This window comes from Lygodium microphyllum, chromosome 23 (assembly GCF_053477565.2).
Source record: "Lygodium microphyllum isolate KBCC chromosome 23, Lygodium_microphyllum_v1.1.10, whole genome shotgun sequence".
Classification (NCBI taxonomy): domain Eukaryota; kingdom Viridiplantae; phylum Streptophyta; class Polypodiopsida; order Schizaeales; family Lygodiaceae; genus Lygodium; species Lygodium microphyllum.
The window spans coordinates 14,747,777-14,819,865 of record NC_141157.1 but is presented as its reverse complement, the minus strand read 5'-3'; positions in this window follow the sequence as shown (position 1 = coordinate 14,819,865).

Below are 72,089 nucleotides of genomic sequence, written 5' to 3'. Positions count from 1 at the left end.
AGAATGGCATTGTTGAACGTCAAGATTGCACCATTGTGGAAATGGCAGGTGCATGCATAAGGGTAAGGGATTGCCTATAACTAGTTTTGGGCAGAAGTTGTTAATACTATAGTCTACATTCTCAATCGGAATCACACAAAGGCTCTTAAGGGCAAAACTCCTCATGGGGCTTATTCTGGTAAGAAACGATATGTCTCACATTTTTAGAACATTTGGATGTAAATGTATGCACATGTTCCAAAGGATAACAAGGTAAATCCAAAAAGCACAAAATATATCTTCTTGGGTTATAATGATGAGTAAAAGCCTTACAATTTGTATGACCAATAGGCAAAGAAGATAATAGCAAACAAGAGTGGAGTTTGTGACGTACATGCTATTTGTGTTAGCGGCGCATCGAGGGGCCAATCCTCAAGGTGTAGGAGAGCCGTAGTGGGCCTGCAGTATTCAGTCGAGGGGTGCCTCCTCTGTCTATGCTTACATGGTGTTTTACATCGATATGTGTAGGGACTCTCTGTAAGGAGTGTGGGGGAGGCTTAACCATTGGATTACAATCCAAAACAAACACAAAATTTACGATAGAAGTTAGGGCAGTGTGTCCCTTAGACACTCTTGGTGGCCGCGAGGCCAAAAGGTGTGTTCTTTAAGTGTGGAGATGCCTGGCTAGTGCCTAGATAGTCAGTGTCAGGCCAATTTTGGGTCCCGGTAGAACCAATAAGGAAGAGAACAAAACCCATTACTGTTACAGAGTCCACAAAACATATACTCAGGTTGGAAGGAAAGAAGAATCTTGATCTCTGGTTAGATAATAGGCTATATTCCAAATATCCTAGCAAAAATAGTACTCTGCCTCTCTATAGTAGCTCTTCATTGATGAGGTTCATTGGTGATGGTTATAATAGATTTCTAGGTTATACACTTAAATTGGTTGCAAAAAAGGATGTCCTCACATTCGAGAACCATCGTTTATCAAAACACAATAATGAGTTATTGCAAAAGCTAGAGAGCTATCAACATAGGATTCATTCATTGGAGAAATGTATCAAATCTTGTCAACGAAAGCAAACTATTTTAGGCCTTCGAAATCAACAAAGGGCTCTTAAAAATATTGTGAGTCTTAAATGAGAAGGAGGTGGTTGTAGTAAAAGAATCCTGACTTTGTTTATAATTAATTATATTCATTTGTGATGTTAATTTTGTTTAGGTCTCGTCTTCAATCGAATGCAAGTAAAAGAGATTCTTTAATAACATCTTAGTTTTATTATCATCTTTTTCCTTCAGTAGTTTCAAAAGATACTTTGGAGATGAAGTTTAAAAAGGCAAAGAAACAATGCTTGGAGTCATTTATAAAGGATCAATCTTTGGATACTGAGTTAGTGCATAAGATACTAGATAGTATTGGTATCAGTTGAGACGCTTATATGTAACTTTTCCAGCCTTTACAATCGAATATGAAGCAAGGACATGTATGTAATTGCATACTTCTAAGGCCATCTATGGTTAGAACGATTAGACACAGAGCGAATAACAAAGTGATGTAGATTTTGGGTGAGCCTTTTCATATCAAGCTAGCTTCAAGGATAGGAAAAAGGAAGTTGTAATCAATAAATTTAAGAATATTTTCCCTGACTTGCCCACCCTACAATGTTTAATGATTGAACTCTATGGCTTGTCATTGGAAGAGGCACAAGGAGTGGCCATTTTTGTGGTTAAACTTTATGAAAGTGAGACTCTGAAATCCACAAAATTAGAGAGGCTTTCTACTACCTTGATGAATAGAGTACTATCATCAAGTCATTGCAATGAATCAATGCCACTTAGTGTTCAATCTGAACATGACTTTTGGTGGCTAGGAGCATTCAAAGTAGATATAGAGGATTTTGATATATTGTATTGGGCTTTTCATCAAACACCAATACTTGATGTTATTAAGAGACAACATGCAGGAGAAGAGCTATTTGTTGAAGGATTTGGAAACTATAAGATTGAGTGGCACATAGCTGACTTAAAGACACTCAAATGTATGTATAATGTGTCAAAGGGAGCCAACTCCAGATCTCCTTGCCTATATTGCATGTCCCTAGTCATAGAGTTGAACTCAAGCAATTGGAATAGAGCTTCCTCTAGGCACAACAAAGATCCACAGTTTAAGCTAGACTTAGATATTCCTTTAGTAAATTCTCATTTCTGTACACCTCATGCACTTTGTAAGATAATTGAAAAGCTTGTTCATCTTTATATAGGATTTGTATGGATGTTCAAGCCATTATCAGCTAGAACAAATGCTATAACAAAGATTGAAAAAGTCTTATCTACAATTGGTTTGCATAGTGGTAATGTTGTTATTGAACTAGATCTTCAAAAGTCTAAGGATAGCAATTGTGTCCCCAAAAAGCCATCTATTGGTGGAGTGAAGGCTATAAGGTCCCTAGGCTTTCATGGGAGACTTGATAAGATAAACTCTAGGAATGGTGGCTCAACTATTAGATATAATCAATGGAAGTCCCTACATAATGCAGTTAACAATCTCAAAGACTTCAAAAACCAATTGAACCTTTTTAAAAAGGCAACGACAGAAGCTTGGGTGATCAATCCTTCACTCACTATATGGTAAGAAGTTTTCATGTGTATGTCTCTTCATTCTCTAACTCATATAAGGTTTTTTTTAATTAACTTTCTTTATTTGTTAACTATGTAACATATTTTATACAACCATGCTCCATATTTTATCAAGAAATATGGATCTCTATCTATTTAGTCAATCCAAGATATGGAAAAATCACATTATTAAGTAAGAACAAAATACTTTAGACACACAAGACATGGAAGTGGAAGATACAAAGCAAACAATTTATTAGAGGTCTTCCAATGATTCTATAAAAATTTTTGGCACAAATTCAAGCTCAAAGATACAACCACATCATGTAATACATTATCTTTCACAGGGACTATACAAATTGTCACCCAAAGAAGAAAAAATGGATATTTAAACTCTTGTGCAAAGCCAAGATTTTCATAATGGTTACCAAACTAGACAAAGAGATGGAAAAAAATGGGTTTCAAAAAACCCTTGATATGTTTTAGTTTGACTCTATTGCAAAAGAGTCTCTAGTTTCAAGCAACTCACTAGGGCCTCAAGAGGAATCTTTGTTTCATCCGACTCAATAAGACCTCTACATTTCAAGAAATCTTGTTTTCTATAGCCTAGAAGGAGCTTCAAATTCTTGGCATATCCTACATGGGAGAGCAAATAAGAGCCAAGAACTCCAAAGTATCTTGCCCTAGATCCACTATATCCAAGCATGAACCCAAAAACTTTTACGACTTCTTCCTTGTCTACCAAAATTATCTTATTCGATCCTCTATTGAAAACTTGGGATCAAGTCACCTTGGAGATAGCTTTCAAAGCCATCATTGGCAAGCTTGGAGAGCTTGATAAACCGCTATGATAAATTGTAATTTTTTAATTATTTAATCTTCCAATATAATGGCCAAGGCCTTGACGTTCGCCAAGCTCCAATGGCCTTGAGCCCTTGGCTCTTCCAAGAAAGTTGTCTAGGTCTTCAATTTCTACTTGCGTAATAAACCACAATAGTGTAAGATGTCAATATATAAGTATCTCATAATATTTGTCTATAATGCATAACAAACTCTAATATAAACCTCAATGGACATCTCAAAATTATCTTCCATACCTTAGGGTTTTCATATTCTTCAAGAAGACTATCATCATAAAGATTTATTGAACTTTTTGGTTCCTCCTCTGATGGTTGGAGACTTCACTTTCTCTTCATACCCCATGTCATCAATACCAAGTCTTTGCTGAATCTGTGAGAACACTTCCTTTTTAGTAGGGGGTAGTCCCTCCTTTTCATATTCCATGATTTGATTAATACATGAATGCAAGGCTACAAAGCTGTCTTGAAAATTCTCTCCCTCAACATCAAGACTTGCTAGCAATTCCTATTCATAGCCTATAAAATTCTTATATTTTTGGCCCCATCCTGCAAGAATTTCTAAGCAGTAATCTTCTCTAAGATTAAAAAAATATTGAATATCATTTAGCAATACATATCTCTTTTTATTGATGAGTAACTGGAAAATATTGGGACACAATCAAGAGGACCTTCTTCAATCTCTGCACTCAACTCTATCTCCTTTTCTTCCACTTTTGTAATATTCTTAGTTTTGAACAAAGCAACATCAAATCCTTGCACTAGTTGATTCTCAACATTCTCCTGAAACATTTTTCCCTTCTCTTTGTGAGGTGTCCGCTAGTCCCAATCCACGGCACACCTTTTAGTAGTCCATCAGTAGGTTTTTCCATAAATGATGCCGCCCGGTGCTCCCTTGGAACATCACGGGGTTGTCACTTAGGCCCTACCGAGTCTACTTCGCAACGGGAGAGTTCTGGCCGAACCCACTAGGATCGACATGAAAACTTGGGTTCCTAAAATCGGATGGGTCTCCTAGCAGCCAGCTAGCGTCAGTAATTTCGAGTTCCACTTTTTAGAGGATTACTCGATCTGAAGCGGACTTGCCATTGCACTTGGTTCAAAGAGAATGGGAGACGGAGGGGAGTGCGGTACGTCAACCCTCCTGCCCATAAGGCAAAATCCCATTCCGGCCCCCTAAAACAATGCAAGTCGGTTCTACCTAATGACTACTTGGTCAATTTATCATCTTCATATTTCTATATCCAATGTAGAAAAGCTCCCAGCTAACCGGGACCACCCTACCATTGGACGGACCCGTCGGGGGTTACGCCCACCCGCTTTCCTCTGATGATGGATCATCTTTAGTTTTTTTAATTACCTACAACACATTTATTGGAACATATACAACCAGCTTCCTTAATTAGTCCATTTAGTCACACGTTCCTTCACATAATTTATCTCACTAACACGCATACAATTCGAACAGTAAAGCAAACTTCTTTATTATATTGGAAGTCTATTACAATTTCCATCATTCCGTCCCAGCGGAAGATACACAGAATTCCATAAGGACATTCTGTCCACCAAGATTCCACCCTCATAACTAGTATTTAGGGTTCCAGGATCCCATCCTGGGTCACGAAGGGGCTCGTCAGATTCTTGGAACAATGCAGGATTTACAGCCAGAGCCCCCTCTGGCACCTACAATTCCTACTACCCGAGACTATCCCTACTGACAGACCTTTCGCCTACGGAGCCGGTCCAAGCCTCTCGTAGCAATAATCATGACCCCCTTGGAGTAGGGTCTCGCTGCTAGCTTGGGGGTAGCCTAGCGCGATCCTTCCTTTTATTCTGTTGGCAATAATTTCAATCAAAATCTAGATTCTAGCAAACACAAACAATCCTTTCAAATATGTATCAAATAGTGCAATGACAATCATCCTAACATGTAAATCACAGTTTCACATAGCCAAGGTAGACCTTATCCTAAGGCAACCTTTCATTCTAATGAGGATTCTTCTCCCCATAAAGAAGTGTTGAGTACACCTCTTAAAACATGTTAAGCAGGGCATGAGTTTTCCATTTGGATTCACATATCTAACATAAGCAAAATCCCTTAAGGAAATATATTGTGTCAATAAACTCAACGAGATGATCTTTAGGATTCCTAAATAGATAACCAGTTTCTATAACCTTCACTAATCAATTCTTAACCTTGTCGCATTTGATCATAACTATATTGAATGCGCATAAAGACATATGTACAATAACCTTTGGCAATTAATTCTATCATGATTCTATGCCTTAGTATCCCAACTATTCTAGCTAGAAATCATAGTGATTAATCATTTTATGCTTGAACTAATATGTCTTTCTAGATGAGTTATCAATTTAATATGTAAGCGAAGAATATGAAAGCTAATGTCCTATGTAATTTATCTTATATTGTAAAATTGATAATCTAGTAATGAATAACCTGGTTTGGCGGCATGACGACATTAGGAACTTCATCTTTACTCGCGCTCGCATTAGCCACACCCGATGTTCCAATTGTGGTGGCAATTCCCGCAACCTCGGGCACTCCCGTATCATTGGCAATACCCGTTGCTTGACCGGTTGCATTGATTTCCATGGTTTTTCCACTTCGTCGCTTTGGAGCCATCGTCTACGAGGAGTTTGAGAGATAGGGAAGGTGGGATAGATTTTAGATGAGAGAGGGTAGAGAATATGGCTTAGTTAAAGATCGAGACAAGGAATTTGAGCTAACTCTCTTCCTCTTTCTCTTTCTCTCTCTCTCTCTCTCTCTCTCTCTCTAGCTTCTCGCAGCCTCTTGAAGGAGTATTCTTCCTTCTCTCTTCTTCTCTCTTGCAGCCTCTTGGGGTCTCCTTCTGTCACTTATGCCTCTCCCATGCCTCATATTTATAGTGAATTGGGGAAGAGGGCTTGTGGTTGAGAAGTGGAGCTCTTTGTGGAGGGGGATCTTGGAAAGATCAGTGATCTGATGCTCAGATCATAAATCTGATGGTTCCATTGGCTCCGAAAGGGGGGTAAAACTCCAAGACACTTGGTTAGAAAGCTCTCAGTTCACTCCTTCTTCTTTTCTCTGTTCGAAGTGCTGTCTACTGCCTGTAAACTGCGATCGCGGCGCGCGCGATTTTGCCAGTCACTTTTCTTTATTTTTCTTTTTATAAAATCTTCAAACTAACTAACACATCACTTGTTTTTTTCTTTTAAATGACATCTAGTTCTAGAAATCTCCATATCTCTTTTTTTAAAAAATTAAGATAATCTCTAAAATATCTAAAATATTCTAGTCTTGTCCAAAAGTCTAATATTTTTAGACCATCCAAACTATACACATTATCCTAGTGATTAATATAACTCATAAGTTTCGTTCACGTTGTAATTTTACGTGAAGGATGGCCACGGTCCTTGCCAATTCGAAAAAAATATCGAATTTACGACTCTTGATTTTTCTAAATAAAATATTTTTAATTAAATAAAAATTATTAATAATTAATGTTAGTTGGTTTTTACCTTAGTTAGTCTTTAGTTAGTAATCTTACTAACTTATTAATTAACTAACTAACTTTTGAACTAACCAACTAACTTTTATTGTGTGGAAATATTACATCCTTCTCCCCTTAGAGAAATCGAGATGTCCTCATCTCGAGAGAAACTGTGGGTATTGTTGATGAAGAGCATCCTCGTCTATCCATGAAGCATCTTCTTCAGGGTAATCCTTCCATTGGACAAGGTATTCTCTAAGGGTTCTACTCCTCAATTTTCTCTCCCTTACATCAATTACTCTGTCAGGTTGTAGCTCAAGGACTCCTTGGCTAGGTATTACAACTTGTTCATCATCAAGGATATGGTTAGGGTTAGCTACGTATGCTTTCAATAAGCTAACATGAAATACATTGTGGATTTTTATATTCTCAGGGAGTTGTATCTTGTAACCGCTTGGTCCTAGGCACTTGAGAATCTTATAGGGTCCACAATATCTTGGACTTAGCTTCTTAAACTCACCTAAAGACAAAGAACTCTTCTTTGGATGGACACGGATGAAGACCATGTCTCCGTCTTTGAAGATTCATTCTTGCCTTTTTAGATCAGCATATGCCTTTTGTCGATCCTTGGCAGCTTGAATATCCTGTCCGATGATCTTGATTTGATCATCCATTTCTTCTAACTTTTTTCTCGAGGCTTCTACCCTTAGAGTAGGATCGGAAAAATTAAGTGGCATACGACAATCTTGACCATATAGTGCCTGAAATGGAGTCATCTGAATACTTCGATGATAGGAGGCATTATAGGCAAATTCCACTAAGGATAGATACTGAATCCACCTTTTAGGTTCCTTGCTGCAATATGCACGCAGAATATCCTCAATTACTTGATTAACTCGTTCTGTCTGCCCATCAGTTTGTGGATGATAAGCAGTACTGAAACAAAGTTGGGTTCCAATGGCTTCAAATAAACTCTTCCAGAAGTGTGATGTGAAAAGAGAATCACGATCCTCACTGATGATCCTTTTAGGTAACCCATGTAACCTAAAAAATTCTTTTACAAAAATTCTAGCAATATCTGAAGCTTTGTAATTGGTTTTTGTTGGGAGAAGATGAGCGACCTTTGTTAGCATGTCTACAATTACCATTATTGAGTTATATCCTCCTTGTACAGAAGGTAACCCAACTACAAAGTCCATGCTAATAAATTCCCATTTCATCTGGGGAATGTCAAGTGGCTGGAGTTTTCCTGGTAACTTGACACGTTCAGATTTTACCCTTTGGCAATTTAGACATTCAGTGACATACTTAAGTACATCACCCTTGAGTTTTTGCCAGTAATAACTTTTCCTGACAGCATTAAGAGTTTTTGCATATCCTAGGTGTCCTGAAAAAGGAGAATCATGTGCTTCCCAAAGTATCCTTTTCTTGAGAATCTGACTTGAAGGAATGCATAGTCTCATTCTGAAATAAACAAGTCCTTCATCTTCATCTATAGAGAATTCCTGATACTTAGTCTTGAGTTTGGGATCTTGTTCCTTATTCTGAACTTCCGAAAACAATTGTTGATAGTTTGGGTCCTTATTTGCTTCATCCTTGGTCAACTTGATGATAGGATTAGTCGGCATCGATACCATTGTAGCCAGAGTTTCTGACCTAGATGGTTCTTCAGTGATGATAAGAGCATTAAGGAAGGCTTTACGGCTAAGGGCATCTGCTACTACATTTTTTTTACTGGGTCTAAACTTAATTTCAAAGTCATATTCCTGTAGAACCTCGATCCAACGTCGTTGCCTCATATTAAGATCAGTTTGAGTAAAAATCCACTTAAGACTTTTATGATCTGTGACTAAGGAAAACTTATTTCCAAGCAAGTAATGTCTCCATAATTTGAGAGCATGAATCACAGCTAATAACTCCAGGTCATGAGTAGCATATTTCTGCTCATGGATTTTCAATTTTCTTGAAGAGTAAGCTATAGGATGTCCTTCCTGCATTAGTACACATCCCAATGCAAGAGAGCTGGCATCTGTGACAACTTCAAATTCCTTGCTTAAGTCAGGTAGTCTTAAGATAGGAGCAGTTTCCAGACTATGCTTTAGTTGCTCAAAGCTAGACTGTTCGATTGGCGTCCAATTAATGGCAACTTGCTTCTTAAGTAAATTTGTAAGAGGTGCTGCAATTTGAGCATAGTTTCTGATGAATACCCTATACCATCCTGTTAGGCCAAGGAAACTTCTCACTTCCTTGATAGTGGTTGGGGGTGGCCAATCTTGAACATCCTTGACCTTGGCAGGATCTACTGATATACCCTCAATAGACACTATGAATCCCAAGTATTCAATCTTTCTTTTGAAGAATGCACACTTCTTCTTCTTGGCATACAACTTGTGTGTTCTCATTGTCTCTAGGACAATGCGAAGATGTGGTTCATGATCCTCTTCCTCCTTAGAATAAGTTAGGACGTCATCGAAGAATACAAGGACAAAGTCATCAAGGTGGGGTCTAAAAATGTCCTGCATTAACCTGTTGAAGGTAGCTGGAGCATTTGTCAATCCAAATGACATCACAATGAATTCGAAATGGCCGTATCTTGTGTTGAAGGCGGTCTTTGGAATATCTTCATTTTTGACTCTAATCTGGTAATATCCTGACCGAAGATCAATCTTAGAAAATATCTTTGCTCCTTGTAGACGATCAAGAAGCTCATCAATCCTTGGGATTGGGTACTTATTCTTTACTGTCACCTGGTTTAGCCCTCGGTAGTCGATACAAAGACGGAGAGTTCCATCTTTCTTCTTTTGGAATAATATTGGGGCTCCCCATGGTGAATTACTTGGCCGGATATACCCTTGTTCTAGTAGTTGCTTGAGTTGCTCTTTTAGTTCGATGGCTTCAGGAATAGACATTTTGTAAGGTCTTTTTGCCACTGGAGCGGCTCCTGGAACAAGTTTGATCTCATGATCAACTTCTCTTTCCAGAGGTAACTCAGTTAGCTCTTCAGGAAATATGTCAGCATACTCTTTTAACCAGGATGGTTCTTCTTCTGCATGATCATCTTGATTTATCTTGTTAAGCTTGATTAAGTAAACAGGTAATCCTTTCTTCAAGCCTTTCACAATTCGAGAAGCTTTTGCCAATTGAGCTTTAGGTTTCCCTGTTTCACCTTGTGTAGTTGCTATTTCACCATTCAAATCCTGAAATGTGACTTGACCTTTTCCACAATGGATATGAGCATCATTGGGAATCAGCCAATCCATTCCTAGTAAACATTCATAGGCTCCTAGGTTCATTACCCTGAACCTCATACTTGAAAGGTTTTCCCCTAGGTTAAACTCTACCTTGGCAGTTTGCTGTGTAGAAAGTACTTCCTTTCCATTTGCTAATTCCACAAGCAGCTTTGATGCATTTATAGTATCTATACCTATCTTCTTAGCACACTTGGGTGAAATAAATGAGTGTGTACTTCCACAGTCAATCAAAACTTTAAATGATTTACCTTGGTGACTAGCCGGTGTCTGTATTACCGAATATTGACGATTTGGTCCTTTCCTGTGGAATGCAGCATGAACAATTGCTCTTTCAATATCTTCTTCCATAGTAGGGTCTTTCTCCTTATTATTCTCTTTTAGGGTAATATTTGACGTTCTTCCTCTTGCCATAGCTACATGACCACGACCTTGGGCAGCTCTGCCTTGACCTCGAAATTGGCCTTGGTAATGGTTTCTACCAAGCTTTGGACAATCTCTCATGAAATGTCCTGTCTCATTACAGTGGAAGCACCTAAGACCATCCCTGTTTCCTTGGGTAGGAATAAAATTTCCAACTGCATTGGATTTTGCCTTCTTCTTTTGTCCTTGGAAAAATTGTCCTTGGGTTCTTTTTGCTTGACCTTTGAATCCTCCTTTGTTCTGGTTATTGTAGCTCCAGAACTTATTGTTATTAGGCTTTGATTGTACTTCCCGCACAATAGGAGCAGCTCGAATCAAAGCATCCTGGAGGTCTATGGGGCGCATTGATTCTAAACGAGTGTTCAGAGGATAATTTAGCCCATTGCAAAACTTGGACACTTGTTGAACAGTATCCATGGGGGGTGCATATTTAAGAAGAGAAACAAACTTGGAGTAGTATGCTTCCAAGGTCAGTCCCATTTGCTTCAAATTGAAGAACTCGTTCATCTTTTGGGTGCGATAAGCTGGAGGTAAATACCTTCCTCTTACAACTTCTTTCAGCAAGTCCCAAGTAATGGTATTTTCAGGGACACCTTGATCTCGGCACCACTGCTTCCACCAAAGTCGAGCTTCGCCAATTAATTTTAGCTTAGCTATCATGGCTTGGTTGGCTGGGATAGTTCCAGCAGTAATAAAATAATCTTCCATCGATTCGATCCAAATTTCTGCATGAGCTTCCACATTTTCGCCTTTCCCATTAAACTCTGGAGGTTTGACTTGCTTCAAAAGATTCATTTTCTCTTGAGCTTCGTTGGGAATTGTTGTGGGTGCGAGATTCTGGGAAATTTTTTAGCAATTCGTAAGTTAAATTTTACAACTCTATGTAGCGTCAATAATAGAGTTCAGTACTCAAAATATCTCTTGCTTAGTTTACTGAAACAACTCTCAAATCAACTTTCTTCCCATAAAATTAAATTGCAATTTCAGAGGTTTCAAGACAAAAATAATAAAATAGGATTGCACTATTTCTTTGATTGATAAAGTATCAATCAATCTTTTATTACAATGGATGTACAAGGTAATCAGATGGAAGGAAATACATTATTCAGATGGCTCGCAGGCTCATCTTATTTTCTCTCAGGAAAGGATTCCCTACCACCATCTAAGTATGACACTCTGATACATCCTTTATGAAGTAACTTGGATTCGGAGAGTAAATATCTAGGAATCTATATTTTTGAGGGAGTTCAGGAAATCCATCTTTTTTGTAGTTGCGGCGGCTAGAGCGACCTATGACTTTTATTCTGTCAGCCGGAAGGATCTTCATAACTTTCCCATAAATATATTGGTTTAGTTTGATCTTCTTGCCTCTAGTATGCAGGGTTGAGTTTACAGTGGCCTCATGAAATAGATAGATCTTAACAACTTTAAGATCTTCCATCCATTTTACCCTTTTCAGATTATTTTGAAGATAAGCTAGACGGCTTGCATCAATATAGCAATATCCTCCACTAATCATCCACCGTCTTTATAGAGGCGACGGGTTGTACAAATGATCTAGTACTCGCATCATCTGAATTCTCCAGGAAAAACTGAATGAATGCATAGCTGACATAAACATTACTTGAAAGATCAAGAATCGCTTCCAAGATTCATTACTCTGCCATAATTCAAAAAACATACGTTAATAAAGAGAAGAAATAATGTCCTAGGCTATGCTTAGAAAAAAAATAATATTTTTCTTAAGCTTACGTCCTAATCTATACTAACGTGGGCTCTGATACCAAATGTGAGGTGTCCGCTAGTCCCAATCCACGGCACACCTTTTAGTAGTCCATTAGTAGGTTTTTCCATAAATGATGCCGCCCGGTGCTCCCTTGGAACATCACGGGGTTGTCACTTAGGCCCTACCGAGTCTACTTCGCAACGGGAGAGTTCTGGCCGAACCCACTAGGATCGACCTGAAGACTTGGGTTCCTAAAATCAGATGGGTCTCCTAGCAGCCAGCTAGCGTCAGTAATTTCGAGTTCCACTTTTTAGAGGATTACTCGATTTGAAGCGGACTTGCCATTGCACTTGGTTCAAAGAGAATGGGAGACGGAGGGGAGTGCGGTACGTCAACCCTCCTGCCCATAAGGCAAAATCCCATTCCAGCCCCCTAAAACAATGCAAGTCGGTTCTACCTAATGACTACTTGGTCAATTTATAATCTTCCTATTTCTATATCCGATGTAGAAAAGCTCCCAGCTAACCGGGACCACCCTACCATTGGACGGACCCATCGGGGGTTACGCCCACCCGCTTTCCTCTGATGATGGGTCATCTTTAGTTTTTTTAATTACCTACAACACATTTATTGGAACATATACAATCAGCTTCCTTAATTAGTCCATTTAGTCACACGTTCCTTCACATAATTTATCTCACTAACACGCATACAATTCGAACAGTAAAGCAAACTTCTTTATTATATTGGAAGTCTATTACAATTTCCATCATTCCGTCCCAGCGGAAGATACACAGAATTCCATAAGGACATTCTGTCCACCAAGATTCCACCCTCATAACTAGTATTTAGGGTTCCAGGATCCCATCCTGGGTCACGAAGGGGCTCGTCAGATTCTTGGAACAATGCAGGATTTACAGCCAGAGCCCCCTCTGGCACCTACAATTCCTACTACCCGAGACTATCCCTACTGACAGACCTTTCGCCTACGGAGCCGGTCCAAGCCTCTCGTAGCAATAATCATGACCCCCTTGGAGTAGGGTCTCGCTGCTAGCTTGGGAGTAGCCTAGCGCGATCCTTCCTTTTATTCTGTTGGCAATAATTTCAATCAAAATCTAGATTCTAGCAAACACAAACAATCCTTTCAAATATGTATCAAATAGTGCAATGACAATCATCCTAACATGTAAATCACAGTTTCACATAGCCAAGGTAGACCTTATCCTAAGGCAACCTTTCATTCTAATGAGGATTCTTCTCCCCATAAAGAAGTGTTGAGTACACCTCTTAAAACATGTTAAGCAGGGCATGAGTTTTCCATTTGGATTCACATATCTAACATAAGCAAAATCCCTTAAGGAAATATATTGTGTCAATAAACTCAACGAGATGATCTTTAGGATTCCTAAATAGATAACCAGTTTCTATAACCTTCACTAATCAATTCTTAACCTTGTCGCATTTGATCATAACTATATTGAATGCGCATAAAGACATATGTACAATAACCTTTGGCAATTAATTCTATCATGATTCTATGCCTTAGTATCCCAACTATTCTAGCTAGAAATCATAGTGATTAATCATTTTATGCTTGAACTAATATGTCTTTCTAGATGAGTTATCAATTTAATATGTAAGCGAAGAATATGAAAGCTAATGTCCTATGTAATTTATCTTATATTGTAAAATTGATAATCTAGTAATGAATAACCTGGTTTGGCGGCATGACGACATTAGGAACTTCATCTTTACTCGCGCTCGCATTAGCCACACCCGATGTTCCAATTGTGGTGGCAATTCCCGCAACCTCGGGCACTCCCGTATCATTGGCAATACCCGTTGCTTGACCGGTTGCATTGATTTCCATGGTTTTTCCACTTCGTCGCTTTGGAGCCATCGTCTACGAGGAGTTTGAGAGATAGGGAAGGTGGGATAGATTTTAGATGAGAGAGGGTAGAGAATATGGCTTAGTTAAAGATCGAGACAAGGAATTTGAGCTAACTCTCTTCCTCTTTCTCTTTCTCTCTCTCTCTCTCTCTCTCTCTCTCTCTAGCTTCTCGCAGCCTCTTGAAGGAGTATTCTTCCTTCTCTCTTCTTCTCTCTTGCAGCCTCTTGGGGTCTCCTTCTGTCACTTATGCCTCTCCCATGCCTCATATTTATAGTGAATTGGGGAAGAGGGCTTGTGGTTGAGAAGTGGAGCTCTTTGTGGAGGGGGATCTTGGAAAGATCAGTGATCTGATGCTCAGATCATAAATCTGATGGTTCCATTGGCTCCGAAAGGGGGGTAAAACTCCAAGACACTTGGTTAGAAAGCTCTCAGTTCACTCCTTCTTCTTTTCTCTGTTCGAAGTGCTGTCTACTGCCTGTAAACTGCGATCGCGGCGCGCGCGATTTTGCCAGTCACTTTTCTTTATTTTTCTTTTTATAAAATCTTCAAACTAACTAACACATCACTTGTTTTTTTCTTTTAAATGACATCTAGTTCTAGAAATCTCCATATCTCTTTTTTTAAAAAATTAAGATAATCTCTAAAATATCTAAAATATTCTAGTCTTGTCCAAAAGTCTAATATTTTTAGACCATCCAAACTATACACATTATCCTAGTGATTAATATAACTCATAAGTTTCGTTCACGTTGTAATTTTACGTGAAGGATGGCCACGGTCCTTGCCAATTCGAAAAAAATATCGAATTTACGACTCTTGATTTTTCTAAATAAAATATTTTTAATTAAATAAAAATTATTAATAATTAATGTTAGTTAGTTTTTACCTTAGTTAGTCTTTAGTTAGTAATCTTACTAACTTATTAATTAACTAACTAACTTTTGAACTAACCAACTAACTTTTATTGTGTGGAAATATTACACTCTTCAACCTCTTTATCTTTACTTACAATATCCTCTAACTTCTTCTATTGTATTGTATCTAAAGAAGAATTGTCCATATACTAAAGATATACAAGGAATCCAACATCATTGTAGACAAGAAGACATTGATATTGATTCTGATGAACTAGGCAATCTACTTTCCACTTCTTGAATTCCTCATCAATGAGGCTAAACCTTGTTTGCAAACTTGTTCTAGCTACATTGGTAGCTTCCACTATATCACTATAATGGACAAATCCCTCATTCTCTAGGCTACCCTCCACATGTCTATGATAACACTCCCTATAATCCTTCAGTTTGTCTTCAAAATCCTTCAAGAGCTCTTGCAAATCAAAGGAAACATTGAGCATATCTTTGATGTAGTTGAACCTAGATGAAATTCCAATTGCATGGAGAAAATCAAAGGGCTTCTCATCACATGTATCTTCCAAATCCTCTTCCTCCATTCCCTCTCTAGAGAAATCTTCTTTTTAGCCATCTTGATTACTCATAGAACCAAATTCTGAATCAATAAGAAAAGTTTAGGAATACAAAGAACCAATTCACATTTTCTTCCATCCAAATAAGCAATTTAGATTTGTATAAGTCCTGATTATCTTCAAATTAATGACTCGACAAAAAGTGGCAATATATTTTTCAATCTCTATGTCACTTGTAATATGCTCTTAATATGGAGATTTATGAGTTTAGGACTTATGAAACATGATTTTAGTAATCAAGCAGCAAACCACGGTATCATCTTTTTTGTTTCATTTGGCATCTACAATTTATGAGTTGATGACTTATGAAACCTGATCATAAAGGTCAAAGGAGCTTTTTGGGTCTTATCACGTTTCATCGGACAAAATATGGATACATAAGGTCCTTGGCTATGTCAACCTTTTGCTTGTTTGACTTAGGGCTGTCTTATTTTTGAGTTTTTTTTTTGTTTTTTCTGGAGATTTCAGATAGGAAAACTAAATCTACTACAAAAAGAAGAAAGTTGATCCTAGAGGCCTTGCTTCAAAGATCCATTAGTCCTTCAAGCCTCTTCTAAACTTCCAAGGAAATCAAAGCCAAGGAGAAAGTTCTCACAACATGTTAGATGCCTAAAGGAGATTAGAAGTGCAATGAAGGCTCTCGATAATGCAATTTCAAAACTGCCCTTTCAAAGGATTGTCGTAGAAATTTATGATAAGCATAGGCTTGATAGTTTTAAATGGACAAGAACAGCCCTCAACTGCATCTAGCAGGCCATAGAAGTTTTTTTTTTTTTGAGTTTTTTCAAGATTCTTATATCTGTGTAACTCATGCACATAGGCTTACACTTATGGACAAAGACATGATAATTCTTAGGAGATTGAGATACAGATTTTTCAAAGGTCCTTAAGCCAATACCCCTTAATGATGACAAGACTTTCAATATTTTAAGTGTGCCTCCATACAAAAAAAAGAAAGGTGATCCAGGTTCTAAGGTTGAAAATATCACCCATGAAAAAGACACAAGACAACATGAGAAAGAGGAAAAGGCCATAGAAGAGCAAGTAGATAAATGTAGGGGGTATAGAAGAAATAAGGTAGAAGAATAAAATGAGAGAATAAAATGGCTCTATTGTTCTTATTGGAATGAGGTATAATATACCCAAATTTACTTTTACTTACTATATTTTACTTGCTATAATATATAGCAAAAAATTGAGGTTCTTAATCCATTTATATCGTATTATATGAGGAGTGAGCTTGATGCAAGTCCATTTGATCATTGGTTCAATCTAATTGACTTTGACACTTTGGAGCTCCTTCTAATTCCATACAATGAAAAGTAAGTAATTTGATATTTTGTTAGGTTTTATGAGATTTTGTTTTGCTAAATTAATGAAGTATGATTGTTTTCAGTTCTCATTGGAGACTAATTGGAATAGATTGTGTGGACAATCAATGTTTCCTCATGAATTCTTTGAAAGGAAGCCAAGCGAAATACTAAGTTGTAAGTTATATAATCTAGGGTATCCTTGATATTTTGATTTATTTTTTTTGCAAGCACTCTCTTCTCTTGCAAGTACACTAAATTTTATTGTCTTTTTGGTATAGAGCTGTAAAAAGATTGATTGAAGTTCTAGAGAAAAAGCCTCTTATGCCTTCTGATTTACTTGTAACAATGTAATATAGACAAGTTGTGGTAAGGTCTTGATTAATATGGTTCAAATATAATAAGAAAATTTATCCTATAAACTTCCATAAACAAGTTTCATAGTTTTACTTTATATTATTGATTGCAATGTCCTCATCAAGATGATAGTCACCCTTGTGGCTAGAGATTCATTGCAAATGTTGGATGATTAGTTAAGTTTATTTATCTCAATGATAATAAACTTGTAAAGGTATTGTGAAAGATATTAAACTTTAAGATAGAGGTTCATTGCAAAATAGTCCATTGGTGATAATAATATAGTCCATTGTAAATACTAACAATAATAAACTAAAAATCTTTTCTTACAAATGTATGACAATTTTCAAGGGATTGCTATACAAGGGAGCATGTTTGGCATATAAGAGCAAAGGTCATGAAGTACATAATGGTCAATTGTATAAAATCAAGAACGAATAGTAGTGTGGGCTTGGACAATGAAGGAGAGGAGGTGCATGTAACTGCATCAAAGAAATGCAAAAGGACTCCTAGAAAGGATGTCCCTTCTCCGAAGAAAAGTCTCGAAAAAAGATGTACCTTTGCCTCATTGCTTATAAGCCCTTGTGTGTATAAGTCATGGAGATGGCTGACAAAAAGTTACCACAAAATTTGTATATGTATTTTATATTTTTAGTAAAGATATCTTTTCTTTAATATCTTTCCATTGTATATTTTTATATGCCCTCATTGATATCTGCAAAAAATACGTTACAAATGTTTGTTAATCAAGAAGTGGAATCAAATATACACCTAAGTGGATATAATATGGCATAAAAACCTATTTATTTGTTATTAAGTTGGACACAAATGAGCATGGTACTCCTCATTAAACCAAATATCATCATCCACTATAGGATCTTTACTAAAATTATCCAGATTTTGGTCTAAACCAAGTAGTCTACTACCAACATAATGCCGTCTACTATAATAAAATCTAAGGATAAAATTTTGAGCAACTACCATATATTTACAAGCTACAGAGTCTTGATCTATCTTACATATAATTTTTCCTTCCTTCTTAGTGTCCCATACTTCATTAACAAATTGTATGACATGATCATATGTTAGTCTCTTAACTGAAAGCATAGCCTTTGATCTTCTTATCTTAGCATTAGAAAAGAAATCAACAAATATATTAATAGGCATAAACAAAGTAACTTTGCTTTAGTCTACTTGAGATATTATTTTTTAATGCTCTATGTATCTTAGAAAAGCTTTTACATCTATAGCCCTCACTAGTAGATGGACTTGGCAAAGGCCACTCAAAGCTTGAAAAGTTTGGTAAAGGAAGGAGGAATATTGATCCCCATTGGTTATGCTACTACATGTAGACAATATATTAATGGTCATAAAAGAATGTTCCATTCTCTGTAAGCTATGTCTTCTTTCTACCTTTGTACATTTCTTCTCCAATAGAACCATATATAACATCAATAACATCAACAATAGACTCGATCGGTTGCCATTCCTCAAGATTAGAGGGGTAGACATCTACAAGATAAACAAATGTTATAATGGAAAACCTTAAACCAAGTTCAAGAAAAGAAATACTTCAAGAATCGAATTCTTACAATTTGGTCTATGCATTGGAAGATTTGAAGTTCCAGGTTCCAAATATAGCTCTCTATGCACAAACCTATGTTTGCACTAGTGCCTCTTTTATACTATTCTTATTTACTCCAAGCTTGAAATCTCACATTCTACCCTTCCAAGCAAAGATGAACAAGCTCTTATATCTTTGTCTTTTCCTGCATTTTGCATGCTGTATGGTGATCCAACTACCTTTGATAATGATAGTAGGAATTCATATTCCATCTATTTGGAATGAGTTAAACACTAATATGGATGTGATTTGGGAGCTTGGATGCCTTGTTGAAGATTGAATTTTTGTATCCATGGTCCACACACACACACACACACACACACACACACAGAGAGAGAGAGAGAGAGAGAGAGAGAGAGAGAGAGAGAGAGAGAGAGAGAGAGAGAGAGAGAGAGAGAGAGAGAGAGAGAGAGAGAGAAATAGGCTACCATAAAGGAGGGAAAAACATGAGAGGGATAAAAGAAAGGAGGGGGAAAAATGAGTGTCAAGCTTTTTGCCAATTTGAATTTAAATTAAACTGATCATTATCATTAATCAAAATATATCATCAAATGAAAGTGGCTGAGACTGTATGCCATTAATGCAAAGAATGTCATAATCACAAATATAAGAGGCTGAAAATAGATATTGATAATACAAATTTGTAATATTACTATGTATATATCTTTGTGCAAAATGATTTTTTACATTTTTTAAAATAGAAGTTCCATTATGGAGGCTTTGCTCCTATTGTTCTAGAGAACTCTCTCTCTATCTCCTAAAAGGCATTTTCGAGACCTCAAAACTTCCCTAATTTATGGGCTGAAACAAGCCCCTAGAGCATGGTACCATTAGATATATATATAAATTTTAGTCTTGAATTTCAAAAGATGTGCCTCAGATGCTAACTTGTATGGTTATAGGGATAGTGAAAAGTTTATAATCATTGTCCTATGTGTGGAGGGCCTTCTTATTACATGTGATTATGAAGATGGAATATGAAGTTATAATCCATTAGACTTGAAAAGCTTTGAGCTCTGAGTTTGAAGTGATAGACTTGGACTTGTTGCACTTTTTTTTTGGGATTGAAATCTAGCAAGTCATCTCTGAAGAAAAGTATGCATGGGAGATCTTAAAAGAATTTGGCATAATCCAATGTAAGGAGATAGCTACACCTATGGAGGTCAATGTGAACTTATCCATTGAGGATACATCAACACTAATAGACATTGAGAGGTATAGGAGGTTCGTTGGTAGCCTCATCTACTTGTGTAACACTAGGCTAGATATTAATTTTGTTGTTGGTGTTTTGAGCATGTTCTCAATCAAACCACTAGAAAGTCATTGGAAAGCTAGGATGTAGGTGCTCATATACTTGAAGGAAACACTTGACTATGGTATCACATACCAGTTTCAAAAGCGATCTTATGGGAAATTGTGACTTAGATTGGGCAGGTGACAGTGATTCCATGAAATTAGTTTCTGGATATTGTTTCTCTTTAGGTTCACGAATCTTCTCTTGGTTTAGTAAAGCAACCAACTGTGGCATTGTCTTCTACTGAAGTAGAGTATAATGTAGCTTGCTTTACTGCATGTAAAGTAGGATGATTAAGGAGGATCCTATGGCATATGGGAGTACGGGATGAAGATCCAATAGTGCTAAGATGTGACAATCAGAGTTGCATCGCCATTGCCAAAATCCAATTTTTCATGCATGCACCAAACACATTGAGATCCAATATCACTATATGCATGACTTGATCGAGGATGGGATATAGAGCCAATCTATTGTCCAATGGAGGAGAATGGAGCAGATATCTTCACCAAAGCTCTTATAAAGGATCTCCTTTGAATTCATCTTTAGATACTCAGCATTGAGGCAAGAATGTAGTTTACCCTGGACATTAAGGGGGGGTGTTAGATATGCTCAACACCCCACCCTCATAAGGTGCAACCAATGTTCCATGGTGCTCTAAGTTGTAAGGATGCCATTATGAGGAGAAGCCATGTGTATGGGACTAAATAATACCATAGCTGATTTAAGACATGTTTTGAGGCTAAATGTATGGGACTCTAACACTTAGCATACCACTATAATTCAAGCCACAACACCATTCTTAGGTGTAATGTCCCCATTACTTGGTTTATATGTGGTGTTGCACGCCCACACATGGAAAAAAAAATTTGCAGAATCTCTATAGGATTTACTGGAAGCAGGACTTGTTTATTAAAATAGTCTGAAATATCTAATATCATGTTTAGATGACTTAATTGTGACTTTAGATGGATCCAAATATATACTGTGACTTATTTTAAAGGGAATAAGTCGTCCAAGACAAAAGATGGATAAAAATAATGCAATTTACAAAAATCATTATTTTCGTCTATTTTTTATGGATTTTTGCAATTTTTCCCACGATGGCTTGTCGATTAGATGCGTTCCAATCGTTATGAGTATCCAAACAACAATATTTGGAGTTCATACAATGAAGTTATGATCCAAACAAGTTTCATGGTAGAAAAAAAAAGGAAAATATTTGTCATCGGTGATGTTATCTAAAATGCCAAAAAGTAAGCGCCCTCTCTTTACCTCCTCCCCCCCCCCTCTCACTACTATATAAATAGGGGTAGAGCATCATGTAATAGACACACAACGACACATGCAGAAGTCTCTCCACTGCTATTGACGCAATGAAGCTTTGCTAAAATCAGCCGAACCTCTCTCTCTCTCTCTCCAACCCTATGCGGAAGTGCTGCCTGAACCCATTAGGCTTCTTCCATGGCTCCCACGCGAGACGAGGAAGGACAAAAGCAATCTTGATAGGACGAGGCACTGATCGAGAAGGAGGAGCGACAATGTGCAATATTGACGAGGACGAGACGTTGATCGAGAAGGAGGAGATATTGTTCCATGAGACGAAGAGACATCATCCCATTCAACCCAAGGAAAGGGATATGCTAAAGGTCTCTCATCCTCTTTCACTCTGATCCGAGAAGAGAAGACATTGAAGAACTCATACCTCTATTCCGTCATGGCCCCAAAGAGAAAGAATTCAAAAGCATAAATTGCGAATGACCCTACTAATATGGAAGCAACAGTTGGAGTTGCGAGCACGGGAGTCACTAACGGAGTCAGGAGCATAGATAACAACCCTTTACCAATTGCAATATCATAGGTTTTTCTAAAATAAAGTTCTATCCAAATTCAATAGAAATAAGATAAGTCTCTTGAGAAATACTGACTTAAGGCCAGGAAACTTGGTTACAAGAACTGGGAAGTTAGAGATCCCAAAATCTAGATGCCCCTAATTAAATTCCAAGGGAAAGATTTCATTATGTGAAACTCAAGTGTCGATTTCTACTAAAATTAAGCATCACTTGAAAGTTGCATGATTGATTGAAGTCAAAACTGCTTGTAGGCATCAATCTTGTTTGTGATCTTCTAGATTAGATCCTCATTGAATTAAGAATTGGAAGAGATAAGAATTGAGGAGCCCTATACCTCCCCCAAGGATAGGTGTTGAATCCCCATACCAAGAGGGGATGTTTTTACCACCGCGGAAGCACGGACTGGCTCCAATGGTGAGAGGTCTCCTAGCAGGGATCATATTAAGTAGGAGGTGGAAATGTGTCAAGGGGGCACTGGCTAGTAAACCCTTTTTCGCACCTTCCCTGTATGGCCCGAGTTCTACTTGGGACACTTATGAACACTAGCTATAGGTGGATTTGATCTTGGTGACGTGCAGATGCGCTGGATGAAGCAGCACGTGAAATTGTAATTTTTCTCATGTATGGGTGGGAGAACACATATTATGGAATATAATCAATGAACTTGTTTTATTCAGATTGCATGTCCGTGAGTAAATTACATAAACGAACAATCGTGCAAAAAGGGATTTTAATTAATGAAGTTGTTTTTATATGTTTCACGTAATTTGGTAGGTTTGTAGATAACTAAGAACTTCCATAGAGGGAAGCGAGTGGATGGATTCTCGATGAATCCAGTCCTATGGCAAGGTGGTCTCGGTTAGTTGAGAGGTTTACCCAAAAACAAACACTAGGAATAAACTCTAGGAAGGGCCAATTCGCTGACTTACTTAAGGTTTGGTCTTAGAACCCGAACTGTAAATTATATTAGGGGAAAGGTACGGTGGCTGTGCCAAAGCACTGCAAGGGATTTTATAAATCCTTACCCTACTACTGGAAAAAATTGTTGTACTCCATGAACCAAGGGTAATGGCAGTTGCTCCTTTTGGACAAGAAGCCTCTCGAAGGACACCTTCGAATGTGAGTTAGTTGTTGATAGGTGACTGTTAATTCAATTAGGAAAATTCAGGTCAGTTCTCCATGGGTAACGACAGGACACTTCCCTTGCAGGGTATACCTAGGGTTAACTAGTCAGACAAAATTCGATCATTTTGGTTAGAGTACGGATGGCGATGGTTGAAAGATAAACTCTAGGAGACTACTAAAACGTTACTTGTCACGTAATAAAAGGCAAGTACATTACAAGTGGTATCAGAGCGAAAAGAAATATAAAAAAAACTTGGTATTGTAGCCTGAGATATGAGTTGTTTTTTCTTGGCCAAGGTAAAAATGTCAAGGTTGAAACAAAAATATGGATCGAGTCCATGGAATATTATCTCATTGTTGTTGGAATTACCCTAGCTAATCAAATAATGATCGGCAAGTTAAATCTAACAGGAGAAGCCCAAATGGAAAAAATGGTGTAAAGACCAAGGAATCTCTGAAGCGTCTATTAGTTGGGACGTATTAAAGGATGCAGTGTGAGGCTCGTATCTTCGGCCAACATACCGCACACAAAAGAGCAACTTGGAATGACATTGGAAGCCTATTACTCAAAGTTTGTAACACTTCTCAAGTATGCACTGTCTATGGACATTGCGCAGCAAGTATCCAAGTTTTGCCACTGATTGGATGATCCCCTGAATACACAGCTTGAAGCAATGTGTCCATCCAATCTCCAAGATACATTGATAAGAGCAAGACCGATTGTACAAGAACTCTAGTCCAAACTAAGAAATGATAAGCCTTGGAATAATAAGTTCCAAAATAAAAATATAACTAGGGCCTATGCAAAAAGAGCCCAAGGTCAATTTCAATCTTCTAATAGCAAGAAGGCTAAGGCGTCAGTAGTGGAAAACTTTACTGGTGGTAATAAGGATACTTACAGGTGCTATTATTGTAACAAACCTGGCCATATCCAAAGGCGATGCCCAAAAATCAGACAAAATGAATGCCAAAGCAAGTTCCGTAACAACCAGAGCCGGACAGCCATAGCTAGAGGAAGAGTTGTCGGCATAACCCTCAAGGAAGTAGAAGATGATGAAGGTCCCACCTCGGAAACCGACATGGAGAGAGTGAGAATTCACTCCTCTCTCAACAAGAAGGGACCAAATTGACAATTTTTAGTGATTCAAACACCATCAACCTATAACGGTAAACCCTTTAAAATTTTGATTGATTGTGGAAGCACACATTCATTCATATCACTAAGGTGTGCTAGAAAACTAGGCATAGACATAATGCATACACCTGGGTTGATAGTTGAGTTAGCTGATGAAAAAGAAGTTTCCTTAACACAACAGACAAGTAAGATGGAGTTTAATCTGGGGGCAATCTGACTAAAATGAAATTCAGAGTGATGAACCTAGGAACCTATGAGTGCCTGTTAGGAATGGACTGGTTAATTTCCAATGATGCTCATATTCATTGTCAAAAGGACCAAGTCGCATTCTTGAATCATGTAGGACAACAAGTGATCACATAAGGAGAAGCAAAAAAACCAAAGATTCAATTAGTAAAAGCTTCTCAAATCACTAAAGGTTTAAGAAAAGGCTCACTTGTATACCTAATCAAATTAAATAAGATTGAACAAGATAAAGAAGTCGAAGATGAACCGTCATGGCTTAAGGAATATGCTGACATATTTCTTGAAGAATTAACTAAACTTCCATCACAAAGATAAGTCAACCACAAAATCAAGCTAGTACGAGGAGCTACACCAGTTTTGCAAAACGACCATATCGAATGTCCATGCTGGAAGCCATAGAACTAAAGGAACAACTCAAATAGCTCTTAGATTAGGGATACATTAGACCTAGTAACTCACCCTCGGGAGCTCCGATGTTATTTTAGAAAAAGAAGGATGGGACTCTCCGTCTCTTCATTGACTATCGAGGGCTAAATCAGGTAATAATAAAAAATAAGTATCCGATTCCAAGGATCGATGAACTACTTGATCGACTACAAGGAGCAAAGATTTTCTCCAATTTTGATATGAGATCAAGGTATTACCATATCAAAATCAAGCAAGAAGATATCTCAAAAACCACTTTTAGCACAAGGTACGGTCATTACGAGTTTATCGTAATGTCATTTGGATTAACAAACACCCCTGCTACCTTCAACATATTAATGCAAGATATATTCAAACCTTATCTTTATGATTTCATCCTTGTATTCTTTGACAACATCTTAACATATTCCAAGGATGAAGGAAGTCATGAGTCACAACTGTGAACAGTTCTTGAGACAATGCTGTCTCACAAGTTGTATGCTAAGAAGAATAAGTGTGCATTCTTCAAGAAGCAAATCGAGTATTTAGGGTTTATAGTTTCAATAGAGGGAATTTCAGTAGATCCGGCCAAGGTTAAGGATGTACAAGATTGGCCACCTCCAACCATTGTAAGCGAAGTTCACAGCTTTTTGGGTTTAATAGGATGGTATCAGGTCTTTATCAAGAATTATGCCTTGATTGCTGCACCGCTCACCGACCTACTCAAGAAGCAGGTTGCCATTAAATGGACCCAAGTTGAACAGTCTAGCTTTGACAGACTCAAGCTAAGTTTAGTCATAGCCCCAATCCTCAAACTACCCGATCTTAGCAAAGAATTCGAAGTGGTGACTGATGCGAGCTCTTTTGCTTTAGGATGCGTACTCATGCATGAAGGACATCCAGTAGCATATCCCTCCAGAAAATTGAAGACTCACGAGAGAAATTATGCTACTCATGACTCGGAATTACTTGCAATTATCCACGCTCTTAAGTAATTGAGACATTATCTACTCGAGAAGAAATTCTCACTAGTAACCAACCATAAAAGTCTTAAATGGATCTTCACTCAACTAGATCTAAATATGAGGCAACGTCGGTGGATCGAAGTCTTGTAAGAGTATGATTTTGAGATCAAATATAGACCATGCAAAGAGAATGTAATTGCAAATGCTTTAAGCCACAAATCATTTCTCAATGCACTTATCTCAGAAGAACCTCTTAGAGCTCAAACACTAACTACAATGATATCAATGCCTAGCAATCCTATCATCGAGCTAGCCAAGGAGAAGGCGAATAATGATCCCAAATATCAACAAATACTGAAGGAAATTTAGAATAAAAAACAAAATTCTAAGCTTAATACAAAGTATATCTTAACTTCTTTGTTGACGAAGGGCTTGTGTCTACCTCATGACAAGATTATGTATTCCAAGTCAAGTTCTTAAGAAGAAGATACTATGGGAAGCTCATGATTCCCCATTTTCAAGACATCCTGGCTATGCCAAAACTCTCAATGCAGTTAGGAAAAGCTATCATTGGGAAAAGCTCAAAATTGACATCCTTAAATACGTAATTGAATGCTTGAGTTGCCAACAAATAAAAGCCGAATGAGTTAAGCTGCCAAGAAAGCTATAACCACTCAATATTCCTCAGATGAAATGGGAATTCATTAGTATGGATTTTGTAGTTGGATTGCCCTTAGTTCAAGGAGTATACAACTCAATCATGGTGATTGTGGATACGTTGACTAAGGTTACCCACATTATTCCTATCAAAACCAGCTACAAAGCCTCAAATATTGCCCAGTTATTTGTCAAAGAAATCTTTAGACTTCATGGACTACCAAAGAGAATTATCAGCAATCGTGATTCTCTATTCACTTCACATTTTTGAAAGGGATTATTTAAAGCTCGCAGTACATAGCTTTGTTTTAGTATAGCATATCACCCTCAAATTGATGGGCAGACAGAGCGTGTAAATCACCCTTAGTTCAAGGAGGATACAACTCAATCATGGTGATTGTGGATAGGTTGACTAAGGTTACCCACATTATTCCGATCAAAACCAGCTACAAAGCCTCAGATATTGCCCAGTTATTTGTCAAAGAAATCTTTAGACTTCATGGACTACCAAAGAGAATTATCAGCAATCGTGATTCTTTATTCACTTCACATTTTTGAAAGGGATTATTTAAAGCTCGCGGTACATAGCTTTGTTTTAGTATAGCATATCACCCTCAAATTGATGGGCAGACAGAGCGTGTAAATCAGGTCATTGAAAACATACTTAGGGCATATTGTTGCAAAGAACCTAGACTGTGGATACAATATCTACCTTTGGTGGAATTTTCTTACAATGCATCCTATCATCAAACCATTCAAATGACCCCATTTCAAGCCCTATATGGGCAAGAATGCCTAACCCAACTAACACGGAGTCACGAGTGTAGATAACAACCCTTTACCAATCGCAATATCATAGGTTTTTCTAAAATAAAGTTCTATCCAAATTCAATAGAAATAAGATAAGTCTCTTGAGAAATATTGACTTAAGGCCAAGATACTTGATTACAAGAACTAGAAAGTTAGAGATCCCAAAATCTAGATGTGCCTAGTTAAATTCCAAGGAAAAAATTTCATTATGTGAAACTCAAGTGTCGATTTCTACTAAAATTAAGCATCACTTGAAAGTTGCATGATTGATTGAAGTCAAAACTGCTTGTAGACATCAATCTTGTTTGTGATCTTCTAGATTAGATCCTGATTGAATTAAGAATTGGAAGAGATAAGAATTGAGGAGCCCTATACCTCCCCCAAGGATAGGTGCTGAATCCCCATACCAAGAGGGGGTGTTTTTACCGTTGCGGAAGCACGGACCGGGTCCGATGGCGAGAGGTCTCCTAGCAGGGATCATATTAAGTAGGAGGTGGAAAGGTGTCAAGGGGGCTCTGGCTAGTAAATCCTTTTTCGCACCTAGGAACTAATTGGTCCCCTGTATGGCCCGAGTTCTACTTGGGACACCTATGAATGCTAGCTATAGGTGGATTTGATCTTGGTGACGTGTAGATGCGCGGGATGAGGCAGCACGTGACGTGTAGATGCATCGAATGAGGCAGCACGTAAAATTGTCATTTTTCTCATGTATGGGTGGGAGAATACACATTATGAAATATAATCAATGAACTTGTTTTAATCAGATTGTATATCCGTGAGTAAATTACGTAAACGAACAACTGTGCAAAAAGGGATTTTATTTAATAAAGCTATTTTTATATGTTTCACGTAATATAGTAGGTAATTAGATAACTAAGAACTTCCATAGAGGGAAGCGGGTGGATGGATTCCTGATGAATCCAGTCATACGGCAAGGTGGTCTCGATTAGCCAAGAGGTTTTCCCAAAAACAAACACTAGGAAGAAACTCTATGAAGGGCCGATTCGCTGACTTACTTGAGGTTTGGTCTCAAAATCCGAACTGTAAATTATCTTAGGGGAAAGGTACGATGGTTGTGCCAGAGCACAGCAAGGGATTTTATAAATCCTTAGCTTACTCCTGGAAAAAATCGTTGTACTCCATGAACCAAGAGTAATGGCAGTTGCTTCTTTCGAACAAGAAGCCTCTTGAAGGATACCTTCGAATGTGAGTTAGTTGTTGATAGGTGACTGTTAGGTCAATTAGGAACCTTCAAGTCAGTCCTCCATGGGTAACGGCAGGATGCTTCCCTTGCGAGGTAGACCTAGGGTTAACTAGCCAGACAAAATTCGATCATTCTGGTTAGAGTATGGATGGCGACAGCTGGAAGATAAACTCTAGGAAACTACTAAAACATTACTCGTCACGTAATCAAAGGCAGATACATTACATCAAGCTACCCCCCGCCCCCCCCCCGATGTAGAGACCTTGGTCTCCTCCATTTTGGGACTTCTCGACCTTCTTATCCTCCTCATTGTTTTGGGATTTCCACTCTTTGTTAGTGCTCAACTCACCACTACTTGCATCATCCAATGAAGAATCCAACTCGTTAGAATCTAAGCTATCATCATATAACAAAGGTTTGGCATTCAACTTTATACTCTTCATTGTATAACGTGCTCGCCTATCGGTTGTCCAGATACATTTTTAGTGGTCCATCGAGAGACAAATCTAAGTGATGCCTCCCGGCACTCCCATGGAATGTTACGAAGTTTGTCACCTAAGGTGTCTTGAGTCTTGCAACTGAGTGTTCGCAGCTGTACCTACTGCGATCGACCTGAAATTTGGGTCCTTAGTGGTCAAGGTTTCGTGACAACATTCTAGCGTCGGGTCTTGGACATCCTACTTTACGCACAGATACCCAAGCCGAAGCAAATCCATGTCCCACTTAGTTCAAAGGGAATGGGAAACGAAAGGGATGCGTTGCTTAACCTCTCTACCCGTAGGGCATAGTGGTCCCCTAAAACGGCATGAATCAAGGTTCTATCCTAACAATTTCTAAGGGTTGGTCATTCATAAAACCTTGAGAGAACCCTTCCACTTCTCTGGGACCACCCTGCCATAGGTTAGATCCGCCCACCCGCTTCCCTCAATAGGCATTATTTAGTTATTTAATTAGGTCCTCCTACATTTATGTGTTACATTTAAAACCAGCTTCCTTAATTAAGCCTTTTAGGGAATAGAGTTTGTTCTGTAATTTATAGCACTGACACAAAAACACAACAAGAAGTCCTCTTGACAAACAAGTTCCTTATCTTATCTTCAAGTTAATCTTTGTCTTCTGCCCATACACAAGAAATTATATGTTCTTTATGCCGTGCATAAGTGCCCGGTCCAAAACACATGGCATCATATTTTCCATCCTTTATCTAGAATAGGACCTTCCAATGCCACGGATGTTGGGGCCACGAACGTCCTCAACTCCGTTCCGGACTGGCAAGGGGTGTCTAGAGCTCCACTTGACCCGCAAGCAGCCTAGGAGCGAAACACCATTTCCATGGTTGGCCTTTTCACCACTCAACCTTCGACCCATGAATTGAGCAGGGCCCTTTTCGAGTTGATCTACAATGCGATCATGGAGGTGATCCACCCGTGCAATATCATTTCCTTAAGTAAATCATTTAAGATTCAAGCACAAACAAGGCATTCAGCTCTAATATCATCTTTCAGAAAACGTTCATTTATTCCTATGGCACTTGTCATCACAGACCCCACCATGAATTTACTATCAATTACAAGCACTTGAAATAATCATCCAAACGAAAATCCAACAATCAGTTGAATGTAAAAGCATTTAGGATGTTGTTTGATCAACCTACAAAACCAATTGTATTTTTCCAAACAATGCAAGAATAGACACGACAATCTTTCCATTGGATATTCGCTCTCCCCCTTGGGATCTAGGAGTGATATTATGCAAAATTTACTTAACACTCCCTTCCCTTGGCTAGGGTATAAGTTAAGGTTTCAAACACTGTACAAGACGTGAGTCCTATATATCAGTTACATTGATCAATAACCCAACCTTCTTCCCAATAGTAGTAGTCTTTACTTTGTCTCAAGGTTTCCTAATCCCTTGAGCTCTCTACTTGCCTTGAGGCTTGGAGTTGTTGTTCGTATCTAGCCCAATCCCCGAATTGGATTGATAAATGTAGTGGTTATCTAATGGATCCCAAGGCATCTTAGTCTTTAATCCTTATGATCATTGTTTGTACTAGCTAAGCACAACATCAAGATTCCCAATCTATCAAACATGAGCTATCAGTTTGTGATATTAGCAAGAGCTTGGACAAGGGTCTAGAGCTTCAAAAATGATTCTCTTTTAGACTAAGTTGCTCTCCATGCACTCCATCAAGCATGCAAGCTCAACATGTCTCTTCAACATGGCAAAAATATAGCTATTAATTCGCAAGAAGAGGAAGTTGACAATACCTTGGAACCTTATATGTTTTTTGCTCTTGTGTACTATCATAGAAAATTCAAATTCCAATAGAAAAAGTAACCATTAAGCATTATTCCTATTGTGCAAGGTTTGTTCACGAGATAAAGTAATGCTTGATTATCAACAAAGAAAGAAAATGTTGTTCCTGCTATGTATAGATTTGTTGCATAACATCTAGATGCACTTTGCAACCTCCACCTTCCAAATATGTGAGATGAAATTTATCCTTTTCGATGACCTATTCTTGTGCAGCATAGTATGAGGCCTAACGTATCTCATGCAAGAATCAAAGCAAGAATATATCAATTTGAAAATACATTATTTATGATCGGTACCACAATTGGATTGATAGTTATGCCTTTGCCCGGAGCTTCGTTGTTGGTTGTAGGATTACCATCCGCACACGACATTCTTCGCTTGGGGGCCATCTTCCACAAGTAGATTCGAGAGATAAAGGAGGAATGTATTTGAGATGGGAGAGTGTAAGAGAAGATGGCTTCGACGAAGATCGAGATAGGGGGAATTGAACTATATATATATATATCTCTCTCTCAAGCTCCTTCTCACAATCTCTCGGAGGGGTATACTTCTACCTCCTTCTCTCTACCTCTCTCTCGCAGCCTCTCAAGGTCTCCTTGTGTTCCCTTGTGCCTCCCTAACTGCTCCCTGTACCTCTTATTTAAAGTGAATTAGAGAAGAAGGGTTGTGGCTAAGAAGAAGAGCTCTTTATGGAGGGGATCTTGGAAAAATCAGTAATCTGATGTTCAAATCATAAATCTGATGGTTCCATTGGCTTCGAAAGGGGGGTAAAACCACAAGACACTTACTTAGAAATCTTCTAGATCACTCCTTCTTTTTCTCCCTATTCTAAGTGTTGTTTATTGCCTATAAATTGTGATAGTGGCACATGCGATTTCACCAATCCTTCTTTTTTTTGTATTAAATCTCCAAAACTAGCTTAAAAATCACTTGCCTTTTTTTTTACAAGACATCCAGTTCTAGAAATTTTCATATCTTTTTTAAGATATTTACAATAAGTAATATCTAAAATATCTAAAATATGCTAGTTTTGCCTAAAAGTTCAATATTTTTGGACCATCCATACTATACACATTAACACTAGTGATTAATATGGTTCATAACTCTCGTTCACATTGTAACTTCCATGAAGGGTGGCTACGATCCTTGTCAATCCGAGAAAAATGTTGGATTATGAATCTCAGTTATTGATTTATTTATTTATTTTTAATTAAATAAAAATTGTTAGTTATTAATATTAGTTAGTTTTTACTTTAATTAGTCTATAGTTAGTAACCTTACTAACTTATTAATTGGCTAACTAACTTTCGAACTAACCAACTAATTTTTAATTGTGTTGAAGTATTACATCCTCCTCCCCTTAGAGAAATCGAGATGTCCTTATCTCGAGAGAACTGGGGGTTTCATTATGGAAATAGCCCGGAGCTTTATCACTTGGGGTCATAAGATTCTTGGTTGTCCTTGGTAGGAGTTTCTTCTTTAGACCAAATTGCCATAGGATCCTTTTAGCGGACCGAAGTGGTCCTTTATCTTGGAAACTCTATTTTTGAATTGTCCTCTTTTAAGATCTTGACTAAGGTCCATGGACAATCGGCTTTGCTTGTAATGCTAAAGAATACTCCCAAGCTTCAACATTCTCACAAGACCCAATCTATTTTAGTTGAGAAAGAAACAACTTAAGAGAAATTCATCGTAAGTTATAACTGTCATCCCTTGCTAAAGTATTTCTGATCATTGTAAGTTCTAGGCTCAAAATTGATGCAACTCATATTACTCAAGTTAATTGTAGTTACAAGAGTAAGGTTTATTCCAATACAAGTTGTATTGCATGTCGCTAAAATTTTCCAGGATTTCTAGTCATCCTAAAGAGGTGTAATGGGTTCTAGGTCTTTGTCTTCATATGATTCCCCTATATATTCAAACATTGTGCTTGTGGAGCTTTGTTTTCTTGGGGGGTCAATATCTTCTGGACTTAAGTCAAGGCAGTCTCTGCTTGGACATGCCCTAGCTCATTATAGTAGAAGCATCAATGATTGGCTTTGCTCAATTTAAGTTATTGGATGATTGGCTTTGCTCGAAGTAATGCATCTTGCAAGTCTATTGACTTATTGCTTTAAGACGGTGGTTCAAAGGAGTGTTCAGGCCATGGGAAAACTTGGATACTTGCTGCGCAATATCCATAGGTGGTGTGTGTTTTAGTAGGGTTACAAACTTTGAGTAGTAGGCTTCCAATATTAATTCCAATCACTTTAGCTTGAAGAATTCATTCATCCTCAAGGTTTGGTAGGTTGGCGAAAGGTATCGTCTGATACAACATCTTTCATCTGAGCCCAAGTGACAACAACTTCAGAAACATCTCGATCTTTACTCCATTGCTTCCACCATATCTAAGCTTAGCCAGCTAACTTAAGTTTGGCTATCATTGCTTAATTGGCAGAAGCAAATCCTACAGTAGAGAAATAATCATTCATCGGCTCAATCCATATCTCCGCCTCCACTGCGACATCTATTCCTTTTCCACCAAACTCAAGTGTCTTAATCTGCTTGAGAAGGAATTTCTTCTCTTGCATGTCCATATTCATGGGTGCAAAAGGTGCTTGACAATCAAGCCATACATATAGGTTATTTTGCTTAGGATATGTCTACGAACCATACATTAATTAGTCACACATCATTACGAGGTTTTGCTCTGATACCAACTGTAATGTGCCCTGTCTAGGCACGTTTTTAGTGGTCTATCAAATCTAAGCAATGCCGCCCAGAACTCCCATGGAATGTTACGAGGTTTGTCGCCTAGGGTTTCTTGAGTCCGCCTCACAACAAAACGTTCACAGTCATACCCCACTGGGATCGACCTAAAATTTGGATCGCTAGTGGTCAAGGTCTCCTGAAAGCATTGTAGCATCAGGTCTTGGACATCCTACTTTACGCAGAGATACCCAAGCTAAAGTAGATCCATGCCGCACTTGATTTAGCGAGAATGGGAAACGAAAGGGATGCGCCACTTGACCTCTCTATCCATAGGGCATAGTTCCATTCCGGTCTCCTAAAACAGTATGAATCGGGGTTCTATCCTAACAATTTCTAAGGGTTGGTCATTGGTAAAACCTTGTGAGAAGCCTCCTAGTTCTTTGGGACCACCCTACCATAGGAAAGATTCTTCGGGGATTCCACCCACCCACTTCCCTTAATAGGCATTCTTTAGTTATTTAATTAGGTCCTACCATGTTTATGTGTGATATTTAAAACTAGCTTCCTTAATTAAGCCTTTTAGGGAATAGGGTTCATTCGTGTAATTTATAGCACCAACACAAAAACACAGCAAGCAGTCCTTTTGACAAACAAGTTCCTTAACTTATCTTTAAGTTAATCTTTGTCTCCTGACCATACAGGAGAAATTATATGTCCCTTCTACCTTGCAGAAGTACCCGGTCCAAATCACATGGCACCATAATTTCCATCCTTTATCTAGAATAGGACCTTCCAACACCACAGACATTGGGGCCACGGACGTCCTCAACTCTATTCCAAACTAGCAAGGGGTGTCTAGAGCTCCACCTAATCCACAAGTGGCCTAAGAGTGAAATACCATTTCCGTGGTTGGCCTATTCACCACTTGACCTTCGGTCCATGAATTGAGCAGTGTCCTTTTCGGGTTGATCTGCGGTGCAAACATGAAGGTGATGCACCCATGCAAAATATCATTTTCTTAATTAAATCATTTAAGAGCACAAACAAGGCATTCATCCCTAATATCATCTTTTAGAAAACAAGGCATTCATCCCTAATATCATCTTTTAGAAAACAAGGCATTCATCAATTACAAGCACTTGGAATAATCATCTAAGCGACAATCCAACAATCAATTGAATGTAAAAACATCTAGGATGTTGTTTGATCAGCCCACAAAACCAATTGAATTTTTCCAAACAATGCAAGAATAGACATGGTAACCTTTCCATCACATATTCGCTCTCCCCCTTAGGATCTAGGAGCAATATTATGCAAAATTTACTTAACACTCCCTTCCCTCAGCTAGGGCATAAGTTAAGGTTTCAAACATTGTACAAGACATGAGTCCTATATATCACTTACACTGATCGATAATCCAATCTTCTTGATGCAAGGAGGCATATTCCACAATGGATTCCAACTGAGGTTTTTTGGTGGATTTCGTAAAGCTATATTTATTTGTCGGGGCTCGTACACAAGGTGAATTCCTTGTGCGAGAAGTTGACAGGAGGCCTGTCCTTTTCGAGTGTCAGATTAATTTAATGTGCATGTGGGTGATTCCATTGTGGGGGATTCCGCAAAATACATATCAAAGTAATGGACGTTTATGAGTTAGAGTGCACACTCCAATTAAATTAAGGTTAGGACAGAGTTTCGACCTATTTAATTATTTTGTAGCTAAAAACTGCTAGGTATTCACTTTTGTTGGAATTTATCTTATTATTCTCACAATTGTGAATGATTCAATTGATGTGTAGAGTAGGCAACAGAGGCGTTGGGTAGTACCGAACGATGGCATGAATTCAAAATACCTAGAAGAATTATTATTTTTGATGGGCATGCACCTTATCACTAAAGATGTGGCATCAATATTTATTTAGGTACACTTATTTATTAAAGTGTTTGACAAACATTCATTATTTTGTATGCGCATAGGCACTCGGTTAAATATTCCATTATTTGGTATTTGTATTTAGACACAACCCGACTTTTGGACGCCCAAACACTAAGTTATATTTGGAAAAAAGTAAACAAAAAGCATGTTGATTGTAAAGTGGGCTATTTTTTAGCTTGGAGATAAATAAATCTATAAATATATGCCTTGTGAAGCGATCACACAAGGCATGGGGGGAGATTGCACCCAATTGGTCTTTTTCTCTCATGTCGTGCAAACTCTCTTTTTGCTTTTATGAAGGTTTTGTAGAGTTCTTTTTTTTGTGGGACCTTTTGGCATTCACTACATCCGCATACAGCACCTGATTTTTTGTGCACCAGTGATATCAGAGTGAAGCTGAGATCAAGGGCTTCCAATCACTTACCATCTCGCACACGAAGGCGAAGCTCCTAGAATGAATGGGCTCCATAGGCTGAACCGTCAATATAGGCATGTTCCTGGTGGTGAAGAACCCCCTACTGTGCTCTCAAATCGCAAAGGACCTCTCCCAGGAGGTGGAGGACCACCTCTTAAGATCCTTTGTAAGTCATTTTTGGTGACAGAGAAGCAAAGAAGAAGTTTACTAAGTTTGGAGTTTATAGGCTTAAAAAGCTTAAGAAAGGCTTAAGCCTCCAAAATTCCATGATTGGCAGTGGGAGTATGTACTCAACGACGTTGATTTCGGCCAGAACATGCCGCCATCCTCATCAAATTCCAAAAATTTCTTAAGCTTTTAAAAAGCTTAAATTTCCTAAGCTTTAGTAAAGCCTAAAAATTCAATCTTCTCCATAGCGGGTGTTTGCACTGTGGTAACTCCCGAACGAGTTTCATAGTTCCAACAAGCCTATGTTCCCACCTGCAACTTGGTAGAGCTGATTCATAGCAAGTAGGCTGTCACAGGTAGTCTATGCGGAAGACTATTTCACTTGGAAGAAGATCATAAAAGCAAAAAGTCATATTTTTTAAAAAAAGCAAGCCTTGTAAACCCAAATTTGAGCTACGCTCATCTTTCTAACGAGATTTTGAGTGTGTGAGGTTGTTTAAGATTTTGCAAGATGTCCAATCATCACATGGATGATTTAATGGGTGAAGGTGATTTTCGAGAGCCGACTATGGAGCAAAAATTGGACCTAATCATGATGCAACTTCAAAAAGAGCAAAGAGCACCACAAAATTTGCAAGCACAACTGGCTACACTTTAACGATCCATTGTCGATCAAGACGGAGCACAACCTAAAGATGTTATTTGACGTACTATTGACGCAACACTCGATGCACAGTCTCTCAAGAAAGAGGCCAATGCAAGTAAAAGAAATTTCAAATTCCATACTTTTAATGGACAACGTGATGGAAAAATTGTTCTTGCTTTCATCAGTCAATTTGACGACTATTTTCATGAAGAGTAATATGCTGAAAAAGATAAACTTAAATGCGTCACTAACCATCTATCAGATAGAGCATCATTATGGTGGACTGTTGTCAGTAAGAGTGTTGATTGTCCCTCTACTTGGGAGGCCTTTCAAAATAAAGGTTTGTAGAATTTCCTTCCACCTCAATTCCATGAAAAAACTGTCAAACAGAGGGATTTCCTACAACAAAGAGATCTTGAATCCATCCCGCAATACACTGAACGTTTCTAGAGTGCCTTACTACAACTTTGAATGCTTGAAGATGTTCCTAAGGCGACCCACAAGCGCAAGTATATGACCAGTTTGCTTGGTCACTTCTATGCGGAAGTAAATATGTTCAAGCCAAAGACTTTGGAGGATGCGATTTTTTTAGCGCATGATGCTGAGGATAAAATTTGTGGACGAGAAAAGCTACCACAACAATTTTCAATTAATGGTAACTTTGGTACAAAGCAATTCAATTTTAAATTTCGAAGATTCAATCAAAATCGCTTTGTTCCTTCTTCTTTCTGTAAACCTTGGACTCGACCTCCTACTTTAGCATCAACTGCTAATTCAAACCCTAAGCCTTCTCTCCAACCAAATCATCCCAATATACCCAAACTTCCAACCCTTACCAATAATGTCTCCAAAAGAAAAACCTATGGGTTTCTACGAGTGTCATCAACCTAGACACTTAACAATGAACTGTCAATCCAAGAAGCAAGCTGTTCAAATGAATCACTTGGGAGTAACTGAAGACGAAGACCATGAAGATATGCCAGACTTCACTAAAGATGATGATGATATCGGCGATACTTCAGATAAATCCTCATTTATTATTAACAATGAAATGTTTTATGCATGGTCAAGAAAAGATTGTTTTACATGATGAAAGCACGTATGATTTCATTTCTGCAAAGTCGATAAAAGAATTGAATTTACCTACTATTCCAACTCATTATCGCATAAAGGTTGCATTCTTAGGCACTAGATACAATGGTACACAAGAAGTTCATGATTTAGAGATTAAAATTGGTGATTATGTTGAGCGCAGAAATTTCTTGGTTATACCTTTGCAAGCTAGTGATATTATTTTAGGAATATCTTGGTGTCACAAATATAATCTTGACATAGATTATTCCACACATTTCATGAAAATTCATTCTAACGGAACCCAAATCACATTACATGGATTGCACAACTTTGATAATTTTCCACTGCTTAGTCACACATAGGCTAAACATACATTGAGAAAAGGTAGTAAATCATATTTAGTATGGGTGAATGAAATTGAAGCTAAGAAAAATCATATGCATCCTAGGCATGTACAATTTCTTTCACAATTTCAAGATTGTTTTGATGTTGATCTACCACCTGGCTTATCACCTACACATCCTGAAGACCATAAAATAGACTTAATCCCAGGTTTTTAACCACCATGTAAATTACCTTATAGACACAATCAGATTGAGCAAAAAGAAATCCAAGCACAAGTTGAAGAACTATTGAACCGAGGACTTATTAGGCCCAGTAGTTCTCCTTTTGGTGCACATGTCTTATTAGTCAAGAAGAAAAATAATACTTATAGGATGTGCATTGACTATCGTGCCCTAAACAAAATCACTATTAAGAATAGATATCCAATCCCTAGGGTAGATGACCTCATGGATAAACTAAAGGGGCCACTATTTTTAGCAAGATAGATCTCAAATCTAGATATCATCAAGTACGATTGGATACACCTGACATTTTCAAGACTGCATTTAGAACTTAGTTTGGTCATTATGAATTTCTTAATATGCCTTTCAGTTTGACCAATGCACCAATCACATTCAATCATATGATGAATCGTATATTTTTGAAGTATCAGAATTGTGTGATTGTTTTCTTTTATGATATGTTGGTTTTTAATAACAATGAGAATGAGCATTGTGAACATCTATCTTTGGTTTTCACATTGTTGAAGGAATCAATTGTATGCTAACCCTGACAAGAGTGAATTTTTCCAAACCCAAATTGAATACTTAGGTCACATTGTTTCTTCTAATGGTATTCGTGTTGATCCTAAAAAGATAGAGGCAAGTTTGAATTGGCCAATCCCTAAAAATGTGCATGAGTTACGTTCTTTCTTAGGTCTTGCCATCTTTTATAGAAAATTTGTGAGAAATTTTTCATTGCTTGCATTGCCTTTGACGAAATTGTTAAAGAAAGGTGTTGTGTATCATTGGTCAGACAACCAACAAAAGTCTTTTGATTTGTTGAAACATGCTTTAACATATGCACCTGTCTTGCAATTACCTAATTTTAATCGACCATTCTTTCTAATAGTCACTGATGCTAGCAGGTCAGGAATAGGAGCTGTCCTCATGTAAGATTCACATCCCATAGCCTATTCTAGTTGCAAACTTAATCCTTGTGAATTGAAGTATTCCATCTATGATAAAGACTTATTAGCTGTAGTACAAGCTTTATGTCAATGGAAGCATTATCTAGTGGGATCCGAATTTATGATAAAAACTGACTAGCAAAGTATAAAACATCTCCTTAGTCAGCCACAAATTTTTGACCGTCATATTAAATGGGCTACTTTTATTCAAAGTTTTCATCAACTTATCCAATACCAATCAGGTAGAGAGAATGTTGTTGCAGATTCCTTGAGTAGAAGACCAAGTATCCATAATATTTCCATTCTATCTTTTGATTCCCTTATTCCTATAAAGGATACATATGACCATGACCCCAGTTTTCAAGCTGATTGGAATAAATTAGTTGCTCGTAACTAGATTCCAATTGATTCTTTGTCTTACTATGATAGATTTATGTTTTATGAGAAAAGATTGTGTGTTACTGTTCAATTTAGATCATTTGTGTTGCACGAAATTCATTGTCCTCCATATCAAGGAAATTGAGGTATTATTTCCACTTTAAGAACATTGGTTGAAGATTTTTACTGGCCACAAATGGAATCTGATGTTTCTAATTTTATTTCTGAGTGTTTAATTTGCCAAAGAGTTAAGCTACACCATGGTAAGCAATATGGTTTGTTAATGCCTTTATCAATTCCTCACAGACCATGGAAACATATTTCAATGGATTTTATAATTGGGTTGCCTAATACACAAGCTAATCATGATATGATTTGGACTATAGTAGATTGATTTAGTAAACAAGCATATTTTCTACCATGCAAGAAAACATTAACTGCATCTCAAGCTGCACAATTGTTTTTTAAGACTGTTTTCACTAACCATGGTTTGCCAAAAGTTATTATTTCTGATTGTGATTCTAGATTTTTTAATAATTTTTGGACTACTTTGTTTACTAATTTGGGTACTAAGATTGATTTCTCATCTACATTCCATCATGAAACCAATGGGCAAACAAAAGCTACTAATAGTACAATTCTGGATCTTTTGCGTGCATACACAATTTCAAAACCACAAACATGGGATACACATTTGCATCTACTTCAATTTGCATACAATAATACACCACATACAGCTACTCAAAAGGCACCTTTTGAAATCATTTATGGACATAGATTGCCTACACCTGTCACATCATTGTTAAATAAAGTTAAAGCTGCTAATGATATTGCCAATACACATGATACTATTTTTGCTCAAGTTAAAGACATGATTGCAAAATCCCAACAATCATACACTAAACAAGCTAATAAGAAAAGAAAAGCCATGAGTTTCAATGTTGGTGATTATGTTTGGTTACACATTGAAAAGAGAAAATTGCAAACTGTTGAGAAACATCCTGTTGTTAAAGTAGCACCTAGGTTTTATGGACCTTTCAAAATAATTCACAAGATCAATGACAATGCATTTAAATTAGAACTACCCTAACATTGGAAGATCCATAATACTTTTTATATCAGTTTACTACGACCTTTTGGAGGCCAATTACCTGTCCACCCTGTCTATGAAAACCCTCATTTGTTAGAAGAAGAAACTGAAATCCTTGGATCCAAAACTATTTTAGACACTGACTTTATGACCACTAGAACTAGCCGTAGATATTCTATATATTTGGTTAAGTTTAAAAATCATCCTGTTCAAGAGGCCCAATGGATGCATGCCTGCGACCTAAGTGCTTGCCCCTCACTGCTCGCTTCACATTGAGTTATAGCAATTGAGGACAATTGTTATCCCACCCCAGGGGTATGATGCCAGGAGGCATATTCCACGGTGGATTCCATGAGGCTTTTATTCCACAGTGGATTTCGTGAGGTTTTTCGGTGGATTACATAAAACTATATTTATTTGCCAAGGCTTGTACACAAGGTGGATTCCTTGTGCGAGAAGTTGATGGGGTCACTTGTTCTTTTCGGGTGTCAGATTAATTTAATGTGCATGTAGATGATTCCACAAAATACATATCAAATTAATGGACATTTATGAGTTTAAAGTGTGCACTAGAATTAAATTAAGGTTAATTATTTTGTAGCTAAAGATTTCTAGGTATTCACTTTTGTTGGGTTTTATCTTATTATTTTCTAACAATTGTGAATGCTTCAGTTGATATGTAGAGCAGGCAGCGGAGGCATTGGGTAGCACTAGCTGATGGCGTGAATTCAAAATACCTAAAATAATAATTATTTTTTATGGACGCGCGCCTTGTCACTAAAGATGTGGTGTCACACTTATTTATTAAAGCACTTGACAAACATGCATTATTTTATATGCACATAGGTGCTTGGTTAAATGTTCCATTATTTGGTATTTGTATTTGGGCACATCTCAACTTTTGGATGCCCAAACACCTTACTTTATATTTGGGCAAAAACAAACAAAAAGCATGCTCTATAAATACATGCCTTGTGAAGCACTCACACAAGGCATGGGGGGAGATTGCACCCAATTGATCTTTTTGTCTCATGTCGTGCAAACTCTCTTTTTGCTTTTATAAAGGTTTTGTAGAGTTCTTTGTTCTTGGGGACCTTCCGACATTCACTACGCATGCATACATCACTCGATCTGCACAGCACATCTTCCCAAAAGTAGTGATCTTTACTTTGTCTCAGGGTTTCCTAATCCCTTGAGCTCTCTACTTGCCTTAAGGCCTGGACTTGTTGTTTGTATCTAGTCCAATCCCCAAATTAGATTGATAAATGTAGTGGTTATCTGATGGATCCCAAGGCATCTTAGTCTTTAATCCTTATGATCATTGTTTGTACTAGCTAAGCACAACATCAAGATTCCCAATCTATCAAACATGAGCTATCAATTGGTGATATTAGCGAGAGCTTGGGCAAGGGTCTAGAGCTTCAAAAATGATTCTCTTTTAGACTAAGTTGCTCTCCATGCAATCCATCAGGCATGCAAGCTCAACATATCTCTTCAACGTGGCAAAAACATAGCTATTAATTCGCAAGAAGAGGGAGTTGACAATACCTTGGAACCTTATATGTTGTTCTTGCTATGTATGGATTTGTCGCATAGCATGTAGATGCACTTTGCAAACTCCACCTTTCAAATATGTGAGATGAAATTTATCCTTTTCGATGACCTATTCTCGTGCAGCATAGTATGGGGCCTAACATATCTCATGCAAGAATCAAAGCAAGTATCTATCAATTTGGAAATACATTACTTACAACCGATACCGTAATTGAATTGATAGTGATGCCTTTGCCCAAAGCTTTGTTGTTGGTTGTAGGATTTCCATCCACACGCAACATTCTTCGCTTGGGGACATCGTCCACAAGGAGATTCGAGAGATAAAGGAGGAATGTATTTGAGATAGGAGAGTGTAAGAGAAGATGGCTTCGTCGAAGATCGAGATAGGGAGAATTGAGCTAACTCTCTCCCTTGCAGCCTCTCAGGGTAGCTCCTCTCTCTCTCTCTCTCTCTCTCTCTCTCTCTCTCTCTCTCTCTCTCTCTCTCTCTCAAGCTCCTCGCAATCTCTTGGAGGGGTATCCTTCTACCTCCTTCTCTCTACCTCTCTCGCGCAGCCTCTCGGGGTCTCCTTGTGTTCCCTTGTGCCTCCCTAACTGCTCCCCATGCCTCTTATTTATAGTGAATTAGAGAAGAAGGGTTGTGGCTAAGAAGAAGAGCTCTTTGTGGAGGGAATCTTGGAAAAATCAGTGATCTAATGTTCAAATCATAAATCTAATGGTTCCATTGGCTTTGCAAGGGGGGTAAAACCCTAAGACACTTGGTTAGAAATTTTCCAGATCACTCATTTTTCTCCCTGTTTGGAGTGACATTTATTGCCTATAAGCTGTGATCACAGCGCGCGTAATTTCACCAATCCTTCTTTTTTTGTATTAAATATCCAAAACTAACTTAAAAATCACTTGCGTTTTTTTACATGACATCCAGTTCTAGAAATTTTCATATCTTTTTTAGGATATTTACAATAAGTAATATCTAAAATATCTAAAATATGCTAGTTTTACCCAAAATTCTAATATTTTTGGACCATCCATATTATACACATTAACACTAGTGATTAATATGGCACATAACTCTCGTTCACATTGTAACTTCCGTGAAGGGTGGCTATGGTCCTTGTCAAAAAATGTCAAATTACGAATCTCGATTATTGATTTATTTATTTATTTTAATTAAATAAAAATTATTAGTTATTAATGTTAGTTAGTTTTTACTTTAGTTAGTAACCTTACTAACTTATTAATTGACTAACTAACTTTCAAACTAACCAACTAATTTTTAATTGTGTGGAAGTATTACACATTGTCTTTCTAGACTTGGACAAATACTTGGACTTTGATTTGGCTTTTAAGATGCTGACTTAGTAGATTTCAATTCAGTAACTAGCACACGCTTGGATTTTATCCTTTTATCCACCAAATCATCTAGAGTAGTATTTTCCAAATTTGAAGTGGCTACAGTTGTTTAATGATCTTTCTTTAGTTGGATTACAAAATAAAAAGTTCAAGATGATGGTTGGGCAGGAGCTACCAAACCAATTCTACAACTTTCAAAACTTGGCAACATAAATTTCCACAGTAATAGGATTTTGCTCTACATTATGGATCTATTCCAACACATGGAAATGATTTTTTTAAACAATTGATTTTTAGACAAAAGATTCTCTTTAAGAAGATCATGAGTAGTCAAGCAATCAACACCTCATTGAGAAATCTAGTAAGCAACATTCTTATGGAAGGTGTTTAAAAATACCCAAGCTTTGATTGTCAAAGACAGAGCAATAGTTGGTGGAATAATAATACAGAAGTAATTTTCAACATGAGCAATAATAGACTTTAACTACTAATCACAAAAAATTTACTACAAATAGGTAATTTTCCTTATTTTTAAAGCAAAATAAAGCATATTTTTAGTGTTACTATTTCTAATGCATATCATGGGATTTTCAACAATAGCTAAAATCAAATTGGCAAAAGATCTAGAATCCCACAAATGGAAATGAAATTGAGTTAATAATAAACAGATGTAGCAAAAACACCTCAAAGATACACGAGTGTTGCACTTCTTCACCATCAAACCAATTGATTGTGCTTACCAAGTATTAACACATCTAACACACTACCAAGGAGAATTGATGAAAGCAGAATAACACAAGTTTAGCAAATAATAGAAACTTGCAAGAAACAAAAAGAAAGAGCAATATACACATGGATACTCATAACTCAATAATCATGTTGAATCTCAAAATATAGAACATTAGAATACCTCAAAGTACGTCTTGATACATTGGGTAGTACCCAACAAATCACATTCACATCTAAATGTAGCTAAGAAGCAACCCATCAACATTAGCATAGATCCTAAACTAAGAGCTAGACGGCTCAATCGATATGGCATGGTCCAACTTGCAAAAGCCAAATGTAAAAAAAACTCAATGAATGAAGTTAAACACAAATTTATACTTGGTGAGTGGCATTGCATGCCTCCACTAAGCCCAACCCATCGAGGAGATGCACGATGTCACCTACCTTTCCTTGATCGCCTCACTACTTAATGCATCACAGAAATGTAGTGCAAGCCCACTAAGCACATCCAACTAACTAGATGAGATTGATAATAGTACAAAGTGCCCCTTGGGGTTGAGGAGAGGGCCACACAGCAAGTGGATGGCATGAGGAGAGGACACTAGCCTATCCTCCATGCACAATGCATCCTACAAAGTCATTGTTGTTGTCCCCTTCATCTATTTCTTTAGTGGTGCCTTCATGTATTTCCTTACCTTTTTCTTCCTTGAACTCTAGACTGCCATAGTAAACTACAGCCTTAAAAATGCCATGTACCATAGTAAAATCAAGACACAAGTTTGATTTACCATAGAAATCCCAAGCAGCAACAATAACTTGCACATGAGTAAACCCATGCCACTACAATAGTTCCATGTACCAACAACAATAATTTAGGCCCCAATAACTCCTAGCACCATAATAAACTTGGGATTGGACTACAAAATATGTTTTAAAAGGAGAATCTTAGAATACATTAACAAAAAAAGATATTCACAAAATTTGACCTTGATTTCCACAAAAGATACATTAGCACATAGTGCATTAAACAAAATGTATTTGAAAAAAGATGCACCTTTTAATCTCCACTCTTCATCTTTCTTGTCCTCTTCCTCCTCGACACTTGATTGCTCCTCTTCCAAGACCTTAGAGATATCTTCCACCTAGTCCTCTTCCTTCTAAACGACATGTATTTCCTTCCCATCATCATCACCACCCTCTTCTACATCTACGTTAGTATCCTTAACCAAGGTTTTTAAATTTCACAACTGCCAAATCGAAAAAGCAACTATAATATAAAGTCCATACCTCCTCTAAACCAAGGTAACAAAGAGAAATGTTGGTTGTATTAATTTCACAGTCGTTAAATCAAATGTCCAACTACAGTCTAAAGCCCATACCTTCTCTTCTATGAAATTAGTCCTTGCCCTTAGTCCTTTTGCCACATTGTTTCTTGTTCCTCTTCTTCTTCAACAAGCATCTTGACATTACTTCCCTTTTTCTACCTCTATAATTTCAAAAGTACAAGCATAAAGCAAAGATTACACTTATTGCACAATTCAAAACAACTTATTCTGTGAAATTAATACTGATAGAAAATTGACAACTCATATGAAGTTGGATGAGTCTCACTTGTGCGATGACTACACTCCATGCTCGCTCACAGATCATGCCACCTCCTGTAGCCAAAACAAGCATGCTATGTGAGCAACTGGCTTAACTAGGCATGGGCTAGTGTTGCATTAAACCAAGCTTAACAAGGGGTGCACACTCGAGTAAAGTAGGGCACACGACAAAGTCAAGTAGGACATATGCTACAATAGCTCAAGCCATGCTAGTGTGAGAAACAGTAGCTACTCTCGGGGCTTAGAAGTCTCTAGTTCCTCATCCTAGGCCTCTATTGAATGTTGACTTCTCCTTTTTGTTGAGACTCTAGGGACACATTAGCAACATTAACCCTCTTGTTTCAAACCTTTTGTTTTTTTTATATTTATAGTTGAGTCTTCCATGTTTCCTATCTATGAATACGAAGAAATAAATTGGGGCAAAGTGGTTAATCAAGGAAAACTAGTAATCCAAGGAAAACTTTGAAATATTATAACCTTGGTAGTAGCTTTCACATACCACTAGATTCTTGGCCTCTTGTTTTCTCTCTAGCATTTCAACCCTTTTTTAACTTCTTGTGAAGAAGTAAACTAGGTTGTAACAACAAACCAAGGAAAATGGAAACAAATCATATCCTTAGGAGTGTACATATACTTTCAAAGCCTTGGCCTCTTTTTCTTTCATCTATACTTTCACCCTTGCATATATTGTTAGCTACATCCCACCATCTTTCTAGCCCAATAATATCAAGAAGTAAACTAGGAAAAACCCAAAAACATTGTATGCTTGGTAGTGTTCGCACACCTTCAGAGTCAGCCTCCTATTCTATCACCACAATTACCATATTTTAGTAGTGATGTGTGTGAATATACTTAAGACTATTAGACACGTGTTTCCCTCTCTAGGAGCTCTTTTTTCCTTGACCTTATATATATGTCTATTCACTTTTAAGGCATAGTTAGTCTTGTATATCTTATTTATTGATACCTCTCAACACACTTTAAATTGTGCGCTCTCAAGCTTCTTCTTTTTCTAGCTATGTACTTGCCTTATTTTCATCCTAAATCCAGCAATTAGTATTAGAGCAAGATTCAAACTCTTGGACATAGTGGTCAATATCCTCCCCTTGATTTCCTTTGAAGAATGGCATGAGATATGATGAGCATTTGCAAGTTAATAAATAATGTGGGAGATCCCATAAGTTTGGTATCATTGACTTTTTATTCTAGTTTGTTTCGGTATCCATTTGCACTATAGCTAGTACTGCATAGGCTATTTTGTCCTTTGTGCTATGCTACATAGCACAAGTTGATTTTGTGCATATTTTCCTCTCTACATGCCACTTTTGCCTCAAGTACAATCAATAGCCATGGCTAGCAACATTGATGTATTCCATATATTGGTTCTTGAGGATAAGTTGGAGGGGACCAATGATCCACGGTTGGCTTAGACACATAAAATCATGTAGCAATTGTAAAGGGGCTTTGGAATATTGTGCATGTAATTGAAAAACATCTTGGCTTTTTAAGAAGCTGTAAGTGCATGAGAAACAATAGAAATAGGTATTATTGAGAATGTTGTAAGTTTTAATCTTGCTCTAGTTAAAGCATCACCACTATCTACTCCATGGACATTTTTTTGCAATGATAAAAGATCTTATATAGTAGTTGATTTGTTACAGATGCAATTTTGTCAGACAATTCACTTGTGTAGAAGACTAATCTCAATGGTCTTCCTCTTATTAGAGTAATAGATTTACTCTTTATTTGATGATGAAAGATAATCAGAAGGGTTTGAGTTGGTTTATTTTTCCTACAGGAAGAACAATCTTAGTAGAACATGTCCATTATGCATGTTGCATATCGAGCTTTTGTGGTTAGTTAGAAAAGTAAAGAAAAAGGCTATATTTCCTAATAGTCTAAAGAAATCTACAAATGTTTTTTTGGGATGTACAAGTTCAATAACTATGGTAAATGTATGAAAGACATGGCATGTGTAGTTCTAGATTCACAGGCAGCTTTAAATGCAAAACATTGGAATGCATATTTTGATCATTTGAATCTCACTAGTTTGTTGTGTCTATAAAAATCTCATATGGTGTCTTCATTCCCTACTCTTTTGAGGCACCTAGAAAACATATTTGTCAAGGCACCATATTGGGTAAAATGAAATGTGCTTCATTTCTAAAATATGGTTTTAGTGAGATCTCTTCACAAACTATAGCATGTACACAATTATATTTATGGTCTAATGTAAACATAATCTTTTGGCAAGTACTTGTATTATGTGACATTCATTGATGACTACTCTAGGCATGCATGGGCATATGGTTTGAAAGCTAAGTTTGAATCATTTTTGTGCTTTAAGAAATTGTTTATGATGAATGAAAATTTGTCAAGATGTAAAGATGTTAAAGGATTTTAATGCATATATGGCTAAACATGGGATAAAACACTAATGTGTTATGTCATATACACCACAGCAAAATGATGTAGCTAAGAGAGTCAAGCTTTGTCGCATGGTTTGTTGCTTAAGTCTATTTTATGTGCACCCTATGTACTTGATAGATGTCTCACTAAGGCAACGTAGTCTATCACACCGTATGAGGCTTGGTATGGTAAAAACCCATCTATGGCTTACTTGTTTTTTTTTTTGGGTAGCTTAGTTTATGTTTTGGTACTAATGCAACAATGAAAAAAGTTGGACAATAAGGTTGTAAAATGCATTTTTGTTGGTTAGAGTAATGAAAGCATATATTACAGGTTATGGCATCCCCAAAGCAAGTCTAGATTGGTTAGCCATGATATTATCTTTGTGGAAGATGTTGTTCATTCTTTACTTTCATGTACAAAAGAGACAAATATAGGCTCACATGATATCTATGGCACTCTATTTGTTCTTTTCAATGGTGTGCAACCACATATAGTGCTAAATGAGATAGTTTTTAGGCCAATGCAAGTTTCTCATGATACCACAAATCAATATATTTTTGATGCAGATGTGAATGGTGCACTTCTTAATGAGAGAGTAGAGGTTGAGTAGTCTAGGACCATGCAAAATGGCTAGTGCAAACCCTGTGTGATAGCAAGTTGGATGCACCAGTGACTAGTCATAGGATCTCATATTGGACATCAGACCACATTTTTGAATGGTGATTTACGTGAGGAAGTGTATATTTTTCAATCTCTTGGTCTTATGCAAAAACGGAAAGAAAGCAAAGTGTGCAATTTGAAAAAATAATTTTTTGGTCTGAAGTAAGGACCTCAAGCTTGGTATGAGAAGATGCATACATACCTGAGTACACATGGCATTGAGATTAATCCAACTAAGAGCACCTTATATATCGGACATGAGCACGATGTGCCTCTAGTCATTCTGGTTTATATTGATGGCATACCACTCATTGGTCCTAATGAGACATATTGTTGATTTCAAGGCTGAGTTCAATTCAGCTTTTGACGTGGCAAATTTGGGCCTATTGCATCATTATTTGGACATTCAATTCAAGCATTATGATCAAGGTATTGATTTGTGTCAAACAAAGTATATCAAGATACTATTGTAGAGATTTATTCTTGATGACTACAAGCCTATTGCTAATCCTATGGAAATAGGTTTGAAGTTGAGCCTTCATGATGCTAGAGACTACTTTGATGTCCTTCTCTTTCAACAAGTTCTTGGATGCTTGATTTATGTATGCATTACAAGGCCTAACATTTAGTTTGCATTCTGATTGATTAAGCAGGCTTATGCATAACCCAAGCATTGAATATTGGCAAGCTATGAAGTAGATGTTTCGCTACTTGAGTAATGTATGAAGTATATGTGGTGCTTATTTGATGCTCCTCTAAGTCAATCGATCCTATAGTAGTGCCTGACTCTGCTAATTACAAGAGTAGGGGGTTCATCTCCAAATTAGTGCTTCAAATACAAGTATTGGGGTATGCCTTTCCTTTCCCTTTAATATATTGAGGGTTATGTATGCTATATGGTTATAGTGGTTGGTAATAAGGTTCAAGATTGATGGACTTTAAAGTATGTTCTCTTGTTGCACTTCATGTTAAGTCCATGGTCTAACTAGTGTGCTTAAAAATGTCAAAGATGTTATTTCCTAATCTCTTGATGTACTCTTTGGACAAAATATATTTATAGGGTATTTCTTAGGTGTAGTTTCCTTTTTTCAAGCAAGTAAGAAGTCTCTAAAGTAGAATAATGGCTTTTGCAATGCTAGGGAATCGTGGATTAGGCTCAATCAACAATTTTTTGACCCAGACCTAGGACATGAAAGGATGCATTTTGACATTTTCTTATGTCTCCTTATGCGTCGTAGGGTCGGAGTCAATGTGGTGTCCTATTTTTGTTGCTTTTCCTAATTCTTGTATTATTTCCCTCAATTGAGTACAAATGGAGGTCATCCAAGAGAACAAGACTAGAGATCTTATTGATATAAGTTCTCAAAAGATCTAGACATTGATAGAAAGATACCAATTGTTCTAGAATATCTAGAAATTCATGAGGACATTTATGTTGAAGAAGGAGTTGCCAATGTAGTAGATGAATCCCTAGCAGAGAAGCTAATTTCCTCCATTTACAAATCTTAGAAGAGTCCATGCTTTGACAATGCCAGGAAAATGTACAATAGTGCACCATCTAATATAGAATAGTTGATATTGTTCACCAATATTTTGTTCTTATAACATGAGTTCCAAGAGCTTCAAGGAGATGGTAGAGTTATAAAAAGTTGTTAAAGAGTGCAACAATTATATGCACTACCCATTTTAGGGTAGGAAAAACAATAATTCTAAGAAAAGGCTCCAATAGCTTCCTAAAGATTGTAGAAAAATATTGGAGTATACATTCCATAAAGAGAAGTGTGACATTTCTCAATTCTATTCTAGGTTTATGTGGATCTTGGTTTACAAAGAAGAGCCAGCAAACCCAATTAAATTGACAGCCACTCCCAAGAGAGCTCAAGATGTTGAGGAGGCTAACGTGGATATGGAGGAGGTCTTCCCATCAACGAGGAGTAGGTTACATTAAGGAACTTGATATATGAAATTTCAAAGAGGAAATTCTAATGGAAGAGAATGTATCTCTACCATAAAAACTTATGAGTTCATCAAGACTATGTATCTCTACCTATAATGTACACATGTGTACTCTTTTAAATGCAATTTCTAAGATGGCCTCCCAATTTGGATCTGCAGTAGTTGGAGTATCCTTCTTTGTATTTATTTTCCTTCATTATTTAGGGTCATTGCACCACTATTTGCTTTGTCTCTTAATGGGGCAACTACTAAGCTTCCAGTAAATCAACCCAAGGAGGTCATTCCATCCAATGTAAGCATGGATTTGCCATTTTTACTCCACCAAAGATTCCTATAATGCATGGGATGTCTCTATGATGGAAAGTCATTTTAAAGTCTCATGGATATCATTGGACACTTGCATTATGCCTATCCACCATAAATCATTCTTAGACTAGATGTGTGAAGCCTTGCCCTAAGGAATAGAATCCCTTGCATGGTGCAGAGCTCTATTAATCAATGCAATACTAGCATATTCCATTTTCTAGTGTTTTAATATTTTGTCTCATTTAGTTCTAATATAAAGATGAGTCTACCATCTATATTTTTCGGATTCATATTATAAACATGCATCATTGCAACAACTTGGGCCCTCCTAAGATCCACTTAATCACAACAACGAGCTCTCAATAAAACCAAAATAGAGCTCTACAAACACTAAGAAAGCACATCACAACCAAACAATCATTCAATAAAAACCTATTAGAACTCTTCAACCCAAACCAAGTCTTCAATGAGCTTTCAAAACATGCTCAGTCTAATCTAACATTGTCTAAAATACCTTCTAAACCAACCAAATCTATACAATCATGCATCAAACCATCCATTCAACTCAAAAAATATTTTAAAATCAAGTCTTTTTGGCGTACAACATATCCCCATTCTTAGCCTAGGGAGCATCCTTGTGCAACCTTGGAAAGAATAGAATGCATAACTCTAATAGCTAGTCAGCATAGCTTCATGCTTTACTCCATCAACATCTTGAGACGCAACCACAGCCCCAACATATCTTCATATAAATAACCTATCTCATAAGAAGAATGGAAGGAAAACAAGAAAATTTATGCACCATTCCATTACTATCCAACTTTATGGACGAGGAAAATATACTCATCACATTCATACATACATCATACACATAGACACAAACAATAATCTGTTCTCTTTTAAAGGCTTGGAAATTTCTAAATATGTTCAATGACTAATGCTCATCTATTTTAAAAAATTAGGGTTTTGCAAAATTTACAACAATACATCCTCTCAAAATAATGTAAGGGATAGAAAGGATTGAGCATGGAAATAGAGAATATCAAGCTATTAAGGATCAAAATCAATGTGTAGATTTGAGCACAACTTGGGCACTGTCTTTGAATCACTATGTAAATATCTATGCATAAGAGCTAGATACCAAGAAAAGTGTGCTACCAAACTAATTGACAGATTTCTATATAGATAAAATAAATCATAGCAAATTGGATAGAGTTGTGGAAAGCTTTTGTTGGAGCATCCCATTCTCTTAGAATAGCATGCCAATTTATTTTCGGACCTATCAAAGAGTCTTGCGGACTCCATTGTCGACATTGAGTCACCTTAGAATCAAATCCATTATATTCCTTCATCAAGTAAGGAGGATCAAGGAGAAGGGAAGTTGGAGGAAGTGGAATAAAGGTTAACCAATGAAGAAGAGGATAAGCAAAATCATAGAACAAAGAAAGTGACAACGAAAGAGAGTCAAGCAAATCAATGGATTATGATAGGAATGGGATTAAAGAATAGGCTAGAAATGTAGAAAGGATAGGGGTGGAAGGCATAGGAAGAGGAGGGGCATGAGAAAATGTGCAATCTATAACATAAGGACAATGAGTAAAAGCAGGAATCTACAGCTTAGAAAAAGGTTGAAATAAAAGAGGGTAAAAGAGAATAAAAATGGGAATGTACAATCATTTGAGATTTAAGATCCTAAATCTCCTAGGTAAGATTATATGGCTCATTCATTAACTAAAGCTAATTGTGTATTAGCTTCCACTCAGTAGGCCTACAACGAAGCTATTTCAACTTAATTGGTATCCAACAACTTGGTTGACTCTTCCACGTATCTAGTAATGCGAGTCAATGTTTCCTAATAGAACTTAGCTGAGCAAGGGCATGATTAAGTTCATCCTTGGAATTTTGCATATCATCATGAAGTGATGAATAAAGCTATTCAATACATGCCATCACTGCCAACTTGACAGAGCCTTGAATATCCTTACATAAAAGCATAATAGCATCAAGTACCACAAGCAATGGAGGGAAGAAGTGGTTACTACAACGTTACCCTCTTGTGTGCTAAAAACACATTTTGACATGTTAACAATGCACAAATCCAACTTCCTAATGTGGCAAAAATGGTTATTGCAAGGACCAGAATAGGAGTTGAATCAGTTGCACATTTCAAACAATTGCATGCAATCAACATGGGGGGTGGAGAATCATTATCCTCTTCAATGGGAACTGGATCGGTATAGGGACAAGAGGGACAAGAGGATCAGCAGGGGGTGTAAGTAGACCCTTGGAACACAAGTAAGCACTCTAGTTGATCGATACTCCTTTTAGGACCATGCAGAAAGCAATAATTAAATCATTAGAGAGATCATGACTAGAAGCCTTTGTAGGCATGAATCTATCTTGCAAGAACTAACATAGCAAGTTCCATAAGGGGTCTATAATCATAGAGACTGACATGCCTAATGAGATCCATGCCTCTGTAGGCATGAATCTTTCTTGCAAGAACTAACATAACACGTTCCATAAGGGGCCTATAATCATAGAGACTGACATTCCTGATGAGATTATATTTTTTTACTTTTTTTAACATCTCACGGTCTATCTCTACAATGCCTTCATGATTGTCTTAGAGGCGGGTAAGTCTCGAGCTATTGGAAAGATGTGACCATTGTACAAAAGAGATAAACCAAACCCTAGACTCTTGGAACGTAGTGTAATAGTGGCATTATCCATTGGAGAGTGCTTGTTATAGTTAGACAAGAAGGCATCATAGATTGAAATATCTTTAGGTATGAGGGGGAGTTGCATGGGCAAAAAAATGACACAACCTAGACTTACAAATAAGTCTAGACTCCAAAAGGAATGAATACACCTTGGAGATCAAAGAGACATATTGGACAATTGGGGTGCCGTTCAAATTATAGACAACACATACACTAGGACATCAAGGGAATGCCTGCAAAATAGAAGACAAAATAACGCTAATAAGATCTCCATAAAATATAAACCATAGATGACATGACAAACAGCCCCAAGGCAATCAACAACCAACGAAAAAAAAGTAGACATAACCTACACATTCATGCAACCCATAGCTTGGTGAAATGGGTACAATCAGACAAGCACCCAAAACTGACATCAACACACAAAAATATATATATAAAGAAAATCTAAAACACATTGCATCCCTGACAACATAAACATGTCCACCAAACAAAAATGATAGACGAGAAGAATAAGATAGAAGCCAACTAAACATACAACAATTAGACCATCACAGAAAGACTAATAAGGATGGCATAGAGACCCGTTAAAGAACTATGCACCCAAAATCCCCGCATCACCTTCATTAATTAAATATTGAGGGTGCAATGTGAGTGGATTAAAATTTAATGAAGGGTTCATTTTAAGAAGAAAATTTACCAATGGGTGAGAATTTTATTAGGTGATCAACCTTAAAGAAGAAAATGATACTTGCTTGTTATTAGCATTAACCCATTATTATATTCACATAGTGCATTAATACTCGTGCACATTGTAACGAACATAAGGGGTCTCTAAATGAAAATTCCTCAATTAAAAAGGAAAGTGTGTTGTGAGCGCTTCATTGGGCATGCATTTGTGACAATGGGTTCATTGCTACAAATTAAATTGTGTATATAGTGCATGGAGCTCTTGCAAAAGTGAACAACATGTTTATTTTTGTTTTAACTAATTCGTGATTATTGGGCATAGATGCATGTCCAAAGGTATCCATGGTTGTTTTCACAAATCAATTTGGTAGTTGCATGATGTGCTAAGAAAATGAAAAAAAAAAAGAAAAACTGGAGGGTATGTGGATGCACCCTAAATTTGATAGTACGATGAAGGAAACCAAATGAAAAGTGCATCCATGAAAGGTATCACAGGGGTAACCAAAGAAATTTGTAGAAGTGTAGCGTAAGGAGAATATGAATATCCACAAAAAGATATGGTGATGGTGGTGTGCAAGTTGTTCTTTTTTTTCGTGATTATGGTACATTACATGAGATAATGGGTTCCTTGTTGTGTATTCATTTTTTGTTTTTTTCTCTCTCTTTTTTTTTCTTTTTTTGTGCAAGTCTAGTTCCCTTCATTTGTTTTCTTGAAATCAATGAGTTATTTGTTTTTGGGTTTGCTTTTTATGTTTTTTTGGGTTTTTTTCTTTTTTGGGGTTTTTAAAGTTTCTTTTTTTTCACTTGTTTGAGTTTTAAACAAAATAATTTTATTCTCCGTTCTAAACCACTGGAGCCCCAAGAGGAACACCAAGGAAAAGGGAATTCTCTTGCAAGAAAATCTATCTTGTAACACCAATAAGCTTTTATTTCATTCTTTTGATAATTAAAACAAAGAAAACAGCAATTCTTCACGTAGCATCATAGTAGATTTCTCCCACGATTTGATAGAATCAACCATAATCTTCAACATCTTCATAGAATTCTTCAATAGAACAAAGAACACAAAGGGATACACCATCTTTGAATGGAAATCAATCACATAGTATTCATCTTCAATGTATTCATTGTTCTCTCTCTCAATCTCTCATATACAGTTACACTTTGATAGAATTCTCTCTCTCTCTCTCTCTCTCTCTCTCTCTCTCTCTCTCTCTCTCTCTCTCTCTCTCTCTCTCTCTCTCTCTCTATAGTCCATCATATCCTCACTACAATACTCTCATAGTAACTCTCAATAATCCTTCTTAGGTCGTGGATGCACCTCCCAAGAGGTATGTCTGAGATGAAGAGTCACCAGAGCCACTACAGTGTCTTTTCACAGCTCACTACTGTCACTATCACTTAGTCTTCTCTTTAGTCTTCAGCAGCTATTTCTTCCACTTGTTTTAGCTCTTTTGAACTTAGATTCATCATTTCCAAATATTAGAAAACTTTCCCAAAGTCACACATACATTCTACAAAACACTTACAGAAGGTCTACAGAACAGTTTTACAGTACAGTACCTGAGCAGCTATAGTACAGAGACAGAGCAGAGACAGAGGCTCTACAGAAGGTCATCAGAACCTCAACAAAACCTACGAGAACATCATAGAGCTTCATATCTCCACTAAAAATCATCATGAACTTCCAAAATATAATCAATATCATCCAAAACACTCTCAAATACTTCCATTAACAACCATACATCACTCTAAATCCATCAAAAATCAATCATTCAGTCCTCAAAAACAACAAAAATCAATCAAAAATTCAGTCTTTTTCCACTCTCAACATATCCCCACACTTAGAAAGAAAGCGTCCTCGCGACCTAAGGAAAATAAGAATATAAGTTCATTAAAGAGCTCTATTTTATCTTCCATCAGATCTTCAATAATCTTTCCAAACCATGACCCCAACTTATCACCTGTATCTGATAGAAAATACTACTAAAGGAAAAATTCCGTTATTTATTAACTCATTTGATTAATCATTTAAAAACCATAACAAATTTGTAAAGGATATAAGAGGTTTTTCTTCAGCTTTGCACCATAGGCTTTCCATCCACCATCAATCGGTTGAAAAGAGCTCTCGAACAAATTATTCTCAATTAGCATGAACTCATCACATATAATTATTATAACACACACACTAACACTAACACAACCATCTGAATGACACCTTCAAAAAGAGATATATATATCATTAAGAATCATCCAAGATACATTGCAAAGGCATCAATGAAGATGATCCCTTTTGAAGGCTTGGTGGTTTCGAAAACGATCCATGGAGAAGGATTCATCTACAAATGTCTTTGGAGGATTTTGAAAGAACTGCAAGTAACACATCCTTTCTAGCAAAACAAGGTATCTGCTAGGGAGACATAGGGCATGAAAATACAAGACATCCAACTGATGGGAGTCAATGTTCACATTGACATTCATACAAAGTTTTGGAATGGCCTTTTGATCATTATGGGAATGCCTATGCATGTATGCGAGATACCAAGCAAAATGAGCTGTCAATCTCACTGAAGGATCTAGAGATTGTGAATATTGGTGAGCAAAATGAAGGTAGTTCTAGTATGCTTGACTGGCAATTGTCCAATCTCTTGGAATTATTGGCCAATTTATCTAAGGTCTCGTAAGAGAATCAGTCGAGCTCCATCCTCTTCTTCTTGGAATCTGCTAATCAAACCCTTCGTATTCACTAACCAATTGAGAGGATTGAGAAATAGAAGTGGTAGGAGATGGAAGGGAAATAAGTAAAAGTGGATGAAGAGAGGGGTAGGCAAAATCATAAAAGGAGGAATAAGTTAAAGAAGGAGTGGCTGAAAATTTTAGGGAATCAGTTAGGAAGGGTGTCAATTGATAAATAGGAAAGGTAGAAGGTACATGGATAGATGGAGAAGGGCATGGTGGAGAAGGGGAAAATACTCTATCTTCGATAAAAGAACAATATGTAAATATGGGAATTTGAGGAAAAGATTGAGGTTGGAAAAGAAGGGGTAAGATTGCTGTTGAATTGGTTTGATAAAGGGAAAGATAGGTATCATAGCGATGAGCCATTTGTTGATAGTACAGTAGGCTAGGAACAAAGGGACCTAAGACAGATCTTCTTTGATAGGGATAAAAAAAGGTTGAATCAAATGGATGGCTTTTGGAAAGGTGAGCTAAGAGATCCACTCTCAGTTGGTTAGTGCTCTATACATAGGTAGAAGTTGTGTTCTGTCATTGATTCAAGACCATAGAATCAATTATTGAGTGCCAGGAATTGTCAGGGCAAGTAGCCACTTTTGAGGAGTAACTCTGGAACATGTCATCTATGCGCAACTCCAAATAGTTGACATACAAAACAGCTTGTAAAACCACGTCTCCCACATACCAGACCATATCTACTTCATCTGGAATCAACAGATCTCCCCGTAGATACATATAGGATAGTAACATGGTATCCGTTGTGACAGAATCTTCAAACACCATACGGACCACTTTTGTCAGTAACTCAGGAGACCAATCCCCACTCCAATCATTCTCTAGAAGAGGAAGATCCATCGTTGAAAGCTTCATGTAAAAGGCCAACTTCTGCAATTGATAGTGGACAAAGAAAGAATGGTCCGAAGGAACATATTCTTGGAAATGCTCAAATGTAGACCATAGCATATCTATCCTGTACTGCAATCTTTCCACTTTATCTTGGAATAAAGGACACAAGGTAGCCTATCTCTGGAGAACTTCCAAGTCCTGCTTTGAGAGAGAAGGGATCAGAGGAACATTGGGGCTTGGAGCCGTGACTGTGCCAGTTGGTCTTGCAGCTGCTTGATTTGGGAAGCTTTTGATTCCACTGTGTCAGTAGCAGTCTGCAAGGCTGGGAGTTTACATCTAAAAGAGTCTGAAACTCTTGCACTTCTTTGAACATCCTCTCTTTCTCCTCTGAGATTTTAGTGACCTCTGATTGAGCTTGTGTTAACTGAATCTTCAAAGAAGATATCTCTTCTCTTTGGGTCTCAATCATTTGGGTTTGTTGCTCCATCTGCTTAAATAGATCTGCTAGTGTGTCTTTAGCAGAGGCTAATTCTGATATTGCCTTATGCAACTAGTCTTTGGGTTGTATCAGTTCTTCATAAAAGGAAGCATACAGCTGTTGAGCACAAGCTGTCACTAAAAGTTCAATCGAACTCTGGATGTCTTTAGAGAGGAATGGAATGGCATCTCCCGACACTAGACTGTTCAGTGAAGGGACTGATATATCCAAGTAATCCTCTCTATGTGCCCTGAATAGGTTATTACAGGTGAGATAAGCAGGGAGGTCACTGCCAGATATAGTAGGAATTGTAACTGAAGGAAGAACTGAAGGAGCTTTATCGGCCACCCGCTTCAAACACTTTCGCTGAATGACCAGTGGAGGAGGAGAATCTAGATCCTCTATATCAATAGGTTCTAACTCTTCTGAAGGTGGAGGGGGAGGTACTGGATCAGATGGAGGTGGTGGAGGCACACCCTTCTTTAAACCTGAGTATGTCAAGAAAGCATACAAGTAGGATCTATAGGTGACGTTTATGACATTTCCCCTGGTTACTTTGACGAAATGTTGATCCATCTTTGTGAGTAGGTAAGTGCTCCAATCAATAGCTACTCCTTTTAACACCATCCTGAAAGCTGTAAAGAGCTCTTTGAACAAGTAATGGGATGGTGTTTTGGCAGCTTGGCAAGCATAAACCTATCTTGGAGAAACTGGCAAACCAACTTCCACACAGGATCAGTGATCATGGAAAAGGAGACTCCTGAAGTGTTGATCATTTTCTTGACATCCAAAATTTCCTTGGTCTGTTTCTGTAACATCTCCAAAATCTCATCGTTAGAGAATAGTTATCTAGCTGTAACAAAGGGCTCTCCTTTGTAGGGAAGAGACAAAGCCTTCCCTAACCCTCGGGGTGTCAATGTCATGGAAGTACCATGGACTAGTCCCGACTTCTTGCTGTATGAGGCAAGGAACTCATCACACATGGATGGAACTTCTGGAATGAAGGGAAATGAGATAGCCATGAAAGTCGCGAGTCCTGCTTTTGTTATAGGCTCAAAAGTGAGTAGGGAAGAGTAATCCCTACTAACCAGCAGGACATACTGGATAGGAGGAGGAGCGTGAGGCGCCATTCAGATGGTAAACACACACACCACAAACACATACAATCACAAAGAATGCCTGCAAAACAACCAAAGGGCTATCAAAAAGAAATCAATCAAAAAGAAGAACACACATACAGACATAGACGTAACTAACCCATTTACCACCCCAAACAATACACAGTCTAGAAAAAATTCGGCATCACCTCTACACATATGCGACCAAAAACTTCATGTGATGCAACAAACAGGCACCCAAATCCCCATATCAAGCAAGAAAGAAAGAACTTCACACCGCACCCGTAATCGTAACACATAGACAAATTTGACTACCATAAAAATGTACCTCAAAACCGAATCATAACCTTGACCATCAGTGTCAACTAAAAGACTTTGATGAGCCCATCCCACGAAGCGGGTTTATTAAAAAGGGAAAAAAGTGCAGTGAGGGAGAATTATTTTAATGAAGGGTTTATTTTAAGAAATTATTAACAATGGGTGACATTTTATTAGGTTATAAACCTTAATTAAAAAACGACGGTTCCTTCTTAAAATTTTAATTACAATTTATTAGGGTGAAACGGTGCTTTAGCGCAACCCAGACTACGATTCCTAAACTGGGTCTCTAAATGCAAATTCCTTAATTAAAAATTAATAGTGATATGGAGCGCTTTTTTGCCAGCACGTGCTTCTTCGTGACAGCTAGTTCATTTTTATTACAAATTAAGGTGCCTCTTAAGCACACATAGTGCTTGCAAAGTGAACGATTGGTTGATTTTTAAAATTAGTAAATTGTGTGTTTAGCGCGAATGCGCGTGGAAAAGGTGGGTGAATAAATAGTTGATTTGAGCAATTAATTGTGATTAAGGGGTAATGAAAATAAATAAAGCTCACAAAATAAATACCTGGTAGGGGTGTGTATGCAATGGCCTGAAGGCGCACGGAGGAGTCCCCCAAAAGCAATGAATCCAGTCAAACAAAGTCAAAGAACACTGAGGACTGAACAAACAATAAAACACCTTAGTGGGTTTGTTGATTTTTAATGTATTTTTAATTTTTACATTTTTTTTTGTATTAATTATTTGGTGTGGTTGATTTGTTTTTTTTTCGTTTGTTTTGTTTTGTTTTTTTAATTATTATTTGTATTTTTTAATAATGATAATAATAATTAAATCAAGATATATAGCACATGGATATGTGATGAAGGGGAACAAAAATAAAATTTCAGCCATGTAGGAAATGGCCACAATTTAGGTTAATTCAACCAAGATTTTCAAATGATTTGTAGGATTAAAAATGAATTGTTATGATGGTTTTGGTGCTTCAAAAAATATTTTTGCCTTTTATGGAAATATTTTTTAAGTGAAAAAGTAGTAAAAAAAGGATAGAGGTGTGTGTGTAATTTTTTGAGATTTTTTTGAATTTATTTATGTATTTTTACTAATTTTAAATGAATTTTATCCATTTTTCAGGGAATTTTGAATGAATTTTCAAATTGTGATTTTTTTGTATTTTTTGTTTAAATTTTCGCCTTACAAATATTCCAAAAATTTGTAAAAGTAGGAAGGAATTTTGAGAAATTTTTTGATAATTTTTCTGAATTTAAATGAATTTTTAAAATTAACTAAATCAATTAAATGATGTAAATCAGGTTAGTTGGGTAATTAAGGTCAAGTTAAGTCAACTAAGTCAAGTTAGTCTAGGTAAGTCGGTTAAGTCAAGGTAAGTCAAGTCTGGTCTAGTTAGGTTAGTCGGGGTGGATTAGGTTAGTATGAGTTAGTCTAGGCTAGTTAGGTCAATTAAGTTAGTCGAGGTTAGTTAGTCAAGGTAAGGTAGTTAGTCAAGTCCTAACTAACCAGGGTTAGACTAACTAACCTAGGGTTAGTTAGTGGGGTAGGCAACTAACCATGGGGTAGTTAGTAAGGGTGGAAACTAACTAGGGGTTAAGTTAGGGTGGGGAACTAACTGGGGGGAGGTTAACCAACTAGGTTAGTGGGGGGTGGAACTAACTTGAGTTAGGTTAGTGATACTAACTACAGCTAGGTTAGTTGGGACTAACCCTAGTTAGGTTAGTGACTAACTAAGGTTAGGTAGGTTAACTGTAGTGGAGTGAGGGTAACTAAAGTGAGGTTAATGTAACTAAAGTTAGGTTAGTTTAACTAACCTATCAGTTAGGTGGTGGGGGAGAAGGAGGAGGAGGAGGAGGGGAAGAGGTGGAGACAGCGGGTGGAGGAGAGGTGGAGGCGGCGGGTGGAGAAGAGGAGGCGGCGGCAGCGCGGGAGGCGTGGTCGAGGGGAGGCGCTACAGGCGTAGGCGGCAACGACAGCGGGCGCTGCGATAGGAGGCGGCGTCCTTGGCGGCGACGGCGGTGGGCGCTGCGACAGGAGGTGGCATCCAGACTCCACGGCGAGGGCGCAAGCAACAAGGAAGAAGACAGCCGAGGGAGGGAGAGAAGAAGGAGGAGAAGGAGGGAGAAGAAGAAGTGGAAAGGAGAAGAAGAAGGAGGGGGAGGAGAAGAAGAAGAGGGGGGAAGGAAGAAGGGGAGGAGGAAGGGGAAGGAAGAAGGAGGAAGGGAGGAAAGAAGAGGAAGGAGAAGGAGAGGAGGGGAGGAAGGGACGCGTCAGTGATTTTTGTTTTTTTTTTTCTCTCTTCTTTTGTTTTTTCCTTTTTTTTTTCTTTTTGTGATTTTGTTGTGTTTGTTTTTCTTCTTCTTCTTTTTTCCTTTCTCTTTTTTGTTTCTTGCGTTGGGTTTCTTGCTATGATGAAAACCTATTGTTGTTTTTTGTTTTTTTTAATTATTGTTTTTTAAATTATTTTTTAATGGATTATTATGATTATATAGGTGAGTGTTTGTTTTTTCTATTTTCTTTTCTTGATTCTTCGTGTTTTGTTTTTTTTTTCATTTTCTTTTTCTTGTTCGAGGTAGGGTGTTTTTTTTTCTCTTGCTATGTTGGTTTTTTTAAATGGAAAAACAAAAATAAAAATAAATAAAAAAATGAAAAATGGAGAGGCAAGGAACACACTCCCCGGCCCACGCGCATGCGCGGGCAGGAGTAAAAAATTTTGCAGTGATGGGGTCAAACGGGCAGGGATAGGGACGCGCTGGCCACAGACACCACAAGGCGTCCTGAGGCACGTAAAACCAAAAACAAGCGCATTCACGCGCGAGGCGAGAAACGTGGTTAATGGAAAAAAGGAAGAAAAATTAATAAAATCCAAACCGTTTGTCGGATCAAAAATCCGTAAAAAGGAAAAATGTGCCAAGAGATGAGGGAAAAATGTTGGAAACATGCAACACGGGGTTCGGGACAAAATCAGGGTGTTCACATGGGAAAAACGCAAAAAAAAACCCAAAAACACATACGGGCATTAATATCGAAAAATCTGTGCATCGGAACGAAGTGCGAAAAGAAGGAAAAGTGGGCAGAACAATGTGTCCGACAACGTTATCATGAGAAAATGCAATTTTGATCGCGATAGGACACGTTCACATGGGAAAAACCCCAAGAGTGGGCTCGAAAATGGACACGAAAATTTTTACAGGAAAAACCGTGCGTCGGAATAGTGGACAGTAAAAAGAAAAAATGTCCAAAAAAAAGGAATTCATAGGATTGGCACATCAAAACTTGGTGTGGGGGAAAGTAGGAAGGGTTCACATGAAAAAAACAGGAAAAATGCATCCGAAAACACTCTAAAAAATTAATAACTAAAAATCCGACAATCAGAAGAGGAGGGAGGAAAAAGGAAAAAGTGGGGGGAAGGTTGCGGGACACGGCTGTCAAATCAAACTAGAATTCTGGTGAAAATAGGGTAGGTTCACATGGAAAAATGTGAAAAATAGACCCAAAAAATGCCCCAAAACCCGAAAAATTTAATAACGGATGAACCGTGCATCGAAAGGACATGAAGTAAAAAGGAAAAATATCAAGGGGAAGGGGTAGGACAGGCTTGACTCATCAAATCAGGGTTCCGAAGCAATAAAGATACATTCACATGGAAAATTGTCCAATTTACGGGAATTACTTCAAAAATTAATAACTTGAGAATCGTCTGTCGGAACAGGGATTGGTAAAAAGGAAAAATAGGCAGTTCAAAGGGAAAAATAGGGCTATAAGGTTGTATTGAGTTTTCGGTGAACGTAGGGTACATTCGTATGAAAGAAGCGCAAAACCCAGAATAAGGGCAAACGGTTAAGGAACAACCCCTAGGATAGGGTGAAATAGAACGGAAGGGTAGGGAAGGGACCCCATCAGGGTTAAATGAAATCACAGCATAGATGCATGATTAGAACGGGGTGTATGCATGAGGATATGCAACATGGACGCGCAGGGACACGTCCCCACACTTAAGACCTTAACAGGAAGGATAAACCAAACATCAAGGACTTAGTACCACACATCAAACCAACCACGACATCCCCACACTTAAGACATAACCGGTACTGAGAAACAGAAGGTGTAGGGTTAGAAAAACTTGGCCCATAGTGCCAAGGAGAAATGTTGACTATCGAGGTTGTGTCTAATGTCATTGTGTCGGCTGGAGGATGTAACAAGGTGTCTTCACAGCACACGTCCAACGAGGCAGGGACCATGCAGCAACACCCAGGGAGATAGCTGGTTGAAGGAATTACAGGAAATTCATCGATGACGAGGGATATTATACTCAACTCATGATCAATCAAATGGATTGAAAGAGCAGTCACTCGTCCCATTACTAACATCACTCGAGGAAATAATGATGAAAACCCAGAGCTCATACCCGATTTAGAAATCGATAAGGGATCGATGTAGAGAGAGTACGCCAGGGTGCACAATTGATGGTGCATCAGTGCGTCCAACCCCGTCTGGCATAGGTGCAAGGAGGAAGGCCAGGGAGCCTTGTAGTGCAGTGTACATAACAGAATTACGTGTCCTATGCTTATGGCAGAGACCCATCCCGTGGGTGCATAGAAAAACAGAAACGTACCTGACTCCAAAGGTCGCAACGTCCCTCAATCCTCACCTCTCAATAATTGATTGAAGAAATACCAGTCACACTCAGCCCACCCTCTATCTTATGCTCTGTTGATAGATACAGAGGGTAGTCCTTTCCTGAAACCCATTGATGTAATCCTCACGGTCGCTTGTGCAGAGGTTATATGCCTTGTGTGTATTTGATGGTGCAACTGTGCATCCCGCCGCCCTATGCCGACATACCGTGCAAGAAGGAAGGCCAGGGAGCCTTATGGTGCAGTGCACAGAAGCAGATCGTACTTTGTGCATAGAGAGGCCCATCCCGTGCGTGCAACACTCTGTTCACACATCTCACCTCTCATTTGATTTAAAGGGAAATACTGGTCACTTACCCTACCCTCTGTCTCATGCTCTGATAGATACAGAGGGCAGCCCATACTCACATCCCCATCCTGCTAGGATGAAAGCTCACTTCACTCAAGGGGTTGGTGATGAAGGTTGTGTCGACTATTGTTGTCATCAGGATCTTGAAGAGGAGCCATACCCAGGGAGGCAGCCAACAAATCTCGTACTTTAATGATTTGTAAGAAGAGTCGTCTGTTAAGAAGGGCAGACGGATTGATATTGCAAAGACAGCGCACCAAGGGAGGGGGCTTCAAATTACTTGCTGAAGAGGTTCTAATGGTGAGTCAGCCATCCTGAACTGCGGGGTGTTACCACCTTTTCCACAGTCAGCTTCTCGTCCAAGGGTGTTTCCACCTTTTCTTGGGACGAGGCCTGTTATGACAGGGAATTTTTTCATTTTCTCCCATAACAGTTTTGTTTGTTTTTCTTTTTTTATTTTATTTTTTCTTTTCTTTTTTCTTTCTTTTGTTTTCTTTTTTCCTTTTTTTCTTCTTTTCTTTTTTTTCTTGTGTTTTTTTTTTCTTAAGAAAGAGAATGGTAGAAATACCATATATCAGGACCAACCTCGCCACCGTTGTTGGATCAGACGAGACAAGAATAATGTCGGGTTGAGATGTTTCTGCGAGGGGGTAGCAGAACGAGACCACCTCATGAGGAGAATCATAATGGCTATCAGAAGCACGACAAGAAGGACAGTGCGACGCCCAAAAGGAAAGGGGTAGGTTGACTGTGATTGTCAAGATCCCCAGGGAGGAAAGTACATCTTCAGGCGATAACCATTGATGAGGAAGGGATCATCAGAGGCATCAACGGTCTGCACCTGAATAGAACCGTTAGGATTGATGGCTAGTACCTTGTACGGGCCCATCCACCGTTGTTGAAGCTTGCCAAGAAACTTGCCAAATCTTGAATCATAGGCTAGAACAATATCACCTTCTTTGAACTCCCTGTGCTTGATAAAACTGTCATGATAGGCCTTGCGTCATGCTGGAGTGGTTTCCATGCACTGTAGGGCCATCCGTCGTATCTCGTCCAAGCATTCTAAGTGCAGGAGATGACATTGCAATGACTCATCATCTCCCAAGCATTCTTTAACTGCCACTTGCAAAGAGGGCAACTCCAGCTCAACAGGAAAGACAGCTTCTATACCATACTCTAGCTGGAAAGGGGTCTGTCCTGTTGCTGCCTTATGGGAGGTTCTATATGCCCAGAGGGCCTCTGTAAGTTGATCGTCCTAATCTCGACGATGTGTAGCAATCATTCTTGTCAGAATCGAGCAAAGGATGCGATTAGTGACTTTAACTTGGCCATTGGCTCTGGGGTAATAAGGAGTGGACTTGCGATGGCAGATCTTATACAGTTCCGTCAACTCCTCCATAATTTTGTTAAGGAAATGAGTACCTCTGTCACTTACCAGCTCAAGGGGACTGCCAAAACGAGTGATAATATTCTCGTACATGAACAGGGCAACATTGTTACCATCATCCCGCTTCAGGGCTTTAGCTTCACACCACTTTGTGACATAATCCGTACATACTAGGATGTATCTATTCTGCTTCTATCTGGTGGGTGGATCAATGGGACCCACAAAATCAATTCCCCACTTCTCGAATGGCTTTAGGGGAAGAATGGGTTGCAGTGGCATGGTACTTGTTTTGGTGGGTTTCCCCATTTGCTGACAAGCATCACATCTCTTACAGTAATCATATGCATCCTTATGGAGGGTCGGCCACACCAGTATCCTGCTAGCAGAGCCTTCTTGGCTGTCGCTTCTCCTGCGAAGTGTCCACCACATGGTTCATCATGGCATGCTTTCAATACTATGCCGATTTCATCTCCTGCAACACATCTTTGCCTTTCTTGTACAATGCACTGCCTAGCAAGGTGTAGGGGGTTGATTCTAGTAGAAGCTTCTTTTTCTCATGGCTTAAGATGCCAGGAGGATACTGTTGAGTTGCCAGGAGGTTGGCTAGGTCTGCATACCAGGGAGTAACTGTTTCAACTAGAAACAAAGAAGCATCATGAAGGTCTGGATCATCCTGTTCCTCTTCTTCTGTTTGAAGGATCCGTGACAGATGATCGGCTAAGACATGGAAACGGCCAGGCTTAGTGACCACTTCAAAGTCAAACTCCTGGAATAAGAGCAACCATCTCATCAGTCGTCCTTTAACATCTGCTTTGTTCATCAAGAAGGACAAGGCTTCATGATCCACATAGAACTTGAAATGTGTTGACAATAAATAGTGTCGAAACTTCTCCAGTGCAAACACCATTGCTAAGCACTCAAGCTCTGTCACTGTATAGTTCCGTTCCCTATTAGTGATCTTTCGGCTTGCATAATATATCGGTTGATCTAATTTAGAGGGGCCCTTTTGACATAGGACAACACCTAGCCCTTCAACTGATGCATCTGTGTGCACATGGAACTCCTTCGTCCAATCAGGAGGTTGCAAAATAGATGCTTGGATCAAGCACTGTTTTAGGGTATTAAAGGCTTCTTCACAGTCATCAGTCCAAAGGAAATCCGCCTCTTTCCTTAGGAGCCTGTGCAGAGGGGCTGCCTTGGTTGCAAAATGTGCAATAAATCTCCTATAGTAGCCCACATGGCCAAGAAATCCTCTTAATTGCTTGAGGTTTGTCGGTGCTATTAAAGCGGCAATCTTTTCAATCTTTGCCAGGTCTGTTACAATCCCTTGTGGAGAGACAATATGGCCCAAAAGAACTCCCGATGAGATGCCAATGACACATTTGTCGGGGTTGAGAGAAATCCCCTACTCTCGGCATCTGTCAAAACATTGCTCTAGGTGTCCCCAGTGCTCACGGATCAAACTATAGACACAGAATTCATCAAGATACACCTCAATGAAATCATGCAAATGATTTTGGAAGGCAGCCATCATTACTCGTTGGATGGTGGCAGGAGCATTACAGAGCCCAAATGGCATCACTCTATAAGCATAGGTCCCCCATTCTGTGGTAAAGGTTATTTTGGATTGGTCATCTTCTACAATTTGGACTTGGTTATATCAGCTGAATCCATCCAAGAGGGCACAGCTCATGGCCTACTACTGTGTCCAACAGTTGGTCTATAAAAGGGATAGGGAAATGATCCTTCTTCGTCTTCGAATTGAGCTTTCGGAAGTCAACACATATTCAAAGTTTTCCGTTCTTCTTGGGTACTACCACAATGGGCGAAACCCATTCACTGTTAGCCACGGGATATATGAACTCTGCTTCAAGAAGTTTCACTAATTCGGCCTTCACTAGAGCAGAATAATTAGGATTCATCCGTCTTTGTATTTGCCTTACAGGTTTGGCATCGGGATCTAGGTCAATGTGATGTTGGCATACTGTGGGATCAATCCCCTTCAGGTCTTTGTACGACCAAGCAAACACATCTAAGTTCTCTTTAAGTAGGTCTCATAGGACCACTAGTTCCTCTTCTAGAAGATTGAGACCCACTTTCAGGTGACGTTCAATACCGTCAATATCCAGGAACGTTACTTGTCTTTCACCTTTCATTTCACGGATAAATGTCCCACGGATTGCTTCTGGATAGAGGTCTGACTCTTTCAAGAGAGTAGTATCCTCGTCTGATGTTTCACCAGAACCAGTGTCCTCCTTCTGAACACATGACTCATTTGTTTGTTTAGGTTGCTGGAAGGGGATCAGATCTTTGTTTGCCTCTGTGTGAGTGGTTATTGCTTCTGGACTTAGGGATTTATCTTTAGAGGATGCATCCAGAAATGTCACATAGCACGAACCTTCTAGAGGCCATGGCTCTAATGGCTCTAGCTTCGTAGCAGAATCATTTTCGTTTTGAACAACTGGTTCCTTCTTCTTGGTGCGCGTAGCAGCGGCAACTTCCAACTCGACCAAATTGGAAGCAGGCTCTTGTACCTTCTGTTGGCTGTCAATGGCATTGGTCTTTACAGGGGCTAGACTTGGATAGTCCTTTGCAGTGTGGCCTTCTCCTTTACATTGACTGCATAAGGGCTTGTAATCCACAGATCGTCTAGGGTTTGGATGGACAATTCGGGGAGATATGTCCCTTCTCTCCACACTTGTAACATTCCACCTCTGATCAGATTGTCGGCCTTTGTAACTTTGAGAGGGAAACCTCCTTGGACCAAAATTAGGACCAAACTCTCTAGGCTTTGGTCCAATATCCTGTGTTGTCATTTTGGATTCCAGCAAGTTGAATCTTGCATTTTCATCCTTCTGTCTTCATTCATGCATCTTTTTCAGAGAGCAAATATCCTCTGTATGGTTCTTCCACAAATAGTAGGAACAGAAGGCTCCAGGAATCGTTGGTTTTCGGGTACATTCAGTGGCTAAATGTCCCGCTTGATGACACTTTCCGCACCATGTATTAGAGCACATCACATCTCTTCCAGGTCCCACAGGAGTGGATATATTGGTGGTATTCACCTTCAGCATCTGTAGCTGCTCTGTAATCACATCCAAAAGCTCTTTCTTGATACTTGCAACTGAATTGGATAAGTAGTCCTTCAGATTTTCACCTCTTGAAGTGCTTGTTGTAGGATTTTGGGAAGCGTCTGTGATTACTGCATAAACTGGTTGGGTCGATCCAGAAGGTCCTTTGTTCTGGCTCTGATTCAGAGCTCCTGTTGAGACTTGGGGTTGTTGATTCCAGTTGGTAGGACTCCACTGTTGTTGAGTCGCCATTGGAGAAACTGTTTGAGGCCACTATTGTTGTGGTTGAACCATCATTTGAGGCACTGTCCTCTGCGGTGACCACACTGGATTAGGTGCATTATACTGCGGCACTGTTTGCATCTGGGGATAGGGGTAGGGAACTGTCCCTGGGACTGCATTTGGTGGGTATACCATTCCAGGCATGGGAGGAGGTAAGACTCCTCTTCCTGGAGTCATTGACAGCCTTGCTTCAACTTTGTCATACAATCTTGCACCTTCCACTGCAGCTTGCAGATTGACTGGTCTTCTCAATTCTACAAACTTGCGAACCTCTGGTTGTAGGCCCCTGAGAAATACTCCTTTTTGGATTCCTTCATCCAAATGATGGTTAGTCCATCTCTTCAGGATGGATTCCATTCGCGAGACATAAGCTTCTACTCTTTCTCTAGAGGACTGACTTAGGTTCATGAACTCCTATCGCATCCTCTCTTCAAAACCTTCATGCCTGAATTTAGTGAGGAAGGCCAATTTCAGGTCGTCCCATGTGCCAAAAGTTCCTGCTGCTTGTCTCTCATACCACTGAAACGCCACGCCCTTGAAAGTGGCGGGGAAGATTGCTAACCAATGCTCAGGGGTTCTGGCATTATTAGCCACACATGCTACCATGAAGATCAGGGTCTTCATTGTACTCTCCCTTAAAAACTGGTAATGGGACTACATTTGCTGGCCTGTCATCAATATTTCCAGGATGAATCTGACTAGGAAGGGGACCTTGAGTCGCCAATTGAGACTTCTATAAAGAGTGCTTTTAGGGCGTCAAAGGAGGCTTCTACTGCAAGCTCATTCTCAGCTTTGATTTTTGCCTTCTCTCTTCTCACATATCTATGGACTCGTTCTAACGCTTGCCTCTTTATTGTGTCATTCATCAAGGGGTTGGAATGTGGTGTTGAAACACAATGGGTTCAATCCCCTTCAAATCCTTATAAGATGAAGCAAATACATCCAAAATATCTTTTGGTAGGTCACGAGGGATTGATAACTTCTCGTCACGAAGACTACTACCCATTTTGAGATGATGTTTATGTCCCAATTACTTGTCCTCGTCAACTGCTTGATATCTGTGAGGACATTTATGTTCAAGATGGAGTTGCCAATTTAGTAGATGAATGCCTAGTAAAGAAGCTATTTTCCTCCATGTATAAATCTTAAAAGAGTTCATGATCTAACAATGCCAGTACAATGCACCATCCAACACAAAATAGGCCATATTGTCCAATACATTATTCTTATAAGATAAGTTCCAAGAGCTTCAAGGACATGGTGGAGTTAGAAAAATTTGTTGAAGAGTGTCACACTTATATACACTACCCATTTTAGGGTAGAAGAAACAATCAAAGTAGAATTCTAAGAAAAGGCTCCAACAATTTCCTAAAGATTGTAGAAAAACATTTGGAGTATCCATTCCATAAAGAGTGTGAGCTTTATGAATTTTATTCTAGGTTTGAGCATGTCTTGGTCTACCAAGAGGAGCCATCAAACCAAGTTAGATTTCACCAATTGGTGGCCACTCCCAAGAGAGTTCAAGATGTTGAGGAGGCTGACATGGATATGGAGGAGATCTTGCCCATTGAGGAGGAGTAGGTTACATTAAGGGAACTCGATATAGAAAATTTCAAAGAGGAAATTCTAATGGAAGAGAAGGAGCAAAATGACATCCTACTGGGTTTTCACTCCCTCACTCTAGCAAATATTCCCTCATTTCCCATACTTGAAAAGGGATTCCTTTTGCTTGATGATGTTCAATAGTTTAGAAGGCTCAAGAGAACTTCTATATATCAGGATCATTACGAAGTGTTTTCAAGAGGAAAAAGACATTCTGGATGATTCCAATGAAAATTTCTTGTCTATAGATACCAATACTATAGATTTTCTAGATGCATGTGGGGCTCTTGGGCTTTGCTTGCAAAAATCTCAAGAGCACTCAAACAAGCTTTCCAA